The 65,030-nt window shown below is 34.4% G+C and overlaps 3 protein-coding genes and 1 pseudogene across 3 annotated transcripts; 1 reads left to right on the top strand and 3 right to left on the bottom strand.

Annotated features, from left to right (window-relative positions):
* Positions 1–23,332: 23,332 nt before the first annotated feature.
* On the top strand, positions 23,333–24,570 carry LOC120207894. Its single transcript, XM_039207299.1, has 2 exons — positions 23,333–23,663; positions 23,869–24,570. The coding sequence occupies exons 1-2, from the start codon at positions 23,643–23,645 to the stop codon at positions 24,229–24,231; spliced, it is 384 nt and encodes a 127-aa protein (XP_039063230.1). The 5' UTR covers positions 23,333–23,642; the 3' UTR covers positions 24,232–24,570.
* Positions 24,571–26,683: 2,113 nt separating this feature from the next.
* On the bottom strand, positions 26,684–29,050 carry LOC120207883 (single-stranded DNA-binding protein, mitochondrial). Its single transcript, XM_039207293.1, has 4 exons — positions 28,691–29,050; positions 28,215–28,441; positions 27,266–27,366; positions 26,684–26,852 (listed from the first exon to the last, which is right to left on the bottom strand). Exons 1-4 carry the CDS (start codon positions 28,931–28,933, stop codon positions 26,773–26,775), a joined length of 651 nt encoding a protein of 216 aa, XP_039063224.1. The 5' UTR covers positions 28,934–29,050; the 3' UTR covers positions 26,684–26,772.
* An 8,975-nt stretch (positions 29,051–38,025) lies between these two features.
* LOC120207914 lies at positions 38,026–40,287 on the bottom strand (annotated as a pseudogene).
* Positions 40,288–46,602: 6,315 nt separating this feature from the next.
* Positions 46,603–59,863, bottom strand: LOC120207905 (transcription initiation factor TFIID subunit 2-like). Its single transcript, XM_039207309.1, has 19 exons — positions 59,491–59,863; positions 58,868–58,965; positions 58,449–58,574; positions 57,877–57,930; positions 57,687–57,755; positions 55,713–55,810; positions 55,270–55,614; positions 55,088–55,175; positions 52,644–52,769; positions 52,502–52,558; positions 51,963–52,042; positions 51,836–51,878; positions 51,288–51,374; positions 49,560–49,649; positions 48,940–48,998; positions 48,763–48,853; positions 48,524–48,689; positions 48,224–48,407; positions 46,603–47,732 (listed from the first exon to the last, which is right to left on the bottom strand). The coding sequence occupies exons 1-19, from the start codon at positions 59,861–59,863 to the stop codon at positions 46,676–46,678; spliced, it is 3,291 nt and encodes a 1,096-aa protein (XP_039063240.1). The 3' UTR covers positions 46,603–46,675.
* Positions 59,864–65,030: the final 5,167 nt, after the last annotated feature.

Here is a 65,030-nt window from a genome sequence, read left to right as displayed (position 1 = left end):
GACACATACAAAAGAAAACACGATCAAAGGATGGCATAAAAAATCGAGATCAGAAATCGAGTAGACATTTGAATTTCTAATCCGCGTAGTAAACTTGTGGCGAATGAAAAATTAAATACATACCCAAACAATCACAAAAACAAAACAAATGAAAGAAAACTGCACCAAAAAACTAAAGACGTGGATAACTATGATACCCTCTATTAGATAAAGGGCAAAAAAATATAATCGCAAATAAAAAATTAAATATTAACAAAAACTGAGAAAAAAGAGGTAATAATCGGATAAAGCTACCACCACCATCACCGTCAATGCCAAAAACCGACAGTTCTTTCTAAATGTAAAATAACTACTACAGAAAAAAGTGATTTATTTAAACATTCAATATTCATATTATAAAAAAGTTTAATGCTTGAAAAGTTATTTTAAGATAATACATCAATCCCTAAAAGAAATAAAATATTAATATAAAAATAGACGTACTACCTAAACATTAAGTTAATTTGAAATGTTTATAAAAATTTTCGATAAAAATAAATATTTAATATTTTTTTGTTACACTCTCAAATATAAATATTGTGATGATATTGTGAAACCGTTAAATAAGATGTGTGTTACGTTTTTTAATAAAAATATCATTTTTAGAAAACAAAATTTTCCCGCAAGTGCTACTGATTCGTCCCAACTCCAATTGTATTTGTGCCACCATGGATCTTCACCAAATTCAACTATATATTCGGCCCCAAAAATTCATCGACCAGAGAAGATGAAGAGTGAGGAGGTTGAGTTTAGCCTTAGTGAATCTTTCAGTTCAGCAGAAATGGAGGACAAGATTGATGAACGGTTAAGGTGATGCCTCGACGGAGACGGATTTAATGGATGGGGTGGGGACAGAACTAGAAATTTTAAACTGCAATGTCGTAGTTTTAAACGACATTTATATAAAATCATACAAATCAATGGATAACACTAAAACTTGATAAATAAATGTAAAATATAATGAAAATAACATAAGACGACTAAAAAGTTATTAAAAATAATTTATAGAAAAAAAAACATCAAATAAAGTTCAACAACCCATATTTTTTCTTACAATTGTCCACAACGCTTTCTCATGTTTTGAAATCGTTGAATTAATTTTTTCTTGTCAATGCTATTAAAAATATCTTTCTCAACATATGTAATCAATCCAATCATTCATTTATTAATTTCCAATTCGATTTCACAAGCAATTTTTCATAATCTTCATTGCAGAAAATATTTTTTCCACACTTGTCACAGTAACCTGCAAAATCAATGCAAGCTTTATCAAACTACATCATAAGGTGGTCATCCAAGTAGTTTACCCTAATTTTTTAAAAAATAAAAGTTTAAGTACTAAATTATACTAAAACTGATCGTTTAAGTATTAAATATATAATTTTTAAAAAAGTAAAAGTTTATATTAAGACATACCAAAACTAATAATTTAAGTAATAAATGATATTCTTTTTTGAAACCATCTTAGGTCTTGAATCCCTTTTAAATTTGAGAACTCTTTGTTTGTGTAGACACTCATTTCCGTTCGAATTGTTTTTTGAAAACGATTTTTTAGTATATATTATATATAGTTTGAAATCATTTTGAAAATTATATAATATATGGTTTTTAAAAAATATTTTTAGAAAACTTATATAATATATGGTTTTGAAAATATTTTGAAAAATATATATAATATATATAGTTTTTGAAAAACGTTTGAAAATATTATATAGTTTTTGAAAATATTTTAAAAATGTATATATTATATTGTTTTTGAAAAACAATTTGAAAATACATATAATATATAGTTTTGAAATCATTTTGAAAACATAGTTTTAAAACATATTTGAAACCTATATAATTTTGAAAACATTTTTAAATATATATAATATATAATTTTAAAATATTTTTTTGAAATATATATTATATAGGTTTTTGGAAAATATTTTTATAATATTATTATTATTATTGTTATTATTGTTATTTATTTATTTATTTATTATTTATTTATTATTAATTTTAATTTTTGTTTTATTGTTCAAGTCTAATAACTAATCCAGGAAAGGGTCCATTATCCTGGGCTAATTTTGGGGCCTGATCCAGCCCAGTCCACTAGGGTTTTCAGAACCCTAACGTATCAAGACAGTCAGTCAAAGGCGTCGCACAAACCAAACGCTGAAAGGGTAAAAGGCACAAGTCAATCTGGACCGTTGGATCTGACCCAATCTAAAGGCCAGAAAGCAACCTCAACAGTCAGAGGTGATATCAAGAGTCAGAAGCATCGCACGTCGCCGGTCAAACATGCAACATGATCGGAGAAAAAATCGGAACCAACATCAAAATACACGCAACAACCGACCACCCCGGAATATCCGAAATTGATCCTAAAGCAACTGAAAATAGCCCCTAACGGGGCTGTATAAATACCAAGCATCACAAAACCGATCGAGAGGAAGACGATACTACCATCGACACAGAACCAACAAGAACATACAAAAACAGTACCAAAACACACATCAACAAGCCAACATCGTCACCGTACTAGAACACAACCATCAAACCCATCAACCACACCCACAACCAAAAAACCAGATTGAAACGTAAGCCAAACATAACAAAACCCAGTATCACAATATAATGAAAAGAAAAAAACCAAAAAAAAAACACAAAGGCAACCCCGATATAAGCCCAGAGAGGAAAAGCCACTGGAAAGGCGAAAGGTCACCGGAGAAGGTGAGGGGCCGAAAGTTTTTTTTAGATCTATGTTTACTAGGTGTGTTTTGGGGATTTGGACACTGGTTTCGGGTTCACGGGGCTAGCACGAGCATTTTAAGGGTAAGTAGATTTTTCTGGCCACCACCGCCAGTGGCCGGAGCGATGGCGGCACGACAAGGTTGGGCCACCGGGCCGTGGCCGGATATCGCTCAAGGGAGAGGGTTGAGAGTGTTTCTCTCGTTTGAGAGAGATGAAACTTCTAAAAATGTTTGAAGAATGAAGTGAAAAGGAGTTGTTTGGCTATTTATATACCAGGGGCCTTCTTGCAATTAGAGGATTTTTTAATTCTCTCAGCGGTCCCTGGAAGTTTGAATCGCATTATAATCCGGTCACCGTTTGTAATTTTATCTCTGGATTCTCAATTCATTCAATTTGGTCCCTGTTTATACTTTGTGAATTATCCCTCTAATTTGTTTTTTTTTTTTGCAGTTTGTCTTTTTTAGTATCAATTTCAGTCCACAAAGTCCAATTTAATTCATTTTGGCCCTTTTATTTATTTACTTTATTTAGTTTTTATTTTATCTTCTTAACATTTTCTAGTTTCAAACCTTAACCATTTTTCATTTCCTTTATATTTTATTTTTATTTATTTATTATTTATTATTTTACTATTTTTTATTTTTTGGAATTACCATTTCTATTATTTTATTTATTTTTTCCTAGAAATTTTATATTTTCTCCTTCTGCTTTGTCTTTTTTAAAACATTTTTTCCTTTTAAAATTTAACATCCTTTATATTTTTATTCTTTTTATTTTTTTCCTTATTATTTAATTAATTTTACTCGATATTTTTATTTACTATCTAACATTTTTTGATTTTTCAGTAGTAATTCCAACCGGTCAAAGGTAAGTAATTTTAATTGACATTTTAAATTTTAATTTAATTTTTTTTTTAAATTTCCGCAATTAAAGACAACTGAAAAATTAATTGGTACCGAAAGGGCGGTTCAAGGGTGCTAATCCTTCCTTGACTGTAACCGACTCCCGAACCTGAAACGTTTCTGGTACAACACAGATCAGGTAAGATGGTGTATGACCCACCTAAACTCGTTTTAAAATGGTCGGTGGCGACTCCAAATCATTTTTCCCAAGTCGTAGCCCAATTCCGGCCCCAACCGAAAGACGGCCGCGACAGCTTGGCGACTCCACTGGGGACAGGTAAGTGAGTCAGACCGAAATTAATTTTCGGTTGTCTTTTTATGCGAAAATGATAAATTTAAATTTATTTATTCGATTCCAATTATTTATCTTTGATTATTTTTCAAATAAATAGGTGTACTAACGTTTTTTTAATGATTTCAGATTTTTCAAAATTGTCATCTCTAGCTCTATACCCGAGCTTCAAACCCTTTTAAGTGGGGGCGAAAGCGACGCCTTCGTGGGAATTTATTCTCCGTGTGGGCCTAGCAAGTAACCTTCGGGATTCATATACCTTATGTCTTCGTGTGAATTTATTCTTCGTATGGGCATAAGGGAATGTATCCTCTGGAGTTTAACTTAGTTCACATAAGCTTGTAATGGGCTTAGGGCTATAGGTCTGGCAAGCTCAAGGGGGCACCAGCAAGGAGAACTCGGGTACCCTTTTAGAACCTAAACCAAGAGAGTACAGGGAATTAGAGCTCACCCCAAAACCTCATTTCAAACCCTAGGCTGCTTTGATTTTATTTCCTGCTTTACTTTCTGTTCAAAGCATGCGAACTAGACAAATATGCGGTTAGGATTTGTTTGAAATTAGAATGCGAGATAGAGATCATGTCCGGGTAGGAACAATAAGCATGTGGGGTAGATATCATGTGGGATATGATTTTTCATTTTTATTGTTTTGATTTACCTCGCTAACTCTTTTTATTTTTATTCTCTTTTATTTTGTTTTCATCGTTTGCATCATTTAAAATGAGGTGTTGATCCACCAAAAAATGTTTTTGTTAAACATGAATAATCTGCATTAATGGACAAAGGGGTTATAATACAAAGAGATAAAAAGATCAGAAGTCCAGCCATGGTCAAAGAATACTCAGAGGCAAAGGTTGCAGGGGCAAGACGAGGAAAAGGTTACTGACACCGACGCTCCTTTCGAAAACTACGAGAACAAGATGGTGAAACCCTAGCTGAGTTGGATGCCATTGCTGACGAATTTAAGAAACAAGCTTCGGATAGTTTCTATCGATGGAGGGCTCCAATGGTGTTGTCGTTAGGGAACTGACTCAGCAGAGAGTGGAAGCAGAAGATGCAGTCCTTCGAGACTTTTTTGGGGTAAACAACTCGTCACTTGCATAGTCTAGCCAAATGAGCCGGAATGGTTCGACAGACGAAAGATGAACCAACTTGTCAGAGGCTGCTCGGGATTTATACTATCAAAATGTTTTTTGTCTCTTCAGACGTAACACTTTTGTCCCCAATAAGGATTATTTCTAATAACAGACACATTTTTTGGATCAATGCCTCGAACATTTCATGCATAATGCATTTATACATATTTTGCATTTTGTTATTTTTCTTTACATTTGCATTAACTAACAAAAGCATGTCTCATCGAAAGGAACACATACTGGATACACCACCTCAAGTATTAGACACACCCCATCCGCATATCACCCACCTAAAAAAGAAGAAAATGGAAGCAAGAATCGAGAAAATCGAGGAGAACATGGAAAAATTGCATAAAGAACTTGAAGATAAGATAAACCAGAGTAGTCTGAGTACTCTGAATACAATCATGAAGAACCAAGAGTCATTGGTTGATCAGATCGTTGCCAAGTTAGTTGGCCTACAACAGACCAGTCGCCTGGGGCAAGTTCACCGGAAGGGGGAACTATACCACCTACCCCACAAGTGGTTGTCTCACCTGAAATCTTACTGGAACCTTGAGGGGACTCATCTGCTGCAAAAGTGAAGCTCTCGCCCTCTGTATTTAACCCTAAGAACAATCCATGTTATTACCATATACCGGATTCAGACGAAAAGGACAAATCAAAGAAGATGGAGGAGAAAATCAAGCAATTGGAGGACCAAATGAAGGTAGTTAAAGGAGACCATGACTACCCTGGAGTCTATGCCACGGAGCTCAGTCTAGTCCCAGACTTGGTTCTTCCTCCGAAATTCAAGTCCTTGGAATTCGAGAAGTTTGACGGGAATAGTTGCCCATCCGCTCACATCACTATGTTCTACTGAAAAATGATAGGATATGGAGGAAACGACCAACTCCTAATCCAATGCTTCCAGGAGAGTCTGTCGGGCTCAGCCATTCGGTGGTACAACCAGCTAAGCCAATCAAATATCAAGACCTGAAGGGACATGGCCAAGTCATTTCTGGAACAATACAAGCATGTCAATGACATAAGGCCAGATCGAGTTATGTTATAAAGCATGGAAAATAAGCATAACGAGAGTTTCAGGCAATACACACAAAAATGGAGGGATTTGGGTGTACAAGTTCATCCTCCCTTGGATGAGAATGAAACCTGAAAACTTTTTGTACAGACCCTGAAGACTCCATACTTCGGACACCTGGTTGCAATCACATCAAGATGCTTTTCAGACTTAGTTATGGTCGGAGAAATGATCAAGCAGGCTATAAAGCAAGGCAATATAAAGGATGGGGAAGCCAGTAAGAAACCTTTTACGAGGAAGAGGGACGGAGAAATTAATAACCTCAAATACCTCAGTAAAGGTGTTACAATCCCTAGCCCAAAATCAACTGTAGCTGTACCGTTAGGTACTTCTAAACAAGATTCCAAAGAACCTAGGAGGGAAAGGGAACATTTCGACCTATTGAAAACATTTCGATGTTTCGATATAACAAACTAACTATAAATGAATTTTAAGATTTTACAAAAGATTTTTATAAGTATATTCGATTCAATTAATCGAATGTCAAATTATTACTCCAAGTCTTTCAAGATCAATTTCAAACCTTACTAAATGTGTAAAATTGTGTTTTATACTTAATATATTTTTGAAACAATTTTCACAAAGTATTTTGAACCAAAATCAAGCCTAAAATCAATTGTTCAAAGTGATGCACCGATGCACCAATCCATGCATCGATACACCATGGAATAAATTGAACATCGAATGCATTTTATGCATCGATGCACATACCATGCATCGATGCACTTAGGATTTTATGAAAACATCGAATGCATTTGATGCATCGATGCACAAGCCATGCATCGATACACTTTGGCTATTTTGAAATATCGAATGCATTTCTTGCATCGATTCACTCTTAGTGCACCGATGCACTAAAGGTTCAACGGTCAAAATATTTGAATTTTACACTCGATGCACCATGGGTATGCATCGATGCACAGACGCTCCCAACTGATTTTATTAATTGTTTTCACACTTAAATGACTATATTGACTCCACTAACCATCCCCAATGTTCAGAATCATTTGAAGAAGTATTTAAACAAGTTCTGAAGCCATTGATCAACAACAGTCAAGAAGAAATCATAGAGAAACAAGAGAGAAAACATCAAACACCAAGTTTGTGCAAATCAAGCCAATTTTCCTTCAATATTCATTTTGCTTTCAAGAACACAATTTGTGCTCATTTGTAATTATCTTTGAGTGTTCTTATCTTTTTCTAGAATTGTGCAAACATATTGCCTTGTGAGGTTTTCCTAGTATGTTTGCAAATTTGTGTATTTCTCTTTGAAAAAGAGTGTGCTCAAGAATTGGGGTATAATTCTTGAGGAGTTGTAAGGTTACTCTTTTTCCTCAAAAGAAAGAACAAATTAGTGAATTTGTTGGAAAATCCTTAGTGTGGATAGCTAAGGTAGTGGACGTAGACTTTGGTTGAGAAAGTTGAACCACTCTAAACCGCTGTGCAAATTACTTTCAATTTTCTGCAAAATCTTCCACTAACTTTTTAATTGCCAATTCACCCCCTCCTGGCTGATTCCATCGATCGATTAACTCAACAATTGGTATCAGAGTCTCACTCATTTGAAGGTTTAATCACCTCTTGAGTCGATTCGGGAAGAGTTACATCGATTATCAAGTCATCAATGGCCTCTACTTCAAATGTAGACTCTGGTCTCGATTCGATGCCCGTCAACAAGCCTCCTTTCTTCAATGGAGCTAACTATGCCTATTGGAAGAATAGGATGATGTATTTCATTCAAGAAAGTGACATGGGAGCATGAAATGTTGTAGAATACAGATATATCAAGCCTCTGACTCATCCAAGATTATGGAGTGAAGGAGAGACAAGAATGTTCCAGCTCAACTCCAAAGTCATTCATATCATATTTTGTGCTCTTGGACCAGATGAATATGGAAGAGTTTCATCTTGTACAACCGCCAAAGAAATATGGGATAAACTACAAGTCACTCATGAAGGCAACGACGAGGTATAAGAATCTAAAATTAGTCTTCTAATACATAGCTATGAAAATTCCAGGATGAAACCAAATGAAGATATCAAAGCTATGACAGGTAGATTCTCAACGATTGTCAATGGTCTCAAATCATATGGAGAGATCATTCCAAACGAAAAGCTTGTGAGGAAGTTAGTTTACCCACTTCCAAAATCATGGCAATCCAAGAAGACGGCAATCATCGAGGCTAAGAACCTAAAGTCCTTAACTCTTGAAGAGCTAATTGGTTCACTCCTCACTCATGAAATGATGATTGAAGATGAGGTGGACCTCGATAAGATTGACGAGACACCAAAGGAGAAGAAGAAGAAGAAAAACATTGGAGTTGCTCTCAAATCCACAAAAGATGAGAGTGATTCGGATGAAGATGACGAGGAAATGGCATTGTTTGCCAAACGGTTCAAAAAATGATGAGACCTTACCGAGGAAGAAAATTCAAACGAAATGAAGGCCTCAAAAATGAACCAAAAGAGAAGGACCCTATCATTTGCTATGAATGCAAAAAGTCGGGGCATGTCAAATATGATTACCCATAATTGAAAAGAAAGGGTCAATCAAATAATAAGCACAAGGCTCATGTGGCTACATGGAGCGATGAAGAAGGTTCCGATGAAGAGGAACAAGGAGTAGCAAACTTGTGCTTGATGGCATTCGGGGAAGATTCTAAGGTAACCTCTAACTAATTTAAATTAGATGATTTATCTTATGATGAGTTATTAGAGGAATATAATGGGTTGGCTTCAGATTATGAGAAATTGGTTTTAAAATATAAAAATGATGTTTCAAAATTGAAAAATGAAAATAAGCTCATATCCAAGACCAACAATGATTTTGAAAGTAAAATTAGTGATTTGCAAATCAAACTAGAAGAGTTTGAAAAGAAAAGTTTAGATTTGCAAAATTTACTTTCAAAGGTCAATGATGATCATCAAAAGAAAATTGATGATCTTAAAACTTCTTTTGATAAAATTGGAACAAAACGTTTTGAAAAAGGGGGAAATTCAAAAACCAACTTTGTTAGAAAAAGTTTTAAAAACTACAATCATAGAAGTCCCCGAAGAACCTCTAATGGAAAATTCGTTAGAAGTATATGGGTTCCTAAAGGACTCATTACTACTAAAGATAAGGATATCCTACACAAATGGATACCTAAGGGGACTAGGATTTTGAAAACTAATGAATATGGACTCAAAAGAATTTGGGTACCAAAAACCAAAAATTAATCTATGTTTGTAGGAAAAAGGAGCATTGCTACAAGGCACGTAAAACAAATTCAAACTCATGGTACCTTGATATTGGATGCTCAAGACATATGACCGGAGACAAAAGTCGGTTCATAGAGCTCAACGCCAAAAATGGAGGAGAAGTGACTTTTGGTGATGATTCAAAAGGTCACATTGAAGGTATAGGTACTATAGGTAATACCTCTTCCATACAAATTAAGAATGTTTTATATGTGAATGTATTAAAGCATAATCTATTGAGTATTAGTCAATTGTGTGATAAGGGATTCAATGTCATGTTTGATATTAATGGTTGTAAAGTCATTGACATTGCATCTAATCGGATTATGCTTGTTGGTCATAGAATAGGAAACATATACATGGTGCATTTAGACTCTATTGATATGGCTAATTTATGCCTAGTTGCTAAGGATGAGCATGATATTTGGTTATGGCATAGGAGACTAGGACATGCTAGTATGAGTGTTTTACAACGGCTAATTCAAGGAGATTTAGTTCGAGGGTTGCCTAAACTAAAATTTGATAATGATAAAAATCTGTGATGCTTCTGCTAAAGGAAAACAAAAGAGAGTTTCTTTTAAATCCATTAATGATGTATCAACTAGTAGAGTATTACAATTGATCCATATAGATCTTTTTAGGCCAACTAGAACTTCTAGCTTGGGTGGAAAACAATATGCATTTGTCTTGGTAGATGACTATTCTAGATATACTTGGGTTCTATTTTTAAGTACTAAAGATGAAGCATTAGAACATTTCATCACATTTTCAAAAATAAACCAAAATGAAAAAGGTTACTCTATAACTAGTGTTAGGAGTGATCATGGCACTGAATTTGAAAATCTTGGATTTATTGTGTTTTGTAATTCTAATGGTATTAGCCATAATTTTTCAGCACCTATAACCCCTCAACAAAATGGAGTTGTTGAGAGGAAAAATCAAACTTTAGAAGAAATGACTATAACCATGCTTTGTGAAAACAATTTGCCAAAATATTTTTGGGCGGAAGCCACAAATACCGCTTGTTATGGTTGTAAATCGAGTAATGATTAGGCCAATTTTAAATAAAACTCCATATGAAATTTTCAAAAATAAAAAGCCTAACATTAGCTATTTTCATCCTTTTGGATGTAAATGTTTTGTTTTAAACAACGGTAAAGAAAACCTTGGCAAATTTGATGCTAAAAGTGATGAAGGAATTTTCTGGTTTATTCCTTAAATTCTAAAGCTTATCAAGTATTTAATAAAAGAACTTTAGTTGTAGAAGAGTCTATACATGTTGTTTTTGATGATAATCCCGTTTCGAGGAAGGATTCTTGTGTGAATGATGATGTAGGCATTATAAATATAAATGATGTTGGACATGACGTTAGAGAACCATCATCAAAGAAAGAAACGAAAGATAAGGAAACTCAAGATCTTCTCGAGAATCCAACCATTGAAGAAAGGGAAGTATCTTACCCAAGGGAATACAACAATGTCAAGGATGGTGAGATTATAGGTGATCCATCCAAAGGGGTAACAACTCGATCTTCTCTTAGAAATATTTGTAATTATGTTGCATTTATCTCATTCATAGAGCCTAAGAATATTAAAGAATCATTAAATGATGAACATTGGATTATGGCTATGCAAGAAGAGTTAAATCAATTTGAGAGAAGTAAAGTATGGACATTAGTTGAAAGGCCTAGTAATAAATCTACTGTAGGTACTAGATGGGTATTTAGGAATAAGCTTGATGAAAGTGGTAATATAGTGAGAAACAAGGCTTACCCAAGAAGAGGGCATAGACTATGATGAAACATATGCTCCCGTAGCTAGAATGGAAGCAATTAGAATGTTATTAGCATTTGTATGTTTTCATGAATTTAAATTATATCAAATGGATGTTAAAAGTGCATTTTTAAATGGTTTTATAAAAGAAGAAGTGTATGTGGAACAACCTCCTGGTTTTGAAGATTCAAAATTTCCAAATCATGTTCTTAAATTGACAAAAGCACTTTATGGTTTAAAACAAGCCCCTAGAGCTTGGTATGAAAGATTGTTAAAATTTTTAATTGAAAAAGGTTTTTCCAAAGGGAAGGTTGACACTACATTGTTTTTAAAGCATAAATTAAAGATTTATTAGTAGTTCATATTTATGTTGATGATATAATATTTGGTTCTACTAATGATGTTCTTTGCCAAGAATTTTCTAAGCTAATGCAAAGTGAATTCGAGATGAGCATGATGGGGGAGCTCTCATTTTTCTTGGGACTCCAAATCAAGCAAAGAAAAGATGACATCTTCATCAATCAAGCTAAGTACGTCAAAGATATGCTCAAGAAGTTTGGACTGGAAAATGGGAAACCTCATGACACTCCAATGAGCTCATCAACAAAGCATGACATAGATGAAGGAGGTAAATGTGTGGATGTTAAATTATATAGGTCAATGATTGGCTCTTTGCTTTATCTAACTGTAAGTAGACCGGATATTATGTTTAGTGTTTGCTTATGTTCTAGATTTTAATCATGCCCTAAGGAATCACATTTACTAGCTGTTAAGAGAATCTTTAGATACCTTAAGGACACTCCTAGATTAGGACTTTGGTATCCTAGAGACTCTAGTTTTAGCTTGCATGCCTTTTCAGATGTAGATTATGGAGGATGCAAATTAGATAGGAAAAGCACCTCTGGTACTTGCCAATTCCTTGGAAATATGTTGATTTCTTGGTTTTTAAAGAAACAAAATTGTGTTGCATTATCTACCACTGAAGCAGAATACATTTCAGCTGATAGTTGTTGTGCATAAGTTTTATGGATGAAACAATAACTTTTTGATTATGGAATTGAAGTAGGTACTATTCTTATCAAGTGTGACAATACTAGTTCTATTTGTCTTACTAAAAATCCCATCCAACACTCTAGAACTAAGAACATTGAAATTAGACATCACTTCATTAGAGACCATGTCGCTAAGGAAGATGTAGTTCTAGAATTTGTTGATACTTTGCACCAATTAGCGGATATCTTTACAAAACCTTTAGACAAAGAAAGATTTTGGACACTTAGGAGAGAATTAGGTTTAACTGACCTATCTTCACTTAGTATTTAAAATAATTTTAGCACTTTTACGAATAAATGAAAAATGCTTATAATAGTAATTTTTGATTGCATTCATTGCTATTAGTTAGGGGGAGTTTATGTTCTTTGGTGAAAATTAATTTTATGTTTAAATGTAGTTTAAGGATTAATTGATTGATTGAACATGATTAATTTTCAATTTATGAGTTGCCAATACCACTAGAGCTAATTAATTTAGCATTATGAGTGTTTTAAAATGGATTTTTGACATTTTTGTGCTTCATGCATCGATACACTTAACAGTGCATCGATGCATCCCTTTGAATGTACATCGATGCACGCCTTGAATGTGCATCGATGCACACTGCCATGCATCGATGCATCCGTCAGGTTTTAGGTTTAAAAGGCTCATTTTCTTATTTGTTTCAAACCTTAAAACTACACCCTCATCAGTTGCACGCCTCTCTCACTCTCTAAATTCTCCTCTTACTCCAAAATCATCATTTTTAATCAGAATTCATCCTCATTTCATCTCAAAGTTCTACTTTTATCATCAAAACAACATCACAATCCTCTCAAATTCGATATTTTCAAGGTAATTTTTCAAAAACTTCTATTATATTGATTTTTTATCTTATGACTAGTTTTAATTAGTTCTAGGATGAACATTATATCGATCATTGATTGTTTGATGATTACAAACTATATTTTACAACTTATTCATCAAAAACTCACAAATTTTCAAAGAATTTTTGAATTTTCGAAATAAAAAAAATCAAAAATCTAAATTTAATTTTTAAATTTGATGTTTTTGATTTAATTACGTTGTTTTCAAGAAAAACTATACATATTATAATTTCCAAACACTGTTTTCTAAATAGTTTTTCAAAACTATGCCCATTAGGATTCGGTTTAGAGAACCTTGAATTATTACGGACTCAATTGAGTTTTGGGATTGATTATTTTGCATACATGTGTTTTTAAATTGCAGGTTATATTTCTTATTCTGATTCCTAAACCATGTCTAACCCTAAATGTCCTAGGACTTCTTTGAGTCGTTCAAATCGACCTCCTAACCCTGTTTCTTCTCCACCTAATAGCCTTATAGGATCATGTTTTAATATGCCTGAACATCATAGAGACAAATTGTACCATAGGTATATAAATTCTTTTCAATCTTATAGAATCTGAGAAGACCGTATTTCGTCTCTTCAAGCCATGATTGATATTGACTTCGAATACCTTCTGATTCTAAAAACATGGAAGTTTGATAAAATGCTTCATCTCAAACCTATCGTCTATCATCAGTTAGTCCACATTTTCTACTCTAATGCGGTGTGTATTCAAAACCAGACTCAATGTGGAACTATAGCAATCAGATCCTACCTTTTAGAACAATATATTAATATTGACCCCGAGACTATAGCTTTCCATTTTGGGTTAGATGACGATGGTATTTATAATGAGAATGAAACTGTGGATTATCTCTATGTTCCAAACGCTAGTGTTAGTACTCTACGATCTCATCACGATCGTTTTCTTCATTTGATGATCTTTTGGTGTTTTAGACCATCCGGAGGTAGGTACTCCACTCTTCGTATGAGGGATTTGTGGTGGATGCACTGTCTCAAGAATAAAAACAAAATAAATCTACCCCACACTATTTTTAATCAACTAGTGGATATCATAAACATTGTTCCTTCAAAACATGTCGAAACATTAGCTTATGGATGTCTTCTTAGTAACCTTTTTATCAAACTCGGTCTAAACGTCTCTCTTGACAATCCCATTCCTCTCCAAAACCAAATCAATCTCACCTCATTGAAGAAAGCTGACTGGAAACAAGACGAGGAAATCGGTCTTTGGGTCTTTCGACCCGGTAAGCAAACTCCGGGAGTGAGTTCTTCAAGAGCTGCTCCTAGCTCCTCTCGTGCTCCTCCTCCGGCTCCGGTGGCTAACGATGATCCCAAACTTTAACAACTTATGCAAGATATCGACGATCATGTACCATATTATGAGCTTGCACCGGAACCAGCTCCACAAGAGGATCAAGTGCCTCTATATTTTCGTTCATTTTTGGAGACATTTGATTTAGGGTTTGCTTCCATCGAATCCTATTTGACTGCTAACAATGAAGTCGTGCATCATCCCTTGGACGCATTGGAAGCTCAACAAATGGAGTCTCAATGGTAGATGCTTGCACTTATAGATGCTTGCACTTATAGATGCTCTCTCTCTTGAGATACAAGCACGATCTCCTCCTCCTCCCGATCCTCCGATGGACTAGATCTATCCTTGTTATGCTTTATTGATTTTAAAACTTGGATTGATTTTGATGTTTCTAGAGTGTTTGTTTTGGTTTGTTAAATGTTTGAATTTGTTATGAGTTGGATGATTGAATGTTTGAACTTATTTTATATATATTTGGTTTGGTTTGAATTTTGAGCTTAAAGTTTATTAATTTTTGCATCATATACATATTAGTTACATTATGACCAATTATGCCATTTCACATTTGATTATGAATATTGATTATGAATATTGATTATGAAACTAATGGCTAATCTCTCTTTTGATTGTGATCTTAGCAGTTTAATCTTTAAATAATTCATTTGGCTAAGTTTTTCAAAAATATGTTTAAAAACGTTTTAGAGTCTTTTTTGATTTAACAAAAAGGGGGAGAAATGTTAAATGTTATGGGGAGAAGTGTTAAAGTAAGGGGGAGTAATTTCAAACTTGATTTTCAAAATTTATTTTCAAAGAATATCTTAAAATTACTAAAATGTTTTGTTATATCAAAAAGGGGGAGATTGTTGAAAACATTTTGATGTTTCGATATAACAAACTAAGTATAAATGAATTTTAAGATTTTACAAAAGATCTTTATAAGTATATTCGATTCAATTAATCAAATGTTAAATTATTACTCCAAGTCTATCAAGATCAATTTCAAACCTTTCTAAATGTGTTAAATTGTGTTTTATACTTAATATATTTTTGAAACAATCTTCACAAAGTATTTTGAACCAAAATCAAGCCTAAAATCAATTGTTCAAAGTGATGCACCGATGCACCAATCCATGCATCAATGCACCATGGAATAAATTGAACATTGATTGCATTTTATGTATCGATGCATATACCAAGCATCGATGCATTCAGGATTTTATGAAAACATCGAATGCATTTGATGCATCGATGCACAAGCCATGCATCGATGCACTCTGGCTATTTTGAAACATCGAATGCATTTCATGTATCGATGCACTCTTAGTGCACTGATGCACTAAGGGTTCAACGATCAAAATATTTGAATTTTAGACTTGATGCACCGATGCACCATGGGTATGCATCGATGCACAGATGCTCCCAACTGATTTTATTAATTGTTTTCACACTTAAACGGCTATATTGACTCCACTAACCATATCCAACGCTCAGAATCATTTGAAGGAGTATTTAAACAAGTTCTGAAGCCATTGATCAACAACAATCAAGAAGAAATAATAGAGAAACAAGAGAGAAAGCATCAAACACCAAGTTTGTGCAAATCAAGCAAATTTTCCTTCAATATTCATTTTACTTTCAAGAACACAATTTGTGCTCATTTGTAATTATCATTGAGTGTTCTTATCTTGTTCTAGAATTGTGCAAACATATTGCCTTGTGAGGTTTTCCTTGTAAGTTTGCAAATTTGTGTATTTCTCTTTGAAAAAAGAGTGTGCTCAAAAATTGGGGTATAATTCTTGAGGGAGTTGTAAGGTTACTCTTTGTCCTCAAAAGAAAGAACAAATTAGTTAATTTGTTGGAAAATCCTTAGTGTGAATATCTATGGTAGTGGATGTAGACTTTGGTTGAGAAAGTCAAACCACTCTAAATCACTGTGCAAATTACTTTCAATTTTCTGCAAAAGCTTCCACCGAATTTTTAATTGCCAATTCACCCCTTCTTGGCTAATTTCATCAATCAATTAACTCAACACGACCATATTCCCATGACCTACCAAGAGCTTTACCGACAACTTCTTAACACCCACGTAGTGTCACCATATCTGGTGGAACACATGAAGCCCCTATACCCCAAGTGGTATGACGAGAATTGTAAATATCACGGTGGTGTCCCATGGCACAGAATTGAGAATTATTACGCATTCAAGAGATTCGTGCAGAAGATGCGTAACCAGAACTGGATCGACTTCAACAACTTGGGGGCATCCAAGTGAGGAAGATCATTTCATCATTTGAGGCATTCTGTTTGAGTTTGTTTTTTCATTTTTTTCTTAAGTTTTTGTAAGAACACTTGAATAAATTTATGTTACTTTAATGATGACGAGCAATGAATCACATTTGCAAACTTGCAATTCTTTGAATATCGACTGAATTAAGAAACTCTATAAATCGTTCAAAGTTACAGATCTTTGACAAAGTAACATGATTTAAAATAATGACTTTGACCTTACCCAGAATATACCCTCAAACACCGTACTCTGCTCTTGCAATTAACCAATATAACCTTTTCCTTTCATAAGGGGCGGACAACATGGGGCATCCTTTTGCATATGACATTACTATGCTTTTATTTAAGACGTTCAGTGATGATCATGATCTTCACAGATGGAATAGTCGAGTAGGTAAATCTAGTTTAGGTCAGTTGCTTGGGAATTGAACTCTAAAGATGTGATTCCTTGACTTTCAAAAACACCTAGACTATAACAGGTTCTTCTTGACAAACTTAAGATGTTGAATCTGTATACCCAAATTATAATTATATATATATATATATATAAACAATAAAGCTTGAGTTGTCCCTATAAAGTAATTGGTTAAACGCCCCAGCTTTATGGATAAGATTCAGCTAACCTGATAAAGGTGATTATAATATACGATAAAGCTTGAGTTGTCCCTCTAGAGCAATTGGTTAAACTCCCCGACTTTATGGATAATATTCAGCTAGCCTGGTAAGGTGATTATAATATCTATACAATGATATTAAGTTGTCCCTCTAGAGCAATTGGTTAAACGCCCCAGCTTTATGGATTCAACTAGCCAGACAATGGCAAATTTAAATAAGGAGTTTCGGTAAAAATGGACTAAGGGAGTTAAGGAACACATGTTATAGTCAACATCACACGAGCACTTAGGAATTTCATTTTTAGACCGATATTTCTACACTACCTTTGTTAGAGGAGCTTACAAAAACTTGAACAAAAGGAAGATTTCAGAGAACCGAAATAGAAGGTCTAGTAATTGATAATGCTAGTTGTGTCATTTTGTCTGCATCCAATTAAAATGCCAAGCCAAAGAAATGCATGTTGCAATAACCGAAAAATGACCTTTTTATGGCTGAAACCTTAGGTCAACCTAAAGTCAACTCATCCATTTGAACATTTGTCAAAGAGCTATAACTCTGAAAGCATTAGAAAGAGCTATTAGTTCCTTTGATATACTTTGAATTCATTTTTACAAATTGATTCAATTAAGGAGTGATATTTTACAGCATTTTTATCCTTTTCCCTCCTAAAACAAGAAAAAATAGAAAAACATTTTCAAACATAACAGTCTCAGATATGAAAGGTCTGTAAAGCCAAAGCTTGAAAAGAGAATGGGGCACGATCGATTCCATGGACCATATTGGCAGGCGAAACACGGGACTCCAATCCAAGAGATAAAATATAACTCATTCATGTTGCATGCATCTTAGGCATACTTAAGAGCATCACATTTATTATTTTTCGCATAAATGATTTTTTACAGTTTTTAGAGTCGAGTTTCGACTTCAAGACGAAGGATACTCGATTCAAAAGCACCTTTAAAGATTGGTGGTCGTTGCTTAACTCAGCAGCGAGAAGCTAAACCTCAACCTTGACAATCAACTTCAGATAAGTTCGAGAACTAATTTAGAACAAATTCATTTCAGCTAAACTCAATAACGAGTAGCAGTTTTCCAGTTAACACTTTCAAGCCAGATTTCAATTCCACGATGGAAGATATCCGGCTGACAGAAGGGGAGTCATCCAAAAATCATATCACTTGGTTCAGTCCCGCTCAGAGGAACCACCTGAAGAACTATGATCGGCTTACACCTGTGAAGGGAAGCCATTTTTTAAAGACAACATTTGTAGCATAACTCAATGCTAGAATGGTTATCTGCCAACGAAGACTTTTGAGTTCGACTACGCTCAGCTCCAAGACACATCATTTGCAGCATAACTTAAGTCGAGAAGGGTTATCTGCCAACCAAAGACCTTCGAGTTTGACTACGCTCTGCTCCAAGGCATATCATTTGTAACATAACTTAAGTCGAGAAGGGTTATCTGCTAACCAAAGACCTTCGAGTTCGACTACGCTCAGCTCCAAGGCACATTATTTACAGCATAGCTTAAGTCGAGAAGGGCTATCTGCCAAAGACCCTCAAGTTCGATTACACTCTGCTTCGAGGGTACATCATTTACAGTATAACTCTAGGCTAGAAGGGTTATCTGTCACCAAAAGACCTTCGAGTTCGACTACGCTCAGCTCCAAGGCACATCATTTGCAGCATAGCTTAAGTTGAGAAGGGTTATCTGCCAAAGACCCTCGAGTTCGATTACACTCAGCTTCGAGGGCACATCATTTACAGCATAACTCAAGGCTAGAAGGGTTATCTGTCACCAAAGACCTTCGAGTTTGACTACGCTTAGCTTTAAGGCACATCATTTGCAGCATAGCTTAAGTCAAGAAAGGTTATCTGCCAACAAATACCTTTGAGTTCGACTACGCTTAGCTTCAAGGCACATCATTACAGTATAGATCAAGGCAAGAAGGGCTATCTGTCAATAAAATTGTAGAGTCGACTCCATTCAGCTCGATGACACCTCAATCACACTACTGTCTGATTGTAATCGAGGTTTTCAAGTTGAGGAGAAGTCCTGGGTTAATTGTGCAAAACACTATTTTTCGACAGCATAGCTTAAGTCGAGAAAAGCTATATGTCGACGAAAACCTTTTGAGTTCAATTTCATTCAGCTCGAAAACCTGTCAATCACATGGTGGAGTCAAGGAACTACTTTCCAGTCGAATTTTCAACCAAGGTCTTTAAGCCGAGAAGAAGACCAAAAAGCAACGAGAAGTCACATCCCGATTCAAATCTCGAACTGCGGCTTTAATTCTATATCATTTCGAGATGGACTCGACTTCGCGAAGGAGGAGACATCCGGAACACAATTTGACAGGGAGTTATTCTATTCAATCTTCAACTCCACCGGACGAAAATTTGTGTCTTTTTATCTTTGTCCTTTTTTCGTTCCACAAAAAAGGACAAAGAGGGGCAGTTGTAGACACTCATTTTCGTCCGAATTGTTTTTTGAAAATGATTTTTAGGATATATTATATATAGTTTGAAATCATTTTGAAAATTATATAAAATATGGTTTTTAAAAAAAATTAGAAAACTTATATAATATATGGTTTTGAAAATATTTTGAAATATATATTTAATATATATAGTTTTTGAAAAACATTTTGAAAATGTATATATTATATGGTTTTTGAAAAACATTTTGAAAATACATATAATATATAGTTTTGAAATCATTTTGAAAACATAGTTTTAAAACATTTTTGAAAACTATCTAATTTTGAAAACATTTTAAAATATATATATATATATATTTTTTAAAAATATTTTTTTTGAAATATATATTATATAGGTTTTTGGAAAATATTTTTTATAATAATAATATTATTATTGTTATTTATTTTTTATTTTTTATTATTAATTTTAATTTTAAATTTTATTTTATTGTTCAGGTCCAATAACCAATCCAACAAAGGGTCTATTATCCTGGGCCAATTTTGGAGCCTGATCCAACCCAGTCCACTAGGGTTTTTAGAACCCTAATGTATCAAGACAGTCAGTCAAAGGCGCTGCACAAACCAAACGACTGAAAGGGTAAAAGGCACAAGTCAATATGGATCGTTGGATCTGACCCAATCTAACAACCAGAAAGCAACCTCAACAGTCAGAAGTGATATCAAGAGTCAGAAGCATTGCACGTCGCCGGTCAAACATGTAACATGATGGGAGCAAAAATCAGAACCAACACCGAAATACACACAACAACCGGCCACCCCAGAATATCCGGGATCGACCCCGGAATATCCGGGATCGATCCCAACGCAACTGAAAAATAGCCCCTAACGGGGTTGTATAAATATCAAGCATCACAGAACTGATCAAGAGGAGGACGGTACCACCATCGTCATAGAACCGACGAGAACATACAAAAACAGTACCAAAACACGCATCAACAAGCCAACATCGTCACCGTACCAGAACACAACCATCAAACCCATCAACCACACCCACAACCAAAAAACCAGATTGAAACGTAAGCCAAACACAACAAAACCCATCATCACAATATAACGAAAAGAAGAAAAAAAATCAAAAAAACACAAAGGCAACCCTGATCTAAGCCCCGAAGAGGGGAAAGTCACCGAAAATGCGAAAGATCGCTGGAGAATGTGAAGGGCTGAAAGTTTTTTTTAGATCTATGTTTACTGTAGTGTGTTTTGGGGATTTGGACGTTGGTTTCGAACTCACGGGGCTGGCACGAGCATTTTGAGGATAGGTAAATTTTTCTGGCCACCACCGTCGATGGCCGGAGCGGCAGCGACACGACAAGGTTAGGCTACCGGGCGGTGGCCAGATATCGCCCAAGGGAAAGGGTTGAGAGTGTTTCTCTCATTTGAGAGAGATGAGACTTCTGAGAATGTTTGAATAATGAAGTAAAAATGGGTTGTTTGGCTATTTATATACCAGGGGCCTTCTTGCAATTAGAGAATTTTTAATTCTCTCAGCGGTCCCTGGAAGTTTGAATCGTATTATAATCCGGTCACTGTTTGTAATTTTACATATATATTCTCAATTCATTCAATTTGGTCCTTGTTTATACTTTGTGAAGTAACCCTCTAATTTATTTATTTTTTTGCAATTTGTCTTTTTTTAGTATCAATTTCAGTCCACAAAGTCCAATTTAATTCATTTTGGCCCTCTTATTTATTTACTTTATTTAGTTTTTATTTTATCTTCCTAACATTTTCTAATTTCAAACCTTAACCTTTTTTTCATTTCCTTTATATTTTATTTATTATTTCTTTTATTTTTTTATATTTTTATATTTTTTATTTTTTTGGAATTACCATTTCTATTATTTTATTTATTTATTCCTAGAAATTTTATATTTTCTCCTTCTGCTTTGTCTTTTTTTAAAACATTTTTCCTTTTAAAATTTAACATCCTTTTTATTTTTATTCTTTTCATTTTTTTCCTTATTATTTAATTAATTTTACTCGATATTTTTATTTACTATCTAACATTTTTTTATTTTTCAGTAATAATTCCAACTGGTCAAAGGTAAGTAATTTGAATCGAACATTTTAAATTTTAATTTATTTTTTAAATTTTCGCAATTAAAGACAACTAAAAAATTAATTGGTACCGAAAGGGAAGTTCAAGGGTGCTAATCCTTCCTTGACCGTAACCGACTCCCGAACCCGACATATTTCTGGTACAACGCAGATCAGGTAAGATGATGTTTGACCCACCTAAACTCGTTTTAAAATGATCGGTGGCGACTCCAAATTATTTTTCCCAAGTCGTAGCCCAATTCTAGGCCCAACCGAAAGACGGTCGCGATAGTTTGAACTCATATCAATGATGCATGTAATAAACAAAAAATAAATTTACATTATTCATATATTTTCTTACAAGTTATAATAAATAAAAGATAAATTTACATTATTCATAAAAATAAAGAATAAAATAAACATTGAAAATAGTTGATATACATTGTTGCAATAAAAAAAATTATAGTGTTAACGCATCTATTAGAACGAAAACAATGAACTTATTAACATATAATAAACAATAACAATAATTATCTCAAAATTGAAAATCAATCCAATATCTTTAATAATTCTAAACATTAAAAAGCACAAAATCTTTATCAATATCAAATAATAATTTTAAAAATATTGAAACATTAAAATTTCAAAGAATAAGCAAATTTAATTAACTTTACCTTGATTGCTAAATTGTGATTTGATTCTATTGGTTTTTCTCTTTGAAAATTGTTAAAAATTTAATATTATTCTATCAAAAGATGAATATTATGGGTTAGGGTTCATAAATAAATTTTAAAATAAAAATAAATAATAAAAATAAAAATATATTCTTTTTATTTGAATAACACTCATAGGGCACTCCTGGTTTTTGGAGGTCTTCCATATATTAGTCCAACAAATTACCAAAAACCTTTTGCAAATTTTATAATACTAAAATTATCAATTTTAATCTTTATAATAGAATATATAAAAAATGTATCCTTTAATATAACATATGTACATTAATATATATATATATATATCATATATTTAAATGTTAAATACTTATAGCTACATATTTAAAAAATACTACTTTGAAACTATAAAATAGACATATATTAAAGTACAAGAGCTAAATAATAAATAAAATATAAAAACAGGGACTAAATCGCAGCTAACGGAAGTGACAAGGACTAAACGTACAAATAAGTCGAACATACAATCTTATTGAAATAAAATAATATCTAACATGGGAATGGATCAAAATGTAAATGTAAATAAATTAAGTGCTCAAACCATAAAGAAATAAAACTACAATTGATGACCAAATCAAAACGATTACAAATTATAGAGGACTAAAGGTGCTATTAACCCTACTCCCAAAACGCACAACTTCTCCCTTCCTAAACGGCGTCATATGATATGGGCTATATAAACTCAAAAACAAGGTCGAAAATGGCTTAAAAGTCTCATTTGTTTCGTCTCTTATTTTTTGCCGAAAGGGGAAACCCAAACTCTCTACTCTTCCTCATTTCTCCTCCGTGAGAAATGGAAGGTCACTCCCTCCGGCCACCTTAAAGCCCCTATTTTCTCGTTGTTGAACTTTAGAACCCTTGAAACTCTCATAAAACCAAGCCTTCGAGAAACCTCAAAGCTAAAAGAAGCCTAAACAATTTCTAAGCCCTCTCGTTTTTTGACCTCTACACCCATACGAGACTTCTATGCTCTGAACTAAAATAAAGAGGGTCTCACCTTCGATGATGGAGGGTTTCCTAGCTCCGACGAGATGAGTTTCTATTCCTTAAGGGTAAGGTTTTCTCCTTTCTCTTCTTTTTTTTTTTGATTTTTTCTTTTTGATTCTACCCCTCCCCTCGTTTTTTGGGGTTTATGTGGTTATATATACCCTCTTTTTCTTCTTCTGTTTTGTTTGAAAATCCAAAAGCCCCTTTTCTTTCTCAATTTTATTCCTCCTCGTTTTGTCTATTGCGTGTGGGAGAGGAACCACAAAATAGGGACCTTTCACCATCCGATTCTTCTGTGGCTCCATCCAAAGGCTCAAATCCATTTCCCAACGACTTCTGACAATCGTACAAAGGGGCGTTCCAATTTCTGTTATGACAGAGGCTGAAGGAGGCCTTGGCAGAGGCACATGGATGCTGTGGGGGACCGAGAGTGGGTGCGTTGTTGCTGGAGATGTCCCTGTCAACACGTTGGGAGCTCGAGGAATCGTGTGTGCATCAGACGCGAGACCAAATCGACAGTTGGGCTTCGATCTTAGTCGGTGGCGACTGGTGCATTATCTCCTTGAATTTGGAGCATTTAGATCTCTCACAGATCCAACAGTGGAGAGTCAATTGCGCAATGATCCCATCTAAGGTTATGAAACCCCTAAAGGCCCCTTAATCTGGACCGTTGAATTGGTCCAGATCCAATGGTCCTGATGATGCGGCGCGGAGTTGAAAAGTTCATTAGGGTTTCACAAACCCTAGTCACATGTAATCTGAGCCGTCGTTTTCTCCCTTGATCGAATGACTGAGGATGTGTGACGCTGGTATTAGGGTAAAAAAAACTAACTGGAGATGATCCTGGATCGACACAGGTGGGTTGCTGAACTCTTTAGGCCCCTGCGTTGGGTCATTTGTTTTGTAAAAAAAAAACTTTTGGATTGTATTGGACTTGAATTGTTTGGACTCTCTGTCAATTAAACCTGCATATGTTAGTACCTTGCATTTTATTTATATGTTAATGTGTTTTATATTTATATTTATATTTTTACTAATCGAAGTATGTAATATTCATATACTATAATTAATCACCAAAATTATAGACCCTATCCTACTCACGTATATATTAATATAATGTAATATAAATACTTGCAACCCTTAAATGTATTTATTTATTCATTTATAGCTAAATGATAACTCAATAATTCAAATTTAATTTAAGACGGAAATATGTGTTTACACATTGATTGTATAATAAAGTAGGCATTAAGATTTTACATGAAAATTTATTTTATTAATATATGTTTATAGGATAGTTATTTGATTACAAAAATATTTTATTTACTAAAAATATTTTTTACTATTAATCAATATAAAAAAAATAAATTTCTTATTATCAATCAAACTAAATTTTTTACTTTTTTTCAATCTCATATCTTCATTGAATTATATAACATCAAATTCAAATCTGACTCTAACAGAATTATTATAATTTCAATGATACGAAAGATGTTTTAAGCTCACATTCAATATATTCAAATAACAATTCTTGGCCCTCAGATGAAAGAAATTTTGGGCAAGATGATTTTTTCCACCGTAGGATTAGATGGGCTTAGAGAAGAGAATTATGTAGAGTAGGGATGGCAAACGGGTACAGTTTTGTGGATTCCGCACCGCACCCGCTCCAATTGGGGCGGGGATGGGTATAATTTTAGCGGGTAGTGGGCGGGTGTGGATTTAGAAAGTGATACCCGTCATGGGTAGTGGGCGGGTAATGGGTTTGAGACATTACCCACCCCGCATCCACCCCGTATCCGCCCGCCCACTTTCTATTAAATATGTAGGTAGTAGTGAATTTAAATTGGAGCGCTCTCAATTGGAGGAAATAGAGAATGATGATTGTAATACTGGAGTATCAGATGTCACAAGTATTGCCTGAAATTTTAGAATGTTGTGCTAAAGAACAAAAACATTATGTGTTTGTCATTTATGTTTATAAACTTTAATTATGTCTTTTATTATGGTGTTTTATGTACTTTAAGATCTATATTAAAATTTAACTCAGATAATCCTTGGATTATTTTATTATGTTTCTTAATGGATATGTTTCTTAATGGAAATGTTTTTTTTATGTTTGTTGCTTATATATAACTTAAGTTTTCTTTCATGCGGGTCTAGACGGGTACGTCGCTAGTGGATAATGGGTGTGGAGATGGATTTAAGAATGTACCCGCGTGGGCGGGTGTGGATTTAAAAATTTGTACCCATCATGGGTGGTGGGCGGGTGGTGGATTGAAAAATATTAGGTGGGTATGAGGATGGGGGAGGGGGTATCCGCACCCGACCCGCCCGTTTGCCATCCCTAATGTAGAGCATTTGGTATATACTTTGGCAATGCAATGAAGTTTAATTAAAGAAGTGCACCCAACTTTTGAAAAAACTTAAATTGAAGGAAGGGATAAAATCAAAGTATATTTGGGGTAGCTTGACGTGTGGCGAAAGATAAAGGTGGGAGGAAGTTAATTTTTGTGTATTCATAGTTTACAGTTTAATTTATGGATATGCTTTAATGGTGTGATGTATCGTAATTGTATTGAGTATTGTATTTAGGGATGGGTCTAGAGTTGACAAAATAGAGTAGTTGTGTCCTTTAAAAAATACATAAATATTAATATTATTAGTACTTTTCAAAAATAAAATCTTAATATATTAATAATATTCGAGTTTCTCGCAAACTTTACGAATCAAGTATCAAATAGCTCGTTTCGACTCATTATGAACTCGAGTCAAACTCAAACTCAAGTCAGGTCCATTCAAATCGAGTATTTATCAAGCTTTGACCGAATCGATATCGAGCAGCTCACAATATGTCTCGTCTCATTTACTGTCCTAATAATTTCAATGCACACTTGTGGGGAAAATAGAATTCTATAACTAGTGCACCTGCTAATAATCCTGTATACATACACCTCCGATCCATGCTACATCGCCGACTTGGACTTGGACTCAGCTCCGGATAATGGATGTTAGTAGGTTATTAACATAATTAAAGTTAAACATTAGATGCGATTTCACATTTAACGACTTTAACGGCCAATGGAAATCCACAAACTTCATCCATAAATAAAATACTTTTAACATTGTTTTCCATCTCAACTACATGTTCTCTTCTTCAACTAACACCAATGCTTTCTAGTAAAGCCCAGCACCTTTCATTTCTCCAGAAGTTGGTCCCTGGGAATCATCACCTTTTCCCAAGAACACAATCCGACCTGCAAATTTCGCAGCAGAAGTGAAAAGTCAAGTACGAGCTCATTTTGGTATAAAACAACAGTTTTTTGTTAACTTGCACTTCACCCTAACCAACCAAAAAAAACTAAGCCTCTCATTTCATTCATGAAGCAAAAACCAAGACTAAGGAAAAGAAAAGACCACGGGTGCGGCTCCCATTTTGGAGTGTTCGAGCAATAAAGATAAAATCAGTCATACATTTGAGCATTTAATCACCGAATGAAATATTAATAACATCTTATCACTCGTCAAAATCCATAGCACTAAAAATATGCAAGAAAAAAAATATTGGCAGAACCTGTATGGTGTTCTCATTTCTTTTAAAGTTCAATAGTGCAAGTAAAATACTAAAGCATGAGGTTAGTAAAGAATGGAAGAAACGTAATATGATTACCATTTCGACGAACAGAAACCTCTCTTAGGCGTCGAGCCAGACCAGTGGTGGGATCACAGAAGATTTTTGTCTCTAAATTTCCCTCCAAATATACAATTGTACTACATCACCCAAAAGGAGAAAAAAGAAGAGATTAGTACAACCAAGATCAAGAATGAAGAAAATCAACAGCACATATAATTAAGATAAGAAATTGCAGTTAAAAAGCATCAGGCCATGCTCAAAACAAGATTACTATAGAATTCAATATCCCACTATGACCCGTTCCAAGTGACAGGTTAGACAATTTTGAATTTCATTCGTTAACAGAAATGATCAACCTAATTATATATATTTTTTAAACAGTTCTATGAAAAACTGCTATGCATAGAAGTGATCCATTACAGCGCCCCCCCCCCCCCCCTCCAATATCAAGGAAAACACAAAACAAACGCAAGCTATCTAGAATTCATAGGTTAATTAGTAGTTCCCATTCAGCCTAAACTCAGTCATAAAAGCTTTCCGAAGCAACTATTCTCTTGAACTCAACAAGATAATGAGCAAAGATTCTCTGAAATTCTAAAAAGGCCATCGACTGAACCATCTTCCAAGACACTTTTGTCACTAACCTTTCTGATAGAGGGCTAATCATGCAATAGTTTAAACATGGCTACCCAATTCCAGAAGTAAATATATAATCACCAGAGCACCATCAATAGAAGTACTTATAACTACTTAGTAATGTTAGGGCATTCACCCTTTAATCGTTTACAGCATGCTTGTGCTTCCAAAACAAAAGAAATCACATTAATTAACCCTTTCAATACCTTTTGCAAAACACAGATGTCAATATTAAAAACGGCAATAAGGAACAAAATTCAAGGATAAGAAAAGGGACGTAATCCAAATATCGAAAGAAGCATTCGTGCAATATCGGGTACAATAAAATATGCTCCAAATGAAACCTTACCCAGGAAGAGCATGCTTCAGGACAAGATCTCCCAACCCTTCTTGGTAAACACTAACTCGATGCCACTGAATAGCAGAGCGATTAGCATACTCCCCTGGTTCCTCATTCTCAAAAGGCCTCCTGTTGTTTCGAATCCCACCTGTCCCCACCGAAAACATTGTAATCGACATCCCATTCTTCAGTTTCTTCTGCACTGGGGTTCGCCCTACCTGTCCAACCAAAATTGCCTACAAACAGGAAAACCAGCCAGAAGTGCAAGAATCATTTCCAGTTAACTTTCTGAATGGAGCTTCAATACTAAAGATTCCTACATATAAAAGCATATATGAAAATTTTATCTATTATATTTATTTTTAACTTTTAAGTTAGCTAATGCCCAGAATTCTACAAACAGAAATACTGAAATTTGAATAAAATTATTTTCTCATGTGAAATAAGTTAAAGATTCAGAGCCATTAGAGTGAAAATGAATGAACCTTGTAAATGCCCGTATCGAGACCATTCTTAAGCGGGCGGTCGTATAAACGACGCTGAGTGGTGGAGTCCTCGGCAGATTCAGGAGGCGGAGTTGAGTTGGGAAATGGGTCAGAATCCGAGTCGGAAGTTTCAGAAGAGGTGGTGGTGGTAGTGCAAAAGGGCATTGAAAGTTTAGGGGTTTGGGGGTTTGAAAAAAGAGATCGATAAACCCTTGTTGATAAATTTGCCATCGATTTCGCCATTACTTAGCTTCAAATTTTGGAATGCTGCGACGCGGGTATAGTATTGTGGGTCTAAAAACAAAGTTAAACAACAACACGCCCTTTGACGTCTCTCAAACCAATTTTTCTAATCCCTAAACAAAACCCAGTTATAGGGCCAATTAACTAGGGGTGTATTCGGTTCAGTTCGGTTTGGTTCGGTTTTTTATCAAAAATTGAACCGAATCGAAATAAACAGTTTTTTAAAATTTAAACCGAAACCGAAATTAAATGGTTAAAAAATCGAAAAAATCAAAACCGATTTTTTTAATTCGGTTCGATTCGATAAAACGGTTTTCCATAAACCGAATACATTATTAGACATACTTGAAAAATATCATTGCCTGTTTTGATTTTCAATGAAAATTTCACTTGAACCTATAAATTCAAAAAAAATTACTTTGCAGATGCAGAAAACACATAATCCACATATATAATCTTAGTAAACACGTATATAATCCAACAAAAACTATAATCCACATTGCTATGGATGATCCACATTCCACATATATAATCTATACAAAAATTATAATCTACATATTGTTCGCAGTTCGGTTCACACAACAAATTAAACAACCAAATCAAAGTGTAATTCAACTATCAAAGTTAAATAAAAAGTTGCTTGAAACTATAATCATCCATTCATGATAGAACAACCAGCAGCCTCTAGCTTTTCATTTGCAGATGCTGAAAACTTTTCAGCCTTCAAGTTTAATTTTACAGTCAGCTCTTCATCACCCAGCCTTCAATCTATATTATACGGATAAGATTATCATGCAAAATTTAAATTAGAATTACATTTCAATTGAAAATTATTTAAATTTAAACTAATATTTAATATATTATCAAAACAATATTTTAATATCACAAACAGAAACAATATTTAAATATTATCATGTCATAAGCTTTATAACATTAAATCATAGAACTTTCAATCGGTTTGATTTCAAATATTATCATGTCATAAGCTTTATAAAATTAAATCATAGAAATTACCTTTGTAAGTGTTCCATCTTCGATCAATCATCAATGGTCATCATTGTTTCATTTAGCCTTAAATCTTCGAAACCTATTAAAAGTCAAAAAAAAATATTTAGAAGTAAGAATATTTACAGAAATGAGTCAGAAAATATTTTTACAAGTGTTTATATAATTATTACTTACCACTCTCAATGTTCTCCATTTCTTCAATTTGTTCCTCTTTTTGGATTGTTACAGGTGATGCTCTCAGCCAATTTTGTGCACAAATGAGACACTCAACAATTTTTGGAGTTAAAGAACTCCGAAATGAGTCAAGAACACGACCTCCAGTGCTGAAAGCAGATTCTGAAGCCACTGTAGATACAGGAATTGACAATATATCTCGAGCCATTACAGAAATTATGGGATAGGTCTGACTTTTGCTCTTCCACCAATCAAGCAAATCAAATTTCTTAACATCAGGTTCTACTTTGTCCTCCAAATACCTTTCAAGTTCAGATTTACCTTCACTAAACACACTTTCAGCCCTCTTCCTTTTGTACTTGGTCTTGGAATAAACAAACAAATCAAGCATCTCATCATTTTCAACCCTAGAGACATTAGATTGAGAAGCAACATTTGGTTCCTCTTGGGATTTACCACTTAACAAACTATAATGATCAAACAACTCACTTAAAGTTTGTTTTACAATTTCACTCAACTGCTCAGATTTTTCAGCATCGTAAACTTCTTCAATCACAAAGATTACATAATCCATCTTATGTCTAGGATCTAAAATCATAGAAATGAATAAGAATGGATTAAGATTTTTCACATTCCCCCAATACTTGTGATATTTTTCCCTCATATTTGAAGCCATAAGTTTTATGCTTGAGTTTGAATCATTTAGCTTATCATTAATTCTCATTCCAATGCCAAACACAACATGAAAATAATAATTGCTAGTGACATATGAAGAACCGGACAGCTTCAATGTAGCATCATAAAAGGCTCTTAAAAATGGCAATAAAGCACGAGCATGCTCCCAATCTAAGTCGGTAGGTAGACCCTTCATTTTTGAACTTGAAAGCTCATCTCTATATTTAAAATCCTGCTCTCCCAACCTGTCAAAAGCTGTTTCGAATTTCACGGCAGTATCTAGCATTAAAAATGTTGAATTCCATCTAGTTTCAACATCCAAGCAAACTAAACCCTTGCTCTCAATTTTTTCTTGCTCAATACACAACTTAAACCTTTGCATCCTAGCTGGTGATGACCTAACATATCTAACAGCCGAACGAATTCTAAAAATCGAGTCATCCAAATCTTTCAAACCTTCTCTGACAATTAGATTTAATATGTGTGCACAAAACCTCATGTGAAGGTAATCACTCCCTAAAATGCTATGTTTCCAATTGTTTAGCCTTTTTTTTATATACTTGATCGCAACATCATTGGAGCTAGCATTATCTACTGTGATTGTGAGCACCTTATCTATTCCCCACTCAAGCAAGTGTTTTCAATGCATTTTCCTATCACATCACCCGAATGACTTGGAATGGGTGTAAAATTTAAGATTCGTTTATGTAATTTCCATTCATCATCAACAAAATGAACAGTGAGACACAAATAACTAAGGTTTTGCCTAGAAGTCCATATGTCAGTAGTGAGAGAAACCTTTTGATTGAAACTCTTAAAATACTTAAAAAGTTTATCTTTTTCTTCCAAGTAAATTTCCATGCAATCCTTTGTTATAGTGAACCTAGAGGGAACTTGGAATCTAGGCTGCATCATATTGCAAAAATCTCGAAATCCCTCATGCTCAACAACTCTAAAAGGCAATTCATCCATGATAATCATCCTAGCACAATATTTTATGCATTGTGTTTGGTCGAATTTCCAAATAACTGAACCTGAACTTTGCTGCCCATCCTCCTCTGATTTAAAACACAAATTCTGTTGCTTTTCATCTACCTTGTTAAATGGGTACTTAGGACAACGTTTCATATGATTATGCATGACACTGGTTCCACTTTTAGTTGGACATTTAAGGGGTTTTCCACAATAATTACAGCTACATTGTGGAATATCTCCAACTACACAAGGTAATTTTGTAAAATGTTCCCAAACTATAGAACTTGTAGTACCTAACCTGCCTCCTGTTTTTTTAAAGGCTGCTGAAGATTCGATGGGATGCTTGAAGAAGCTGCAGCTGATTGATCAGTTTTGGCAGTAGTATCACAAGGAATCTCAGCATCAGCACAAAACATTGGAGTAGCATTAGATGATGAAGACTTCATTTCTGAAGGAAAAAAAACAGTTTACAATGACAAGAAAATATTGAAGAATGAGAAAGTTGAAGCAAATAGAAAAAGTTGAATCAAAACATGAATTATGAGATAAGCAAAGGGATGAGTTATGTTAACAATTCGGTTGTGGTTTGTTATCTTAAAAAAAGAAAAGCATAAGTTTAGTTATTAATATTCTGTTTAGATTTAATGTAAAGCAATTTTATACAATTATATATTAATAATGAGTTAAATGATATTATTTAAAAGGATAAATATAAGTAATATTTTTTTTAATTAAATTATGTGAATTATTAATAAATTTGTAATCATGGGACTGGTAAGTGAGCAATTTAAAGAAGTGGGTTTTATATTTCTATCTGTGGCCCCCAATCTGATAGAATAAACCCGTGACTTTTCGCTTAATGTTTGAAACAATTAAATTCAATATCAGTTTTAGCATTTTTTTCTTAAATTATCCACATTCTTTGTAAGAACTTAACATGGCATGTGTCATTGGGTTCATTAAGCTACAAGAAGTTTGACTTAGAGATCAAATTGAGATAAGCGGGAATGAGACTAGGTTGCATAAGGACTGGGAAATGGTAGTACCACATCTAGCAACATCTCTTTATCAATCCAGCTGGTGCTTTTTTATTTGGTTTGAAGAAAATATTATTAATATGAAAAGGATCGATAACTGATAGACCTACTTAAATACCAAAACAACCCTTGGCCCCCTGATTTTGTTTCATGTAAAGTTAATTTTGTGGTCACTAGATGTGGAATTCTATTTTAAATCGGGTTAACTTTCCTGGAAATTTGTTTCCTACACTAAGTTTTAATTTTCATATTTTCTAAAATCTTTCATATATATGAAGAATAATACTATCATATCATATCCAGGACATATGTGAAGGACATGAATACCTCAAGAAAATGAGCATAGAATAGATGGATAATTGAAGAACTATGGTGAATAAGCATGAAAGTTTAAAATTGAAATGCAATAAATAAGCTTTCGGAATTCAAAACTTAAGAAACTCTTTGAAATTGAATGCATCTGTGACAGATATATAGCCACTTGAATCAAAAGGGAAAAGAAAAGCACACCATAACCCAGGTAGACCTGAGGCTTTTAATATGTAGTCGAGAATGCTTGCCAACTAAAGATTGCGACATTTTTATCCTATAAAATCTTAGACAAACACCACGCAATGACAGTTTTAAACTATTATTTCCGGTGTTGAGTCACTATCCAAGACACAATGGTGTTGTGGGAGATGTCAAAGTTTCATTATTATAGCACATAGCTAACGAACAAATATTAGGTTGAGTACATGATCAAGCCAAGACCATCACAAGGTAATAGAAAGGTAAGCACACTTGAATCTCATCAGAACGCTCAATCACATTGATCTAACAAGGGTAGTTAAAAATAAAGAAAGGAAAACAGATCCAAGCATGAGAGAGAGTAAAGGTGTAACCTTGATTTAGCATAGTTCTTCAACCAATGAAAATAACATTTTGATTTCATACGAAAAATCACAATTGATATGCAAAAAGCAAGATAAGAAAATAGTAAAGATCGAAGCAATACAAACTCGAATTAGTAGAATTAACAAGGATAGAAGCGGGGAAAACAAATATCACGACCTACAAACTTTGAAACCCACAAAAAAAACTCTAAATTCACGCCCCAAAATTAACAGACCAAAAATATGTTCGAGTTATTTACCTTATGAAATCACGTTCAAGATGCCAAGATAAAGGGAAAGAGATGAAGCTCTGTCGAATCGTTGCAGTTGAAGACTTGAAGCTCTGTCGAGACTGGGGAGAGTGCAGAATCAAGAACGGCAGAGTGAGGGCCGAGGGGCTGGAGAAGAGTGGAGAAAATATTCCTATTTAGATTTAGGTTTTTTTATTACAGCAATATCGCTTATGGGTAAGGCCGTAAGGGTAAATGTCCAAGTGAGTAGCAGGCTAGACTGACCCAATTTCTTATTTGGTTCAAATGGAATAAATGTATTCCATATGGAAAACCCGAACCGAACCGAATTAGAAGATTTGAATAATTAAACTAACCCGAAAACCGAACCGTATAAGGTCAAACCGAACCGAACCGAACCATTTTACTCGGTTCGTATCGGTTTTTCGGTTTTCTCGGTTTCGTTGCTCAACCCTACAACTAACTATTTATGTTGCTCACCTGTTACTTAGACTGTTTGTTTGTCTCTTAATGGAACCAGTCAACGTTAATTACTGAACAGTCAGCGCGTTTGTTTCACATTTCTTAATGATTCAGTGCTGACTAATTCAGTAAAACAGTGTTGAATTATTCAGCACAGAAGTACATTCTAAATAATTCAGATTCATTATCAAACAGCATGTCACATTCAAAGCTAATTCATACATAGCCTTTGAATCATTCAGCATTTGAATCATTCAGCGTTTAATCATTCTGAAGTAAACAAACAACCCCTTAATTTCGATTTGAATCATTTAAATATTATCAAAATTATATTTAATGTCACATCTTTATTCTATTATAATTATACGTCGTTAAAATACTATCAATGATGTTGACGTAACATTTTTAAAATTACCTTTTAATGTTGATATAATATTAACCTTGATTATTTCCATTTACTACATATATAATATAATTCAAAACAATAATTTTAAAATATTTCCAAGTATGATAATACACATAAAATAGAGTTTTGTTAAGTGCAGCAAAAGCAGTACAACTCTCTCGAGACAGTAATATTTCAAACTCGACCACCATACTCGCATACAGAATGAGCAAGTTCAATCTTCCATCTCTTTTGCGATGCACAGACACGACAATAATGCCACTAGGTAAGAAACACTACTTGAGTCTCACTCTCGGCTGGTCTTCATTCTTTTGGCTACTGGAGACAAGAAAAGCTTTCTAACCGACGCGATGGGATCATCAACCTGCAGAATAGAATCTAGGATGATTACTATCCTCCACAGATGATAAAGCTAAGGATTAACTGTTAATCCAGCAAAAACAATAGCCCATAAATTTTCTTTTAATTATCATGTACAAGAAACAGTTTGTCGACGAATTGCTTTATGAATCTTGAAACCTAAATGTTATCAACAGATTCATATTCATAAATACTTCCATTTCAGCTGCATTACTTGAATAAGTAACATTTCAACTTACCTGAATCATGGAGGCAGATGGAGGAGGAGAACATCCAGGTGAAGAATGAGAAAAAGCTTTCCCCCTTAGCAAAGCAGATAATGTTTGTTGCCATCCGGGTGCCCTGCCACTCGTTGATGCAATCCATGGACAAAAATGCCTGTGCTGCCTGATTGGATCAAACTCTGATATTTTATCCATGTGCTGCTGTACATCCTTTCCTGGAAAATGGAGGTACATTAATTGATTACCCTTGTAAATTAACCGACAAAACTCATGAAATCCGAGACGGGAGCACAACAAATGCAAATACCACAAACCCGTAAACCAGATATAACTTACATATCAAGAAAGAAATATTTTCATCACCAACCAGCTAGATGGCAAAGTTCTAATGAGGAATTCAGAAAAAGGAAAAAAAAAACAACCACGCCGCTGCTGGATCAACCTTTCCCGGTAAGCAGTAGCACCGAGAAATATCAGAGCTCCTAGCTACTCCAACAAAAGGTTTCAAATTCAAACATATTTAGGGCGTTACTACAAAAGCAAAAAAAGAAAAAAAAAATATTGAATTCTAACTCTTGGCGACATTACATAAAAGGATGTTGTTGCCGGTTAAAACTATCGAGAGATTATTGTCTTGTCAATGAATGTAAACACGCCATCCCGGTGGCTATGAAGAGTTTTGAGTGTACTCGAGAGTTAATTATTGCCTCGTTATCCTTTGTCACTGCCATCCATGGTTTTCAAAATCGGACCGGTTAGCGAATCGGTCATACTACCGGTTTATTAGTTCAACCGGTTCGACCGATCTGAAGAACCGGACGACATCATAATTATTTAAAAAATTAAATAAAAATACCAAAAATATTTAATAAAAAATAATTTTTATATCACAATTCATATTCAAAGCAAGTCATAACATATATAAGTTAAAAACCATAAAATCAAGTAAAACAAAATTATTCAAATTAACTATAACATAATATTTAAAGTGAAACATATTAAATAATAAATATAATTATATAACTATAATTAAAAAATAAATTTGGGGCTAAAAAAATTATAACAAAATGATATTGTTTGGTTTAATTTTTTTTTAAAACAATCTCACATGGCTAAGAAACATAGAAGATCATCTCAACTAACTTCTACAAATAATAGAGGTAATTTGGTATTCAAAATCATAAAGCCTTTTGGTGAACATTGAGTGAAATATTCTTTCACTTCAATCAAGCTCGAATATTAGGCTTCAATCGAGCTTTTAAATTTTTTTTTGAGTTCAAGCCTTTTCGAGTTCAAGTTTCAATATTATATTTTGAGTTCGAGTTTCAATATTATATTTTGAGTTCGAGTTGAACTTGATAATTTTTAGCTCGTGAGTTTGAGTAGAGTTAAACTTACTTTTAAAGTTTTCAAATTCGAGTCGAGCTCAACAATACTCGAGTTCGACTTGGCTCGTTTAACAAACGACGTCGTTTGGTTTAATTTTTAAAAAAAACAAACAAAATTGACGGTTTTTTCCGGTTTTCAGTCGGTCTGGTTTGAACGGTTCAGCGGTCCCGGCCGGTTTACTAGTAGCGGTTCAACCGGTCTAGATTGAACCGGACTATACAACGATTTACGGTTGAACCGACCGATCCGGTCCGGTTTTCAAAACACTCCTACCATCTATCAGTCCAATAAGAACTCTAAACCGTTTGGTTGCAAATTCCAAGATGAAAACAAAATGAATAGAAATGATATTAAATCCCATCACCATAAATTGAAAACAACTCCTGAAGATAGCCTCGATCACCAACATCAACATAATTATTCCTTCCAAGTAGGATCATCATTGGTCACTTTGGGCTTTACTGCAATAGGAAAGTTGAGCATTCTGCCCGATTGTACATTCAAGGTGTCTTCTAGAAAATTCTAAAAGTCTTCAACTCCTACTTTTTTTACAACTTCTAAACGAGAAATATAGTACAACTCAAATACCCACCTTGGCACATAGAACTCCAATTACAATCCCTCTAAGGTGGGGAAGACAGACAATAATGCATAAAGTATGAAAACAGGAATTACTCAATCGCATTGATTTAGCAAATTAGATTACTACATTACATAACGATCAACTGGTAACCACAGAAGTCACATATAAGTTAAATGTCCTCGGGAATAGACCATTAATAGCAATTTAACTTTGAAATAGGCTTGCGATGCTATATGCATGAAAAATAGAATACACAAAGGATATCATAAAGGCAAAAACAAGAAATTTATAGATCAGTTAAAAGCATAGCAGCATAGCCCCAAACAAAGGGAACTAATTAACAACACATAAAAGATAAGGAACAAAAGGCATATTGACAGTGGAACTTACATTTTATTAAAGAACGTTTCCAATAATATTGAGAATTAAGCTTATTGATTACAAATAATAATGCATTAATGCTTACCTTTGGGATAGGTTAAGACCTTATTGGTTTGAGCAGTCTGGACTTCAGTAATCACCCCTTGCTCACTATTGGCACAAGTTTTGTCTTCTCTTGAGGTCATTTTGCATGTGCCATCAACATTTACACAAGCTTCCAAGCAAGAGGCAACACAAGTAGAGTTTTGATTAGATAAATTTCTTCATCACAAACCTTATCTGTTTCTGCAAGTTATTCTGGATGGCACTGTTCGAATATAATCATAACTGATGAATCATTATCTTTACTTCCTTCATTTCTAGGAGAAACATTAACATCTTGGATCATGATAGAAGACTCTCCAATATGTGTGGTATCAGAATCTTTTACTGCTATATTGCAAGATCTATCATTGTCTACCTTTTCAAGTAAGTTATTACTTTGGCAAGAATCTTGGACTACATTCTGAGACCTCTCTATTTGAACCCCCATATTAGATTCATCTGTACCAGCATAAGGAGAAATTTCCGTTGCAGCAACGTTGGTTCCTTCCAATGGTGTGACGTTTCCAAAATTATCATCTCTTGCACAAACGTAATGGTTTGAACAAGGAGACTGATCATTTCTTTTAGAATTACAATTAACTTGATCATCCTTTTCGCTATTTGAAGTTCTCAACTTCGCAGAAGGGACACCTGGCTTACTAACACTAGTATTGAAACAATCTATTTCTCCCAGAAACTGGGATTCTACTGGAGTTTTTTCTTGATTACTATATATCTGATCTCTGAACTTTGGATTATACAAAAATCTAGCACTTAAACTCTGGCAAATAACATGTAAACAGATTCTTGCTTTAAAGTTTTATTGTGCTGGTGGTGGACCCCCAGCTATAGTCAACTTTGAACTTGATGACGACCCACCGTTTGAAGGAACACCACCATCACCATCACCATCACAAACATTGCTTTTGTGGCCATAATCATGGACTCCAGGATTGACTTCTTCACATACAAATAACCTGAAGAACTCTACAGGTTGCTGAACAGTGGAGAAAGCCCATAATCCAACACTTGCGCCACAAAGCCTGCAATCTAAAACAACATATTTGGGATCAAACTGCAATCTAAAAGAATTCCCAGAGTCTTTATTTGTCTCCAAATTTTAATTTTCATCAGCTGCATGGAAGTTGAGACACAAATTTAGTCCATAATCAACTCCCTGGCGTGAACTTAAAGTTTCAACATCTTTGACAAAATGATTCTGACCATCCTCGAAGTTAACAACGTATGGTAATGGACATGGTTCCCAGCCACAAAGACTTATAAGCTTTTGAGCCTGAAAATTTTCCAAATTAATAAATCTTCAACACCAACAAGAACTCAGGAATGCATAAATGATAAAACCACAATCATCAATGCAGAAAATGTTAAACTTGTAAAATCATAAATTGGAGAAATCATTGGATTATTATCACTTTTTTTACCAAAGCAGGTGGAATGATATGAAAATGCAGTACAAATAAGTTTCAGAAAGGAACATGCATGTTTAAGTGTACATGTTCCTATGAAGTTGAGACTGGAAAAAATTTTCAGCCCTAATGTGCTTGTATTTGCAAACTACAATGAGAAAAAAGTTTCATACCTGATAGTACAAGTTAGCAGAATCCACAGCAGATCCATCTTCTATACATTCTATTTGAGAAAATTCAGCATTCCTTTTCAGACAATCCACCATTAGGGGTTGTCTGAGATATTCTTCGAGCTGAGGACTTCTCATAAATTCAATGGCTGAAGGCGAAATTACTGGAAGAGCCATAAGTTGAAAGAGTGAGTTCGATCTCGCCCGAAATTTATCAACCAAATCAGCAGGCACAGTGGGAGGAAATTCAGCCAGTCTTTCATCACAGGCATTGTCAATCCAAGGGCAAGTCAATTTGAGTCCACTATCCAGCTTTAAGCTAAACACCGAGGCCACTTTCTCAACTGAAGAACATAAAAAAATGATATCTCATTTAGCCTGCAAATACCAGAATTTTCAAACTATCTGGCCAAAATTAAGCAATATTAGATACATAACATGCCTTGCTGCTGTGCCCAAGAATGTGGGGTCGAAAACAGAAGACGTGCTCCGCATGATTCACAGACCAGAATGTCCATACAACCTCTCATAGCACAATTAACAGCACTTACTACCTAAAAAGAATGGAAAGCATTATCATCTCTTTGAATTAAAAAAAAACCCCCAAAAAGCATAGGAAAGGGTAGGGTGAGAATATAGAGAAGATAGAATAGAAACCTTGGGCTTAGCAAACCAAGTCATGGATTTGAAAGTTGATAATCTCCTGAGAAGATCTCCTCTATCCCATGGTCTGCAAAGTGGAGATTCACTCGCAGCTAAGCCATGCTGATTCTCTTCCACTGCTAAAGAATACGTTGGATTTGGGCGTTTCTTCGCTCCTAATAATTGTTCATGTCTCCCCATTCCCGTTCCCGGCGGTGATGGACTACCCATTAATTACAATTACAAATACATTTTATATACAAAAAAATAGCAGTAGTGATGAGATTTAATTGAAATTTCAAGTTTCATCAAACAAATCAGTGGTTAAAACTTGATAACAAATAGAAAAAAAAACTTGGAGTGGAAGAGCTTGTCCATGATGGAATGAAACCTCTTCTGTAGATCGTTGGCCATTTCTTCTTAATGGAACAATAATAATCTCTTGGCTTTACAAAAATGAAACAAACAAGGATTTTGTTCAACTTTTGCCGCTCCTACAACAACTTGGCTCTTCTAACCATTGCATTTCTTACCCCTTGTATAAGTTCCGGGCCAGGCCGATAGATAATTTATTCAAGTACTTATCTTTTTCATTACATGATTATAATTAGAGTAAATGTTTAATACCTAAATATCAATTTTAATATGTTTTAATATTTAAATTTTTTATTTTTTTCAAAGTCATATTTAATATTTAATTTTGTCTTATTTTAGTATCTGCAATTAAAATTTAATGCGATTATTACCTAAACTATCAATTTTTATCTGTTTTAATACTTATACTTTCATTTTTTTAAAACTTAATGTTAAATTTTTAACGAAAATATTAAAATAAAATAAAAATTAAACATTATGTATGATTTTAAAAAATTAAAAATTTAGATACTAAAATGAACTAAAACTAATAATTTATGTATTAAACACGTATATTTATAACTTGTTCGAATGATTACAATTAAAATTAAGTATTACGGTATAAGCGAAATTTATTATTATAATATTTAATCAACATATAATTGGAACACATCCAAGTATAATAATAATTTATCCGGATTTTATTGGACTGTCTCTAGTAGTTCAGGCTTTTTTGAATTCGAATTAATTTGGGATAATATTTTATTGAGACGGGATTTTCTTAGGACCATATTCCTTATAAAACGAAAGCCATACTTAAAACAAACCCTTAACTAAAATACAAACAATCATCTCAATACATATGAGATCCATCAAGTTGAGAAAGATTCTGTATTTTATTTACAGAAAGGCATGTATCCACTTTTGTAATAACAATGAATTTTGTCACCAAAACAAATCTCAAGATACGGAGTGGATACATGCATTTCTGTAAATAAAATACAGAATCTTTCTCAACTTGATGGATCTCATATGTATTGAGATTATTGTTTGTATTTTAGTTAAGGGTTTGTTTTAAGTATGGCTTTCGTTTTATAAGGAATATGGTTTGTTTTAAGTGTATAGCTTCCGTTTTGAAAGGAATATGGTTCGAATATAGTGGAGGTGGTGGGTATATGGAAAAAATGGAAATTAGAAAACTTTTGAGATAAATTAGATATAATTCAATAACCTATTTTGTAACACCCTAATTTGACCCAATCCGAAATCTGGAGGATTCAGATGTCACACGGAACCACCAAAGGATTCAGATGTCACACGGAACCACCAAAGTGACTAACTATTTTTTTCATTTAAAACACCATATATTTATAAAAAGACATTAATAATATTCATAAAATACTTTTACAAACCGGAGCTTCATGACTCATAGTTTAAATTAAAATAATAAAATCTCAGAGTTTGCAAATTTAAAGACAACAATAAGGGTCCTATGAATACACATGCCCACTACAAGTAACCAAACAGTACTATGTGACGCATTTGGAAATCCTACTACGACGATGCTCCTCGAACGACTCAATATACTAACATGTGTATGGAAATGCATTCTGAACGTTGAGCTCACAAGTTTAGTGACATACAAATATCACAGATATACTACATGCATCCAACAAATGAGCATGCTACAGTTATAGTTATGCACATAATAGTACATTTAACCCGCAACAACAAAAGTAAGCATAATGGTGTAGTTTAGGGTCATAAAAACATCACAGAACTCACACCCCTATTTGCTCACTAAAGGTACCTTAAACGAGATTTGGGTCACATAACATTAGCATCTCATAAGTACCCAAGGCTAGGTTCGGGTCATATAGCATCGGGACCTTGCCAGGCTAGTATACTCCTCTAGAGTACTCGAAACTTGTTTGGGTCACATAGCATCAGCACAATGTTCAACTAGCGTTTTAAGTGTCCATGCACTATATTGGATATATTCGAATAATCCTTTAATCTACTAGACAATCATCATACAAAGTGACTCGGGTGTCCTCGTTTCTAGAGTATCAAACAAGGCATAAGTCTTATGGAATCTTACCTCATTAAGATCGTATGTTATCAAACAATTGGTAATGTTCTAACTTGCATGCTTTTATTAGTGTTTCCCTTTTATTCTAACCATTATATGAATTCCTTGACGACATGGGGTTTACAACCATTATTATCATGTCAGTATCGATACTTCGTTGTATAGTATTGGTACTTACCTCATCGTGGTATCGATACTACCCTGAGTATCTGTACGATTTGGGTAAATTGGAATTTGTAAAGTTTCCCTAGTATCGATATTGAACCCCAAGTATCGATATCATATTAATAGTACTGCTACCCCAAGAACCGGGTATCGATACTTCTATACAAAACCCTTTGATTTTCAACCTAATAGAGGAACAATATTGATAATGTTCCTATAGTATCGATACCTCAAACCCAAATTGTCTTGTTTCTCACGAGTGTAACACTTCAAATCTCTCTGAAGACCCTCCCAAAGTCCCCAAACATTATTTAAATCTTATGTAGATTCAAAAGATCTTAAAAGATCTTTACTTTATGCATGGATAACATCAAACACTCATTTTCATGTTATAACACCCCAAATGCTTCATATACACAAACAAGTAACAACACTGCACATGTTGATTACAAGCGATATAGAGATGTTAGAAGCGTGTTACCTCATTACTAGATGATGGAGAATCAACCTCAAGCTCAACCAAACACCACATTCTCTTTGCCCTTGACCTTAGAGCTTTCTCTCACTTCTCTCACTTAGAAAAATCAATCTAAGAATGTGATTCTATCAAACTTTCACCTTTGTTCAAACCATAATGGAGTAAGAGAGATTTTTTTGGAAATGAGAAGATGACAAGGAAGGTGAAGAAAATGAAGGGGTGACTCACCTTTTCCTAATTTCTTACCCGTATACATCATCATCCATAAATGGAAAACTCACATTTTCCTAATTTCTTGCATGCATGCATCATTATTCATAAATGAAAGACTCACATTTTCCTAATTTCTTGCCCTCATACATCATCCATTTTCCTAATTTCTTGCACATATACATCATCAGCTATAAATGAAATACACATCTTTTAAAACATTTTAGGGGATAATTACAGATTCAGTCTTGCCTCATTTAACTCCAATTCAAAAATACCATTTTTATAACCTTTTAGGCCCTATTCAAACCCAATTAAACTCTCACTCAACCCAACGACTTTAATTATGAACTCCACGAGGTCTACAAACCTCTCAATAAACCCAAAACTACTAACATGAGATTTGGGGTGTTACATATTTGATGATTTAGTAGTTTTTTAATGGTATAATTAAATATACATTTTTTTAACGTTGTACATCATCAATTTAATGGGGATGACGATGAAGTGACCATTTTGTTACAAACTGATAACATTAGTGACCAATTTGTTACTTTTGAACATTATATAATTTACCCAAAATTTAATTTTATTCCTAATGAAAATTTAATTTAAACTCGACATATAAAAATATTATATAGCTTTTTTTTCTAAATGTAAAATTTTATATAATATAATAAAAGTGGTACGATATATATGTATGGGTTTTGTATAGAATAGCATAAATCAAGTGACTTTCATGGAAAATTTAATTTAAACTCGACATATAAAAATATTATATAGCTTTTTTTTCTAAATGTAAAATTTTATATAATATAATAAAAGTGGTACGATATATATGTTTGGGTTTTGTATAGAATAACATAAATCAAGTGACTTTCATGGAAAAAGAATTGTTGTTATTCTTTGAGGACTTGAGTTCAAGCACCATAGATGTAAGGGGTATGAACACTCAATGTTAAAAAGTTGAGAGTTATATTTGAACAGATAATGTCTTGTACTTACTCTAATTAATCAAAAAAATTATTACAATAAAGTATGATATTTCGTTGTTATATTTGAACACTGACCCTTGAATGTGGTTAGGTGCTTTTCAAGAAATGAACATTCCGTCAACTTGAGCAAACAAAGACGTTGTTTTAAGTGCAACTTGTTGGTCAACGAGTTCTACATGCATAGTTGCTCCAATTTCGCCCACAAAGAAGCAGTTTTTTTTCCAGCACATCATGTAATATTTGATTCAATAAGTATAAACGGATCAAAGATATGACTTTACAATCCTTTTATTTTTCTTCGTTCGTCCAATCTAAAGATGTCTTCTTATCAAACTCTTTTAATGCAAGGACATCTCAAATCTTCACTTGCCACAGCGAGAACTTTGTGTTTCGATCTAACAACAGAACATCATACTTTATTGTTGGCATAATCTTAAATCTGAAGCTATGATACCAATTTATTTCCCGAAACTTTGAGTGTTTTGATATTATGAGTTTGAGCATCAGAAATGTCAAAGGTCCGAGCGTTTAATGTCAAAATTTAGTTATTAATTTAATTTATAAAAATTTAAAATTCTAAGAACTCAAAGTAAAATTATAAATTAGTTAAAAATTTAAAGGTAAATTGTTTAAAATAAAATATTAATTATATTATTTTCCTTAATGTTTTTAGGTAAATTATACCAGTGACCACCTAACTATTGTCCATTTTCATTTTAACCACCATTTTTGAAATATTTTCAATCAAGTCACTAAACTATTTAAATGTATTCAATCAAGCCACTGACAGTTAACATTTAATTGGTATAATTCAACATTTAGTCCTTATTACTTACATAATATATCAAATTGGCCATTATTTTAAATTAATTCAATATATTTAATCATCCAATCATATGATGACACATATCAATAGTGATATATGTCATGACACATGTCACGACATTATTAGAGGACTTTTTTTAACTTAATAGACTCAAAATTTGGCTCATGAGAGAGTCAAATATGCGTCTTCGATGTGGATCAAACAATCTTTACCACTATACCAGCACTAGTATTTTAAAATAATATTTACAACATTTGTTATTTATGTTATATTATAATGAAGGCTTGAAAAATGAAAATAAAAGTAACACTAAAAAGACTCAAACATTGGCCTATTATTAGGGATGGGTATGGGGCAGGGTAGGTTGGTGTTTGGTCACCCTGATCCCGACCTAAAAATATATTTTTTATACCCGATCCGATTTGAATATATTTATATTTTAAAATAGTTAAAACAATTCAAAATATTTTCTCACAACTTTTGAAATTTTAATTTAATTAATATTATTTTAATAATAATAATAATAATAATAATAATAAATGCCACATATAACATAAATATTAATAAAATAAATCATGTAATTAAAATATGATAAGTTCAAAAGTTGAGTGGTTAAATTAAAAAACTTTAAAGTTTAATGTTGAATGGTGTAATTTATCCAATTTATAAATTCAAAAGGGACCAAAATTGACCTACTTAACATGCCACGTCAGTGGGATTTAATGAAACATTCAGTCAATGACGAAAAACATTAATCAAAAGGACACCTTGAATTCTTTTCTTGAGTTAGAAGGCCACATTGAAAGAAAAAATAATACGAAACTACATTACTTTTTTTTTTTTGTAAAATACAGATACTTCGGGTGCCCTTTTACTAAAATTATTTATTGACAATACACATTTATCCTACAATTATAATTGATTTTACTAAAATTATTTATTGACAATACATATACACCAAACAATTATAACTGCTCAAATCCAAGAACTCTAAAAAAAAATTCACATCCCATATTAAATGGGTTCATATTCTAAATTGTTGCATATAGTGATACAACTGTAATCTTCATACATATAGATTTTTAGATCAATATAATATTTATACTACTTTATCCATAATACTGACCCACTTACTCTATATTTATCAGCTACTTTTTTGGTATAGATGAAATAGTTAACGTTACAAATTTACTTGAGCCTTGATATTAACATAAGTTATCTGTATGAATAGAAAACCTTTTGGAACCTAGATTTTGCAGACTCAAATTACGAGAGCTTAGACCAACTCTAAGTGACATTAAAACCAAAATAAATCTAAACCTAAACTCATACATGACAATTATACAGTTAAATTCAAACCCCAAAATTGTCTAAAGCCGCGGATAGTGAGTATCGAGAATTTGAAAATTCAAAAGAAGCTTCACATTAAAAACCAAGTCCGCAAAGTAATAAAGGATGGAAGCATCCTTTCACCCATGTTTTAACGATGGACAAACTACCTAAGATTTATTCAATGTCTTGTTCTTAATCTTGATTCGAAATTTGGGAGCAGGAGTTGCTTGAGTAGGCTCGGTCATCGTTTCCAACTTTGGAATCACTACCTTGTTCTGTCCACTCGAATTTGTATTTTCCACTTCCTGTTTGTTACCAGGCAACTCTATGGTTTCCTCTTTCTTAACTCTTAACTCGGTTGCGGGTGCCTTCACTTCACTCAGCGGCTTTGCCATCTCCTTTTCCTTCTGCTGCTTCTCCTTCTTCAATCGCTTCTTCTCTAGATACTCCGGATCATCTCGCTCTCCTTTAAGCTCTTCCCCTTTTCTTTTCTTCTCCTTATCTTTCTTCTTCTTCTTCTTCTTCTTTGACGACTTCCTCTCATCCTTCCCCTGTGATGAAGGTGCATCGTCCCTCGAGACGGATAGTGTTTGTAGACTTGCATACTTTTTTGCTTCAGCATCTATGTAGTTATCTTGAATGGTGCTTGGTGATGAGGGACCATCAGGCTGATGGTGCACGGACGCCTTACCCGAATCAGCGGTACACTGAAGCTCCTTACCAAAGTTGTCACCTTCACTCGCAATTTTCGCACTCCCAATGCTAGCAGTAATCCGAGAACCATGATCATGAAACGAGTTGACCTCTTCAACATTTTGGTTGCTAATACTCACAGCCTCAGCTGAGTTTCTCTGGGGTGCATCCACAGAAACTGAACTGGTTGCGCCTCGATCGGCTTCATGATGCCTTCCTTCTGATCTTTCCCCACCTTCAGATCTTTCCTCTGCTTTACTAGTTGTCGCCGACTGTTTGACCCTTATCTTAACAACAGCCATCTTTCTCTCATGACTGGTTTTCTCATGACTGTTGGAAACTGTATCTACTTCCTTTGGAGCTTCTGGAATTGCCAAATTGTCAAGTGAATGATTGAGATTGTCCATGGGAGGTTGAGGAGGTTTTATCTCTGTAACAAGAGCAGCAAAATTGTTCCTCTGCTCATTGCAAACCTCCACATTACCCATACACGGTATCTTATCTTTCGGCACTCCATATAGTGTCGGGGATCTGAAAACGAGGGCTCAAAATTTTGATTATGAAATTTGTTTCTAAAAGAAGACAAACTTATAGGAAGGGTTTTCAAAAAGTAATTACTAATTCAAAGAACAAATAAAATGAAAATTAGATATTTTGGACATAAACCACCCATAAATAGCATTAGTATAAAAAAACAAGCACTACATCAAATTCACGGGTATGTTTCCCCCAACAGGACGAAGTGTATTGGACCATAAAAGCAAAACGAAAGGAAATCAACAAGCTTCCAACACCACAACCGGTTTTCTCATTCTTTGACTTCGCCGCATTTTTTAGCAAATAAGTAGAGAAAAGTTGTAATTTTCTCAGTTTCTCCATAATTTTAAAGCATAAGAAAATTATATGTTTTCAATCATTAGATGTATTCTCTTCCCAAGCAATATTACCCTCTAGTATGAGGCAACCACTTGTCCGAAGGAAAGTCTAAATTCTAGAGAGAGAATATGAGAATGCATACGCACCTTCCTGCAAGAACTTGTAAAATGCCGAACATGTAGTGTCGGAAGAATACATTATTGAATGCTATTCGACTCTCTAAAAGCTGAAGCAAAGCCACAAGAGCTTCTGCCTTGATATCCTCACTAGAAACCGATCCACCTTGTATCTGACATAATCGCATAGCATGGGCACCCAACTTTACCTGACCTGTAATCAGAGAATGTGTATTTTTAAACAAATATCAATACATATTACCAATAAAAATAAGCATAAGATAACATCAGGAGAGTTGTAGATTTTTTTTTCTTTTAACAGAAGGGAACCTCTTAAAGAAGGCTCTTCCTTTATATACTTAATAAACAACAACAATGCCGCATTGATGCCATTGCAATGGAACTCAAGATCAAGCAAAGCTCTGCTTGCTTCTTTTCGGACTTGCCAGATGGTCTTGAAATCTCGATACGGTTTAATTAGTTCACAGACATGATCCTGCATTGAGAAACAGAATCTGTAAAGAAATATGTAAACATTATTTGGTAAGGGATCAGAGAAAAAAACACACCATATGGATGAATCCAGAAAGCTTTAATGCAATCTGTGCCAAGGTCCGGATGCAACTGATTGTCAATACCCCATTGTAACTGGGCATCAACCTGGTAAGTATCATACAATGTGAATAACATGGAGATCATTTGGAACAATCAGTCTTTAATCAAACAAATCAGAAGATAACCATCACCTGTCAAATTGCAAAAGCCGATCAATGCGCTTGAGAAAAGAAGATAAGAAGTGAATACTCTGAAATAAGAGGAAAAAAATGTAAAAAGGATAGCCTTGCAGATGAATGCTTTGAAATGACATAGGTGATGCATGACCAAAACCAAAATCTGGAACATTGGAAAAATATCCTTTGCTCCCGACATATCACATCAGCCAAAAAGAAATTTAAAGAGGAATAAAGTAGAAAAAAATAAAAGTATAGCATCAGCATCAGAGGAAAGGAACATAAATAAGATACGAATGCGCAGTAACTGATGTATTTTCAGATTATTGCATGCATATGTCCACTGCACACGCATGTAAAGAATACAAGAGTGAAGGGAAGGTATGCAGCTGAAGACAATTCGGTGGGTATGAACTGCTACATATTTCCCTAAATTTCAAAAACCTAACATGTGGGAAGAACACCCACAAAACAAGAAGGCTCTAGTTTCTTAAGAACTGTATACTGTTATTCCTAGTAGGTTGTAGTAACAGAACAAAGAGTCAAACGGACAGGAAAGAACTCTACCCAATGGAGTTTTTAAACAAACTAAGACAAACAAAAAGGTACTGTAAGTACAGAATATAATTATATACCTGCTGCCCAAATTCAAGTTCACCAACTGACTGTACTAATGCAGCGAGCCAGAATACATCCGAGTAAGGATTCTCGTTATTATCGTTATACTGTCAAAGTGCAGTGGAAAACAGAAAGCCAGAATAAGAAAAGGGAAGTATCAAGCATAAGAACTAAAGCAAATAACTGAAGCATCATTTATGAAAATAAAAAAGTATGGAGTGCAAGGAAACAGTAAGCAGTGTATATCAGTAACTGCACAAAAAAGAATGGCAGGAACAACCTCAAGTCATGCAAACACCTATATGCATGTTTTACTTATATAAACCTTGTTGTCCATCTTTAAGGTCACTTTTTAATTGCTACTCTCTGACAGTGCAAAGTATTAGTACAAGGTTTTCTAACTTAGAAAGCAAATCCTAGTCCTTCCAAGCCTCTTCCCATGCATGAAGGACCACCTTATCTTGGACCTCAATAGCCTATAAAATACGAAGTAACTACTGATTGTAGAATTCAAAAATTTAAAGTCATGTTTCCACAGTATTAAGCATCGTGAACATGTTTTTCACTTTCCAACACTCCAAAGACACATGCCATGTTCAGCTTTAGATCTTGCAGAAGTTCGACTTTTTAACTCTAATGGGTAGTTGCCTCAGCTATTTGCTTGAAACTTCATAAACAAAAAGCTTATGGCTGAACCATGTTAGAATTGGTGTGGCATTTGGTTATTCATTTTTATCATAATGATTTGTCTAGTTACCATTTGCTTTGCATTTTTGCAATCTTTTAAGCGCAAAAAGAAAATAGGAAGTTGTGAGTTTTAGAGAGACTATACTGACTTTAGAAGTTTTATTCTCTTTTCACTAAATTAACAAAGACTATTCTAACTTATAGGATTCTGCAACAGATAATCCTAACAAATTATTTCAAATTTCAAATTTAAAAACTAAAACTAACAACCTACTATTTAGGGATCTCTAACCGATAGAATCTATAACCAACAGAAGTAGCAAAAGCAACAATGAAATGATGCCCAAGCAACAAGAGAAGTGCTGCCTGACAGGCAATATGCTTAGTGTCAAGATAAAACCAGCAAATATTATAAAATATGCCATAATGTTAAAATATAAAAAAAACCTGAGAAGTTAATCAAGAATCTACATTCTACATCCGCTTAACTTGTTTTTAGCCAGAACAACAAATCTTCCTCCCAAAAGAAGAAAAGAGAACAGAAACAAAAAGACTTATCGGCTCAGCTGATATTTTTTTTTTTGAAGGAATGGACAGAGGTAGTCTTACTGGGTTTAACCAATAGTAACTTGAGTTCCATCAAACAGAAAACGTAACCTAAAGCTTCTGCACAAATTTTGAAATTATTATCAGACTATCTTTGAACAAACTCTCACACTCTTAGGGAATGTCGTATCCCACAACGATGAAACGTTTCAGATAGAAATACCTCAAGAAAAATGAAGAGTTGCAACAACAACGATTTTCTATATTGCAAAATTAGGAAGCCAATTCCCTGCTTTTCTCTTCTCGAAAAGCAAACCATGCAAATCAAAAGAAAAAATAAAAGGGTTCTATAATTTATGCAGGCAATTGGCCACTGCATATCATTTACTACTAGCCGAAAAAAAAATTCATGCAGCAAAATTAGAAAGCCATCACTGATGTATCTTAATTTGTATGAGCATTCGAAATCTAGATGATCTCGTACGATAAGTGTTAGCCAAGGTAAACCATACCTTCAAGAGTTGCAGAATAAACTCAACGGCTTCTCTAGGGCTTTTCCCGTCTGCAGCTCTTATCGTGGCTACGGCATGCGGAATGGCCTATGAAAACAGAAAATTGTTTTTAAGAACTCCCACAAACTACATATCAGTTATAAATTTAGCAACTCAGGCTTAAGTACTGAACCATACAAGAAGCATCTCAAAGTAAAGGAAAAGGCTAAAATTCAAGACAGCACACAGAACATAGTTCACTTCCATCTTCAAAACCAGAGTAAGCCAAGTTTTACATGGAAAATGAAGTTAACCTAGTTTACGATAAAAATTCCACATGGAAAATGCAGTTAACCTAATTTACATAAATGTTCCGCATGAAAACGAGAAATACCTAATGTTACTATCTTGGACCTAGCCATCCCTTTTCAAATCACTAGATCAAATATTTCATGAAGTGTTTAAGTCAACTTCCATAAACGAGAAATTTCACAAGCAACAGAAGCATCCAAGTTAGTTATACATTATAACATAAAGACAGTTTACCACAGCCTACCTCATTGCATTACCTCAAGAACGAAGTACTCTGGAAAATCTGAGAAGTCATTTGGTCTGGCAAGATCAGCAGGAAATGGAACTTCTTACAAGGGCATTTTAACAATCATTGATGAATTGAGACTTAGGTAAGAAACTCACTTCGGTAATCCAATATCAGTGTCAAACCTTCGACTTTTATAAAACTTCACCAGATGTTGCAAACCAGCCATATCAGTTTCCTGCCAGCCAGAGAATGAAATATAATCCCTATGCCTAAAGCAAATGTATAAAAGCACAAAGATGACAGAAGATGAATTAAGATATGCTATCTATTAAAGAAAATCCAAACAGCACACCTACTGTTTGGTTTTGGGAATACCAATGTTAAAAGGTACTATTTAAATGTTAAGAACTACAACAGATCTCACTGTTGAACAACAAAAAATTAAAAATTTGGACACTCCAGGCATATGGATCATTGAATGTAAGATGGTAAAAGAAAACATCAATCCATACCAACATTTAGAGCATTATGCAGAAACTCAAACTCATGCAACCCAATAAGACATGCAATTGTTACAGAATAACTTCTCAAAATCATAACAAAAAATTCTGGCGAAGAAACAAGCGAAAAATAGGTTTGCTGAATTTCATCACAGCACTATTCATTGAAGAGCCTCGAATGCTGGCGACGATACCTCAGAAGATGTACTAGCCAATACAAATGCTGCCTCAATTCGAACCCTCCAAAAGGCCTTGACACCATGATAAAAATTAAAATGATCAAACTCAATCCACGACAAATCGTTAACCAAATAATTCTTTAGAGAGCAGAAGAACCTTTGTGTCAGTCAGGAAGTTATTCAGTGCCTTGAGAACAGGAAATGAAAGCTCTGGTAAAGATTCTAGTGCTGTGATCGCTTGTGCCTGAGCTACAACATCTTCATCCTTCTCTAACTGATTAATCTGATCATAGTAATAATTTTAAGAAGTCAAATACTAAGGAAAAATTAAGTCATTGGATGTAATTTATAAAGAGCAACAGATACAGCTAAACCACTGGGTGAAAAATATGTAAACTAACAGGAACCTTGAACTAAGTACGTGGCTTGTTCAGTTTTATCAGATACAACTTGTTCTTGGTAAAATTTCCATTTAATCCAATTATATTGATCAATGAAAAATAACTGGGCTTCAGTATGGGATATGGGTGGAGCACACATGAAGGGTTAGAATGTATGCTCTCCCCAAGTATCACTAAACTCGAAGCACATTTAGACATTTACTTTTCTTGCTTTTCAATGCATAGCTCTTCTTTTGCATAGAAGGCAAATTCCAAATTAATATGAAGGCTTCAATATATAGATTTTAGTTAAATACAAGTTCCCGACTTACTGAAACTGAAATTTCAAGCTACTAATTCAAGAGACAGTTAACAATTAATTAATTTTTTTTTTGATAAAAATTGGAGGTCTCGTTAAAAACTCCATTCGTATTCGTCCACATACTAACAAGTATGTTAACAAACATTGGAATGAAGAAAAGAGTACCTTATATTTCATTAAATAAAACACCCAGTACATTTGAAAACACGGAATACCCTCATGCAGGGATAAACACTGTTACAAAATTGATAATAGCAAAAACTTTATCTCAACTCTCAATAACAGTATCTAGATAACAGGCATGGTCGAAAGCTCGTTAATAAACCGCGTTCTTTGAATACATACAATAAATTGAATTTCATCACATGTGAGTTAATCTCCAAAAAAGAAAAACTGTCAGGAAGAAAATTTGAATACAAAAAGTTGTGTTCCCAATAAATTTAGCCAGCAGTAACCAATTAGCATGTCATCTTTTGGTAGTGACACTCCCATGTTCCATTACCCAAAATATTGAAATACAACGCAATGTCTTTACTATATCAATTATGTGGCAAGAATAAAAAATAGAGAAGAAAAAGTATGACTATCTTTCCCTGCTGCATGGAGGAAACATAAATGACTATATACAGGGCAGAGGAGAGGCTATTTTCTATTGGAATAATTGAGTGAACATAGAAAGTGTTATGACCACGTTCTAGGAGAAAGTAACCCTTTTTAAAAGGCCAAGGAGAAATGTCAAGTCCAACTAGAAAATATCTACCACTATCACTTTGCTTAATATGATAATGATCCTAGCAACATAAACTGATTAAGAATATGGCCTTTGATCCTCTAACAGCATCCCATAGTGAACATTTTATCTAAAACAATTTCTTCTTTCTTTTTCTTTAGCGTGAATAGGAGAAATCAAAGGCAAAAAAGGAGTTAGATTTAATCATCGAAGGTATAATTCAATAGAATATAAAATTGATTTAGAAACTCGTAATTTTGGATGAACACTAGAATACAGATGGAGTATTCCTGCAATACCAGTTGCTGAAAAGGTGGAAATATCAAGTTTTTGCAAAAACTAGTTTTGGAGAGGGCATCAAACATTTATTAAGCATGGAAAGAGTAACATCCACCATCCCCTATAATGAGAGGAAAATAAAACCATAAATAACAGGACAAAAGAAGTGAATAAACCTTATGCACTTATGTTTTGCATTGTATAAGGATGAAAATTTTGTTAATCAAATAGATAAGATTGATAACCATTTTCCTGCTTTGTAGCTTAACCATTAGATTAACAAATTTGACATACTCCTTTCCATCCTTCATACCAAGCAAAGCTTTAATGGTTGCTTGAAATTGTTAAGTTAATGACCTTGCAAGTGATATCTACGTCATGCTGGGTTATGCAAAAACTTTGAAAAAAACTAATGATGGAGAACAATTCATGTGCATCTAAAATTTATTTTTGTTAACAACTAACAAGAGAACAAAGACAGAAGAAAAGGAGGTTGGTCTAATTTTTCTTTGGTATTATTCAATAGAAGACATCTACATTAGATGAATACATGAAAACAGGTGTGAGATACCTACAGGTTCAGTTGGTGAATGATGGTGGAATTGTCAACTGTTGGCTAAAAGATAGTTTACGGTAGGGAAATCTCCACATTTTGGCTAAGCATTTAACAAACATGCACAGATTAAGAGCCGATATTCCCTCTAATGGTTGGAAGGGAACCCTTAAATCATCAAAGAGAAACAAAGTGAGGATGCAACCTGATAATCCAAATGCACTTAATGATTGCTTAGATTGTCAAGGAAAATGACCTTGAAACTGACCTACTTCAAGCTGTGTCATGCAAAAACATTAAAAAACTTAGCTAGAACTGAGAATAATATCTTTCTTACCCACATCTGCACAGGTTGATTAAAATGAATTTCAGCTAGATATTCCATCTCTGGATCTGCCCTAATCCACAACAATGGAGAGTCTACACTGCAAAAGAACAATTAAACATGGAAGAATGTGTTAATGGAATCTTCTGGAACAAGTTATACACAAATAACCCGACATTGAGAAGATAAAATACCTTGAACGCATGTCTGCTGTAGGCAAATCACCATTATCATCGGAGCCATCAGGTTTTGAACCCTTTTTAGGCTTCTGGTATCGTTTAGCAGCAAGCTTTGAGTGGCATACTATTTCCAGCAGCTGCCATGCATCACCAGCCATTGAAAGATCTGGATGATCAGACATGCCATCAAGCTCATAAACCCTCACAGTCATAACCCCAGGCCACCCGATATCACCATCACGGTTTTCAGAATCAGGGTTAACATTCAGAACCGATACACTTGATTCAATTGTAGCTGTGCATTCGCGCAGAACTGCCAACTCAATGATATTTTTCCGCTTGTTGTAGGAAAACCCCATCCTTACAAATAGATGGTAAGAAAAAAAAAACATAAATAAAACTAGCAAGAGGATCCCAAATGCAGAAGACATAAAATACATTACTCACTTAAATCATACCTGAGCACCGGACATCCATAAAATCCCACCCACCGAGGAAAAAATTCTTTCAGAAACGGACGCTCCAGATTTCCAATTTTGTTAGCAAAATGACGGAACTGAATATAACAGTTTATAGCTTAATTAATGACCCAAAAATCTGACTAACTTGTATTTAAATTTGAAGTAAAACAATTACATACTTTATGAAATAATAACAAATAAAATACGTAACAATGAAAATACTTTTTCACATTCACCATTATCCAAAAAAAACATGGACATGCAAAACTATATATCCCTATCAAGTTAGGATCAATACGGGATTGCTATTGTTTTATCTACTCTTTCTGTTTTCTTTTCCTCCCCCACCCTGCCCGGGAAAACATTTAGAGCAAAACCATGTTGGCTGAGCATGTTTTCATTTTCAGAAACTAAAAACCGATAACAAATCTTGGAAATGTTGGAAGCAGAAAATGTTGTCTTCAATATTTGGATATACTTTTAGCACCATCAGACATAGATGAACAGCATCCAGTCTGAGCTAGGCCAATTTATTAGATTAAATTAAGAGTTACTAATTCAAGGATCAACCACTTCTCCTTGTGGAACTTTGTTGTCAATTTACTACATCAAAAACATGGTTTTAAGCTCCATGAATCTAAAATGAAAGAAAACATAGTTCAGAAATCTTGAAACACCTGCACTTAGTTAATTAACACATAGTTATTGTAGATGGTTTGAACAACAAAATTAACAAAGTCATCATTTTCATGATTAGCTCTTTATTGCCGTTCCATGAACACTTAAATTGTTGTTATTCGATAGCACAATGGGTTCTAATTAATTTCTTTTCCAAATATATCCCCAGCAGACTGGAATTTTGAGTGTTTCCATAAATCCTCAACATTACTGAGGATTATAAATGACATGGAATTTAGATAGGGAATTGTGATAGAATCTCAAAACCAATTGCATGAGATAAAAGAAGAAAAATTCAGTTTGAGGACTCCAGCTTGGCATAAGGTGGAAATTTAACCTTCCCTACATAGTTCAAATGCCTATGTGTCACCCACGATGCATGGCTGAGAATACCTCACTGATTAAGAGAATTCCCCACTATTCAACCATATTCATTGTCTAACAACTAGATTTTCCTCTAATGTTTGTTTTAATAGTCACAGCTGTAAGCACACTTATCTCCAATTGCAATCTTTTCGACCCATCTAATCTTCAGTATGATACCTTGGTTTCAACTAAATACGAAAAGCATTCCACTATCAACATTTCCCCAACTTGTTGGGGAATTTAAAGAATTCTTCAAAGCAAGTAAATTTCATAGCATTCCACCAAGAAAGGTATGTTGGTTACTTCTTAGAAATGAAAATAAAGATCATGATGAATTTTTTATTAGTTTCTTATTTATTATCTTAGGAGAAAGGGCCTAAATGAAGTCAAAAATAGTATAGTTCTTGGGAATAAAATAAAAAGTTCTATACAAGAAAACCTTCTTTTATAACCTGCCAAGTTTCTGAAAATATATGGGAAAATCTGTTATGAAAAAATCCCCATTTGATTTCAAACTAAGTTCAAATAAACAAATTATGGTTTCAAAAAAGGTTAAAGAGGATTATTTTCAAATGTCTTAAAACCAATTTTGTCAAGTGTTAAAGATTATGCATGATTAATTGGTACCACATGTGGACAGATGCTGTGATGAGGATGCTAATACCTTCCTCACGAGTACTAGCATTCCCAAGCCCTACATTGCTTTTTCTCTAGTTTTATTTGCACGCCTAAAAAATTTTATTTTTTCATAAATTGATCTAGTTTTAGGGTTTCTAGAATGACAATTTTATTGGCGATCAACTATAGCTAACCAAAACCAAATAGCAGCAGTTCCATTGTGGATGTTAATACAACCAGAAAGGAAATTAATAGACAGCCGGCACATTGATGATAACTGTGAGTTAAAAGAAAAACATATATGATCACCTCTTTCGTACTAAGAGACCTCACAGCACAGTTTGTATTTTGTGCACGAGAAATTATTGCTTGCAGAATCTGTATATCGAAAACAGAAAACCAAGAATAAATTAGCATCAACAAACAAAGCTGATTCCACAATTCCTTTGTACATATTGTCCAAAATGCCAACTACAAGAGTCGAGATGATACCCCAAACCTTTTTGAAGAAGTCAGGTCCCATCTGCTTTTCTAACATCTGAAGAATCGCCACCTTCAGGATAAAGAAGTAATAAAAAAAGGCCAAAAGATATAAACGACGATGATGTTAGTGCTCCCTTGGTTATTTCTGACTCTCATGCTAGAAAAAACATTTTATTGCTACTTTTTGTTTCAGAAACAAAAAGCCAAAAATCTATTTCTGAAGAAGAGCAATTAAAAAAATTGAAAACTAAATATTGAAAACTTTATGTACAGCATAATGTCTTATTAGACTTGTATACACAACATCCATGTTTCTAAGCGTATTACAGTTTAGCCATTTACTAATTTCAACCAAATACAATTTTACCTTCATTCTCAATGTTCTTTACATTCACGTTTTCACAACTTTTGAAGTAATTAATAAAAGCAACAAGATGAAGCCAAAATAATTATCACCTCTATGTTCTTGAACTCATTACTTTAATTCAAGGTTTGTTTCATTATTCTCAGTTAAAAGAAGTTAAAGAGACTGTAGTAAACAATTAGGGGGCAACATGACATCATGAAAAAGAAATAATGAGCACTTACAGACTTCCATGATCGTATTTTTCCAAGCAAGCCAATGGAATGGGTTCCATACAAATCCTTGCAAGAAAACGAGGAACTCAAAGCTGTTGCACCACTATCATCTGCTTTGCAGACAGTACAGTTTGCCTATATTTACACGAATAAAATAGCATTATTTTGCATCTGACATGTGTTTGTTCTGGTGGTTTTTTTTTGGGGGGGGGGAGGGGGTCAATGTACATATATCTCATGCATGTCTCCTGGTGGGAGGCTCTTATTTCATAATGATGCTAATTTTAGAAAGATAATTGAAATCATTTCATAATACCACCACAGGCCCACTTCCCATCCATATGAAGAAAATGAATATAATCATGCTAAACTTCAGAAAGATTTTGAATATCAGCATCCAGTACTATTTGGAAAAATAAATTGCAAACCCATCCACAATATGCCAACAGTGCAAGAATCATTAATCCGATTTTTCTTTCTAGAAGATACAGAACATAAAGCAAATTGACAGAACCAGGAGGAGTTTCTCTTCAACCACCAAGATTCAAAATGCAGAAAGAAGAACTGGTACCTTTTAAAGGATCTAATTAGCAAAACTGAACTCAACATGTTAGCTGAGGAAAGGGAGCAATTATAGGCACATAAATAATCCAGAACCTCAGATATTATGATTCAAAACTCCACTGTAAGTATTATCAATAAAATAAAGCCTCTCATAGAAACAAATTTCCCAAAAAGGGTATATATATATATTGTTTTCTTTTGCTTCTTCCTAGATTGATAGATATGGTAAAACATTTGATACCGATAATAATAATAATTATATAAATGATACCATTTTTTTATAATAATTGAAGGCCTCGTTAAAATCCCCCTTCATGATTAATGGAGCTCGTAGAGAAGCTCCTTAATCAGCGGAAGGAGAAAAAGAGTGCCTTAGATTTCATTAATAATAAAACAGATACATAAAGATTACAACACCAATAATGACCCCTTACAAACTAACTTGAAAACCAAAAAAAAAAACCCTAAAATCAACACTCTACTCAACCTATTCCAGCCTTAGCTAAGGCATCAGCCTCTAAGTTAGTTGTCCTAGCAACCCATCTAATAACACCCTCTGAATCTTTAAGCCTATCAACAATGTCTTTTACAATAAAAGCATACACATCTGGACAAACTTCAACATTCCTAACCCAATCCAATGCCACCTTACTATCACTTTCAATTATCAACCGACCCCTAACACGTCCTCGAAAAGAAACAAAGAAAGATAATCCCTTTTGAATAGCCTTTAGCTCCATCAAGGTCGGAGGACCTGGACCAGAAGCCTCCTGGAAAGAACCTAAGATCGAACCTGCATCATCTCTTAATACACCACCTAACCCACTCCTCTTCCAGTCACCACTGGTTGCAGCATCCATATTTTTTTTTATAAGAATTGTAGGCCTCGTTAAAAACCCCCTTCTTGATTATAGGAGATTATAACGAAGCTCCTTAATCAGTGGAAAGAGGAAAAGAGTGCCTTAGAAATTTATTCAACACCTGAAATTACATAAGATACAACCAGAAAAACACCCCTTCAAAAACAGAAGACACCCAAAAACAACCATAACCAACACCACTGACTTAGGGTAAACCAATTTAGATACCTGATTGATTTACCACTTACAAAACTACCACCACCCTTACAGACTCAAAGCTTGTGCTTTGCCCGAGAAAACACAAAACATACAAACCAAAAATCTACAGACAATCAACAAATCCCCTGCTTAGCTAACTTATCAGCCTCCATATTACAGCTCCTAGGAATCCATCTAAGATCAGCGTCCAAAGCATAAATAAGAGCCCCAATTTCCTGTATCAGATCACGCAAGGAAGTAGGGGCAGGTTCTTGGTTCTTAATCCAATCCACTGCACTTTTTGAATCACTTTCGATAATAAGTCTTCCCTTCTTAAACCAACCCGATGAAGCCCTTAAGAGGAGGTTCCCAAGGAATCTTAGAGACGCTAGAATTCTTGATGGATGAACATAAATCCCCTAGGGAGGGATCACTTATTAAAGATTCCTTAGGAATAGAAAACTCATTGAACTTGGCAAGGAACCAAGAAGCAAGCCTGAATCTTGCTAAGAAAAATAATTCGGACTCTTCTAACTTCCCCTCTTCAAACACAATGGCATTTCTGAGTTTTCAAATGGTCCAAATAACAACGCCTGGGATAAAGGGCCAAATAACAGAATTAGTTTTCAATTCTTCCCAAGCTATAAGAAATCTCTGAGCATATTCCTGAAAAACCGAATTGAGACTCCAATACTTCAAGAATTTGTTCCATAATGTCCACGCAGCAGAACATGTAAAAAATAAATGTGAGGAAGATTCTTCCGCCAACTTACACAGTGGGCATAAAGCATCTTCATTTCCCAAACCCCCTCTTTTAACCAATTCTATTTTTACTGCCAACTTCTGAAGGACAACTAGCCACATAAAAGACTCCACTTTAGGAATCAGCAGTCCCCTCCAATGATGTTTTTCTAAAAATGAATCTCCTCCAAACCCGAAGAACACACCTTAACACATGAACTAACAGAATATACACTTTCCCCATTACCTTTCCAAATCAGACCATCATTGAGCTCATTGGACAGGGTGAAAATTGAGATGATTGATATCAAATTAGACCATTGTTCAAATTCCCAATCATTTAAATTTCTCCTCAATTGAACATTCCAAAACCAGCCCATTAATCGAAACTCGCCAAACTCTATTAACTTGCCATTCTTATTTAACAAAATGTAAAACAGTCTAGGGAATAAAACCATTAACGGATAGTTCATCGCCCAAAGGTCTTGCCAAAACCGAATGAGCTGTCCATTACCAACTTGAAAACTCCATTACCTTTCCAAATCAGACCATCATTGAGCTCATTGGACAGGCTGAAAATTGAGATGATTGATATCAAATTAGACCATTGTTCAAATTCCCAATCATTTAAATTTCTCCTCAATTGAACATTCCAAAACCAGCCCATTGATCGAAACTCGCCAAACTCTATTAACTTGCCATTCTTATTTAACAAAATGTAAAACAGTGTAGGGAATAAAACCATTAACGGATAGTTCATCGCCCAAAGGTCTTGCCAAAACCGAATGAGCTGTCCATTACCAACTTGAAAACTCCATATGCTTCGAAACTTAGAACCAAAAGTGTCTTGTTTATAGTAATTATTCACCATCGATTTCCAAATCCAAGAAGCTTGAGCTGGAACCTTGTTATCGAACAATAATAATGATGAGTCAAGATTGTATTTGTTTCATATTATCTTCCTCCAAACATATTTTCTATCATTGGCAAACCTCCAAGACCATTTCCCTAAAAGAGCTATGTTCATACTATTTAGATTCAACACACCCAAGCCACCCTCATTCTTAGATTTGCAAACAGTAGATCAATTAACCCAGTGGATCTTATTTTTTTCCAATTCCCCCTCCCCATAAAAACTTAGACAAAATGGAGTTAAGGTTTTTATTGACCGAGGAAGGAATCTTAAACAATGACAAATAATAAGTAGGAAGCGAACAAAGTATTGACTTAACCAATACCAATCTCCTTGCTAATGATAGAGTATAAGCCTTCCAATCAGCAAGTTTCTTGTAATAATTTTGAACAACCTGATCCCAAAGAGCTGAGGAATTCTTGTTAGCACCAAGAGGAAGCCCTAGGTAATTTGAAGGAAAACAACCAACTGAACAGCCAATAGTCCTCGCCCACTCCTCAACCTCCCCTTGAGCCGTCTTGATACCAAACAATCTGCTTTTCTTTAAGTTCAACTGAAGTCCATACATTACTTCAAAAACTCTTAGAACCCTCTTAACATTTAAAATTTGCATCTTCGAAGCACTACAGAAAATGATGAGATCATCTGCAAATTGCAAATGAGATGAGTGAACCCTCATTCCTACCTATTTCCACACCACAAAACAGCCCCTTAGAAACCGCCTTGAGAAACAATAAATTGAGAAGTTCCCCTACTAAATTGAACAGTAGTGCAGAAAGAGAGAAGCCCTGACGAAGACCCTTTGCCATTGGGAATTCCTCAGAAGGAACCCCATTGACCAAAACTGACAACGAAGTTGTTGTTACACATTTCTTAATCCATCCACTCCATTTGGAACCAAAGCCCATCTTCTCCATATTGTTCATGAGTCTTAATATTTCTGTTTTCCAGTAAAGGTAGAAAACAACTTTTTTTCATTCTCTACTCTTTTCTAGCCATTACACAGATTAAGAACTTGCAAATGGAAACAACATCATGTACATGCATCATGTACAAGCAAAGGTATGAGGATGTCAGGTCAACTTTAGAATTCAGTTCATAATCTTAGTCGGAGAGTGTCAAGACGTGCATTAAGGGAAATGTTTTTAGTTCATGGTCTAGTTCAAAGAGTCTATATCCCTAAGGAAACTAGAACTCAATACAGTTTTCAACTTTGCTTTTGTGCAGTTTGGGAATGAGGATGGTTTGAGAAGGGTTGTAGAAAATCTAAATGGAGCGATCATATGGAGAAGGAGAGAGATACAATGAACCCGAGCATGGGTAGAGCGTAATAATAAAGATTTAAAGAGGTGCTCCGATGCTGATATTTCGAATCCAAGAGCCAGATGTTCTTAGAAGTTTGAGGATGACAGATCGTACAAAGATGCATTGATGTCGAATAGGAGGTCGAGGAGTGTGGAGGTCAAAGATTTGGCCGTCGATGCTGAAAACAGGGAAAAAGTCAGGAAAAACATCATGCAGATGCACATTTCATCTGAGAGCTCGAGCTGGGTTAAACGATCATTGACGGGGATTATCAAGAATTTATTTGAGTTAGAGTTAGTTCATAATGCTTTAGTTAATGAAGGCTATGACGTCCAGATTGTTAGATGGAGGTATGTCTGGAACTCTTGTGTAACAATCTTTAAATCAGTTGAAGAAATGTCAGATGCTTGGATGATGAAGAAAGAAGATCTTCAATTTTGGTTTGATTGTTTAGAGCCATTACTGAACGAAGATGGTGTCCTTTGGCTTTTTGTTTGGTGGAGTTTTTTGGGTTACCTCTTTTATGCTGGAATGAATCTTTCCTTGAAAGGTTAGCAGGGAGATGGGGAAGGGTTATAGATATTCTTGATGACACTAAACACAGGGAAGATCTTACAAAGGCAAGATTGCTAATTAGGGTGGCTAGTCATTTTGATGTTCCAGATCAGATTACTATTGGATCATATGGAAGATCTTTTAAAGTAACAATGAAGATTGGATCGGCGAATGATGAGTCTATTTTCTTTTCCACAAATCCTCCGGTGGTCAGTTCCGATGAGGGACAGTTGGGAGCGTTCATGACTGAGAACGAAGGAGACAGGATATGGTCAGAAAATGAGGAAGATTCTGCTAGATCAGAAGAAGAAAACTGTCAGAGAGTGGACAGTTGGATGGAACAGGGCGCAGTTATCAGGCTTGATGAAGTTGGTGGAGATAATCGATTTCCAAGAATTTCAAAAAATAGATCAGACATTAATGGAAAGTCAGTTGTGCAGTATGGAGGGAGTGTCAAAGTGGGTGAGTTTGTAGGTTTGGGATTGAGAGATTCAAAAATGACGGCTGCTGGGTCTGAAGCCCATTCAGAAGAAGATGAGTTTGCTGGGCCTAACGTAATGAGGATTATTTCTGCTGGGCCAAAAATTAAAATTGATAAATTTGGGAAAATGGTTCAAGATAAGGATTTGGCTAAGTCAAGTTGTTTTAGCAGAGAAGATGTGGGGAGGAGGTCAGATTCAGAGATAATTGAGCAGGATGGTTTTCGAGCCAAGGATTCTGAGTTAAGGGTGATAGAGCCTACCATTGATAATTCAGGAAGCAAAGTTAAGGGTAGACTGTGTTATAAGTCTGACAGTTCGTTAAGCACCAAAAGTGTTCCGTTAGAGAAAAGGAAAAGCAGAAGTTACAAAAGGGTTTACAAAAGGTGTAGGGGCAGAAAATACTGGATGGGAAGTATCTTGAATTTTAAGCCTAAGAAAGATAGTGCCTTAATCGTCAGGGACTGGAGAAATATGAATTCCAGAGGAATCAACTGGATAGCTTGTCATGGATGCAGAGTTTCAGGGTTGTGAGGATGTGAATGATGGATCGAATTTGGGGGGATAGTGTGAAAGGGTGGTTAAGGATTGCAGTTAATGGTGATAATCACAGCTTTGAATCGGGTTTTTTTATCAGAAGAGCTAGAAGACATTGTTAAGGGAAGCTTTAGAAAGAGTTAGCATTTCAACAGCTTCCTCTTCTGGTTTTTCAGATTATTGGATGAAGCTTTAGTTACTTGGGAGATAAGTAAATTGTTGGGTATTTCCTTTAAACAAGGACAACAAGCCTTTTTGGATAAGATTATTAGTCTGGAAAAAGGCTTGAGGATGGACAAGCAGGGGGATTTTGCGGGGGACTAGTTTGTTGATTCCTTATGATGATGTTAAGATATCTATAATAACATGGAATGTTTAGTATTGGGTAGATTAGAGAAAAAAGGCTTGTTCAGAGGCTAGTTTCCAAATATTGTCCTCA

Source organism: Hibiscus syriacus, unplaced genomic scaffold, assembly GCF_006381635.1.
Source record: "Hibiscus syriacus cultivar Baekdansim isolate YM2019G1 unplaced genomic scaffold, ASM638163v2 tig00000510_pilon, whole genome shotgun sequence".
Classification (NCBI taxonomy): Eukaryota; Viridiplantae; Streptophyta; class Magnoliopsida; order Malvales; family Malvaceae; genus Hibiscus; species Hibiscus syriacus.
The sequence above is the reverse complement of the archived record's forward strand: the minus strand, read 5'-3'. Positions and strand labels throughout refer to the sequence as shown.

Coding starts and splice junctions, on each gene's coding strand:
- LOC120207894 (XM_039207299.1), top strand. CDS start 23,643: ATGAGTTTCTATTCCTTAAGG. Junction 23,664..23,868: donor TGAGTTTCTATTCCTTAAGG/GTAAGGTTTTCT, acceptor ACCACAAAATAG/GGACCTTTCACCATCCGATT.
- LOC120207905 (XM_039207309.1), bottom strand. CDS start 59,863: ATGGATGCTGCAACCAGTGGTGACTGGAAGAGGAGTGGGTTAGGTGGT. Junction 58,575..58,867: donor TGTTGGCATATTGTGGATGG/GTTTGCAATTTA, acceptor GTGTAAATATAG/GCAAACTGTACTGTCTGCAA. Junction 48,854..48,939: donor CGGCTTTTGCAATTTGACAG/GTGATGGTTATC, acceptor GATACTTACCAG/GTTGATGCCCAGTTACAATG.
- LOC120207883 (XM_039207293.1), bottom strand. CDS start 28,933: ATGGCGAAATCGATGGCAAATTTATCAACAAGGGTTTATCGATCTCTT. Junction 28,442..28,690: donor TCGATACGGGCATTTACAAG/GTTCATTCATTT, acceptor TCCTGTTTGTAG/GCAATTTTGGTTGGACAGGT. Junction 27,367..28,214: donor CTGAAGCATGCTCTTCCTGG/GTAAGGTTTCAT, acceptor TGGGTGATGTAG/TACAATTGTATATTTGGAGG.